The sequence below is a fragment of the Lonchura striata genome, chromosome 2, assembly GCF_046129695.1.
Source record: "Lonchura striata isolate bLonStr1 chromosome 2, bLonStr1.mat, whole genome shotgun sequence".
NCBI lineage: Eukaryota > Metazoa > Chordata > Aves > Passeriformes > Estrildidae > Lonchura > Lonchura striata.
This window is the reverse complement of record NC_134604.1, coordinates 45,149,753-45,221,841: the sequence shown is the minus strand read 5'-3', so window position 1 is coordinate 45,221,841 and position 72,089 is coordinate 45,149,753. Positions and strand designations below refer to the sequence as shown.

Sequence of the window (72,089 nt, the reverse complement as noted above, 5' to 3'; positions counted from 1 at the left end):
CCTCTCTGGCACTAATATGCATAACATATTGATTTATCTCTGTGAAGATAATTCTCAGCCATGCATTATATTAAATTTGAATGTGTTCATTCATACTGAATGATCTGCTGAGATTTTTTTCTATCTTCAGTAACACAGGAACTTTCATGTGTTTCTGTCACCAATTCTAGGTGACAATAATAATCTTGAAGAAATAATGACATATACACGACAGCAGAAATTAAGACATATTTCTTTTTAATTGTGATAATGCAACTGAAGAATAACTATCTTTTATGCAAAAACATATTAAGACTTTTTGCTTTCTTTGTTTAATCCCTACTTTTTCTTCATACTTAAAGCAACAAAAAATTAATGTTGTACAAACTCTTTTGTTATAGTGAAGTTTTGGCTGAAGTTTAGGGATTAGGTAAGGAAGTGGGGGGGAAAGTAGCAGAAAACGATTACCTGCACATTCTATTCTTTGTAGTCTTTCAGGTAGGTAAATACTGAATACTGTCATAAAGAACTAGAAGTTCTAGGCTAGTGCTAGTTAAAGTGAATATTAAAATACAGAGAGGAAGCTTGGGAGTGAGACTGGCAATGAAGTGTTTTATCAGCTGACCTTTTACTTAATTAAAATAACTCTGAGACCTAACAACAGATATATTTCTTTCTCCTTTATTATTAAATATGGAATAAATAACTTTACAAACCTACTCCCTGGTATAACAATGGCAGAAATATTAATATCTTTTCTTAATAAGCATCTAGATTTAAAAGGATTTCTACATTGTTTTCCAATAATGTGCAGCATATTTCTAACTTGACTTCCAAGCATGAACCAATGGAAAATACCAGGAAAAGCATAAAAAAATTATTGAGGTGAAATATATGACCAAAACTAAAATATATAACCAAACATTCAGACATATGAAAAATTATGGTACAAGGATTGTAAAACAGAGATTAGATACTAATTAGGAAATTTTGCAACTATTTACAATATTTGCCTTTTCTATTGTATTACTCTTACTTAGAAAGACCCAAAATGAAAGTCAACTAAACAGAAGTAACCAGAGAAAATGTCTCGAACACAGGACTGCATCCTGCAGTTCAATGTCCTTACATTTCAGAGGAATTTAAGTGAACATATTAATTGTCTTCTGAAAGACACATTAGGAACTGTGTCTCCCTACAGCATAACTTCAAGCATAATAATTTCTTTTAGTCTTTTCTCTGGTGTCCAGACAAGGAAATTGATTCCCTACAGTCATTTGAACTCAACTCAAACTAACCCAAAATTGAATTTTCTTGTAGCATGAAACTCTTCATGTTTCATGAAGAGCCTTCGCTGTGTATCGTGTGAATGTTTTCCTAGAATTCTTGAGCCAGTTCTGCACCAGAATTCATCCAATTCATGCTGCATTCAGAAGTGTCCTGAATATCTATTTCAGTGTAAGTGAAAAAAGTAATATTTTTTTTGTGTATTACATTAACTGAGACATCAGATGGAAGGCAAGGTCAGGTTTTTATTTTTATATGAATAACCTAATGTTCAATGTACTTCTTTACCTCAAAAGATTCCAGTGATATATTTTTCTGAAATATTTTTTTCACATAGCAGGTATTGGTAGCTAAGCTTATAAAGGCCTATTTAATAAGTTTAAATTGTGGCACTTGAACTTAATTTTTAAGATGAAGATTTTATGTACAACTTTAAAAATCTTGCCTTATACTGGAAATCAGCTGTCAGGTTTCAAGTCTTTTACAAAGTTTTATTTAACCTTGGCTTTGTAGCATAATGCAGCTTGAGATGGTAATCCTATACACTACCTTTCCCTTTGGATACAGCTACTTTCTAAACTGGAAATTACAGACCACGTTGGCAGCTTGGATCTTAGTTGGATCTGATATTCTTCTATATTATTGGAGAGGATAAAGAAAGTAGGTCACCCGTAATAGTTTACACTAACAAAGCACAAGAAAGAAAGCCTTGATTGTCCGAGTGTCTCGGCAGGAACTTTTCATACTGCTATCTTTCAGGAGGGCCAGGTTTGAGTGTTCCCTCTATTGGCTGACAAACAGAACTACCTTATCATCAAACTCAGCTCTCAGCAACTCTGCTCACTTTAAAGGAGAAGAGTGAGATGGTAAGAAAATAGGAAAGAAAAGTAGGATCTTCTAAATAAAAAAAATCTTCTGCATTTTAAAGAACAAAGAAGAAACAATAATTCTGAGATTTGTCATATTACAATGCCACTTTTTCTACAATAATTGAAACAATTTTTTAAAATAATTATATTTTATTATTAAAAATAATATATCTTTGTACTGTACAAAGATGTCACATTTAAAATTTATTACCTATTTAAACATTGAAGATATTTATTTTCTAGAATAGATTGCAACTCGGAAGAAAGTTGAGAGATGAAAGTGTAACACCATGATTCTTTATCAATCTGGCCTGTAATACATGAGAACTTAGTAGCAATGTAGTTGACAAACACAATTTGCTTTAAAAATAGAAGCTAGTGAAGATTTAGCATGCCATTTAAACACAGCCCAAAGGAAGAAGTGTTGTAGGACTTCACTAGTCTGGGGCAGTGTCCTACAGGTTTCTTCCTGGAGGAGAGATTTAATTTCCTGAGTCCCAAAGTGTACAACTAGTTGGTAAACCGAGAGGTCAGATCATAGTTATCTTTTTGTTTCTTATTTTTTTCTTGCATTTAAAAGTAGTAAGCACAATATAATATGGACATATATGAGTACGTGAGGCTAAAGTCAACTCTCTAAATATTAGCATCTGTAAACATTTTACAGCCTTGGGTATTCTGCATGACTCACAGTTGCTTTTCCTTATATGCAGGAGATCCCTTCAAATCGCAGTCATATAACCATTTAGATGGGAAAAACCCTCCAATATCACTGGTCCAACCTTCGACCAAGCACCACCATGACACCTTGAGACCGTAGTACTATTGTCACCTCCAGTCATTACTTGAGCACTTCCAGGGACAGTGACTCCATCACTTCCCTGGCCAGCCCATTTCAGTGCTTAAACACATTTTCAATAAAGAAATTCTTCATATTGTCCAACCTCCCCTGATGCATCTTGAGGCCATTTCCTCTTGTCCTGGTGATAGTTGCCTGGGACAAGAGACCAATAGAATTTGAACATCTTCCATCTTTCATGTCAAACTACTTTAGGACTCCCATTTCTCCCCACATTCTTTTTCTCCTGTATTTATCACTTTCTAACAGATTTATAAAATGTCATTGATTTATAGATGACTGAATACTCACAGAACTTTTTGCATGATTTCTGCCTTAGAATCTAGTCTCATGATTCTTTTAAAGGAAGCAAAATTAATGTATGTGATTTTCTACTATTTCTCAATGGCTGTATGAGGAAACAATTATTAGACTCATAGAAGCCGACAGGGTTTTCTGTTGTGCTGTGTTGAGAAGGGGCACAATAAATGTTACTGAAACATATAATATATTTTTATCATTAAGTGAAAAAGCACAAAATGCTACCAACACATCTTGTTTAATGGCCAGACCTGATTTTTGGAGAAAATTATTTGTCCTCTTGTCATCTCCATGTGTCATTCTCAGTGTTTTAAACTCAACTTTCTTAGTTGTGTCACCCCCACTGACTTCAGGTGTAAGAAAAACCTTAAACAAGGTAAATATAGTAAATATTTGTATTTTTTAATAATTTCTGCCTAGACTGATAAAAAATTTGATTGTGCAGTTTCAGATTTAGACAAAAATGATCTTTGACCTGAAATTACTTTTATATATACATACATACAAATATATATGTGTGTGTGTGTGTGTGTGTGTGTGTGTGTGTGTGTGTGTGTATATGTATAAATTTCACAGGATGCTTTTAGGCTCAGATTAGGATGATGCTGCAATATTCACACTATGTCACAACCGAATCATTCTAAGAATTGCTGATTTATACCTGAAAGCCATACAGCAAATGAATGAGGACAAGGCACAGGAGCTCATGATCCCAACATTTTAGACTACTCATGACTTTGTTCCTTTTGATTCTAGGATTATATCTGGGTGACCTATTTTAGGAGTGGCTGTCTGAGTTGTTTATGTATATATTACATATGGACCAAGTGAAGCACAGAAATGAGCTATCTAAAATAATGTTCTCTAATTTTACAGTATCCTTGAAAGTCTCAGCCAAGTTAAAGCAGTAGTGAAAATATTTTGCATTTTAAAGACAAGTATTCTATCTTTCAACCAAGACTCTCTTGGGGTTGTCTGAAAGTGTGTGAGCAAAAAACTATTTGTTATCCATTGATCTTATAGTGAATTAAAAGGTGTCAGGTATATAATAGTATATTTTGTTTCCTTTTTCATTTACTTCTTCTTCTTTATGACTAATAGACAAAGTCACTGCTTACAGAACATCAAATGAATAATATTTTGTGTAGAATTACAGTTTAGTCTTTGAGTTGAATTATTGTTGGTAGCACCACAGTGTTCAAGACATCCAAGAAAAAGTAAAACCAGAGAGCAAAGTCATAATAAACAACTCCCCAAAATAAGTTTAAATAAAACCATTCTACTGAGATACCAAGTTATTGTTGTCTGCATTGTGATTAATTAACAAATTAGATGTATTTTAGAAGTGATAAAATTTGGAAGAAATTATTTAGTAGCGAGTAATATATTCAGATTTTCATGAGAAACTATTTATTGTAGACTGGGCTATATTTTGGAAAAAAAATCTAGCATCCTCTTTATGGGCTCTGTCTAAACCTTAAAGTGATTTTTTTCTTAACTCTTCAAATGCATCTAGATTTTATAACAGCATAGAGCTAATTCCTGCATTTTTGTTAAGAGATGTGATGTCATTCAGGGTTTTTACACTGAATGTGCAAGGGGGCAGAAATATTTGGTTGATCTTGTGAGATTTATAAGGCTTTTTATGACCTGAGAAGCTGTTTTTCATCTGCACCATACTATGTTGCCTGTATTGAAGAGATTCAAAAAACTTTCAAATTCTGTTCCTAGTCAATGAAGTTCCACTTCTAAATTCAAGTCCAACATGTATCTGAAAACATTCTTCTGAAAAAAAAAAAAATCCTCTGACTGATTTAAGGTGAAGCCAATTTCAAATACTTGCATCTAACATTTACAGAATTGTTTCTGCTACCCATGTAGAAGGCATAACCTAATCATTGTATATATTATCATCATGCAAATTCTCACTAGAGAAGAATCTGTATCAACAAGTTTGAATTTCTGTAGTGTTCAGAGACTGTATTTTCTAGTACATAATTGATTTCATAGGACCACACCCCCATACACCTCTTTTCAGTTCAATACTTTAACATAATACTTATTCAAATCATATGGTGAAGCTGTCTCACTGTTAAGATTAATATTTTCTGGTTCAGAGAATTTCTATCCTTTGTACTTTTACTTTTTCATTATCTTCATATTATTATACATCAGATTTACTTAGGCATATGGTGACCATAACTCTTGGAAATGATGTGATCTTCTCCAGGTGAAGATTATCTCTCTTTGAGACTGGCCTAAATTTCTGTATATTCTGTCATTATGAGGCTTTTGAATATTCTATGTCTTAACATTTCTTTTTCCTTCTTTTAAAATTGAGAGATGGTATGAGTGACGTTGTAATAAAAGTGGTATTTTTTGTCAACCCTTTTTCTTTGGATACTTCATGATTTGTAAGGTAATACTTACCATATCTTTATAAACAATTTCTGCTTGTACTTATAACTGAGGAAATTTAGCCTGAAAGCCAAGGCACGGTGATAACTGATTTTCTAACTCAATAGACTGGATGAATGTAATAAATGTTATATAACATAAACAAGAAAACCACTTGGAGGTAAACAGAATCAACAACTCACCTCCATGCTCACCCCCAAAAACCCCAGAATTAGAAGAAAGTTCCCTCCTCTAACATGCACAAAATTGCCTATGTAGGACACATATATGCTCCTATGTAGGGCAATTTACTGTTAGACACTAAAAGCACTCGGGCTACTCCTGCAGTGCTTTTTGGAGACACGCCTCAAACTCTTCTGGATATGTTTTAAATGCACTGCTTGTTTTTGTTATTGCTGCAATCATTTATCTTTTAAACTGGATAAATCAGGTAGAGCTGTTTCTACATGTTATACCAACAGCAGATGGGATCCTACAGAGATGGTACTGATGTTTTAGTGCCTATCCCTCAAAGCAGAATCCAAACATAATGTTTACCACTTCTAGCGCTGGAGGAGGTCTTATAGTCTGAAATGGTCAAAAAGTTGTCTAAAGTTAATCAGTAGAAGCCACAGACTCCAGAAAAACCCTGAATCCCTGTCTTTACACAGCTCTTGCACCTCAATCAGATTAACAAGGCAATATCACCTAAGCTGAAGAACACAAACCATTTTTGAATATTCATAATAATTTTCTTCAAAAGGATTACAAGATATTGCTCCTTATCTTTCATGTAATAGCCCAGAAAGCAGAAACCTTGACAAAAACTTGACATCAGCATTGTAGAATATCTAAATCACATCTTAATTAAGAATTATAGCAGATATCTGTCTAGTGAGTGTGTTAATTTTCATACTAATAAAAATATAATTCTGTGCTTATAAATTTGTTTTGTTTGCTTCTCTGAGTTTTTTGTTTGTTTGTGTTTATGTTGGGATTTTTTTTGTGATGCTTTGAGAAGTTTATGTGAGCTTTACTGGCAACTGTATCACTATTAGTATACATTATATACCAATAAGTTTTAGAATTAGAGGAAGGATTGTTGAAAGATATTTTTTAAATCTTTGTCATATTCCTGTCTATGTGAGCAGTGTCATTAATTCACAGCTGATAATACTTATGACCTGGCTTCCTCAGTGAGAAATAGGACTAATAGAACAGTAACTTGCCAGAAAGCAATTTTATTTTCTGCTTCCCTGTAGTTTTAGAATCATATTTTGAACCACTTTGATAATTTCAGACACTGGAAGAGACATCCATATCACCTAACATTAATTATTGTACAGGTATTTTCTCTGATCTGTTTGGCCTTATTTTATAATTAATAGAAAAATAAGAGACTTCTTGGACTTAATTAGTCCAAATTATTTTGCAGATCTGTTTTAAGATGAGATGAATCACTCAGCTATACACACTTACATATATGCCACCCTTGTTCACTCATGTTGTGTGTTCTCCTAAGTATTTACTATTTTTTTTCATGTCAGAAGCTTGGTGGTGTTAACTCTTTGCAGCTTAAGACAAAACAGCTAAAACACAAAACATATTTGTATCCTTTTACAATAACCACACAGGGCCTTTAAAAGCATGTCCAGCAGCCATTGCATCATCTGGTCTCTTTCCACTACTGAAATGATTGGTATCTGATGGGTGTCTATGACAGCATTGGGGATGGTAGAAACAAATAATAGATAGTATGAGACTTTTTCTGATAAATTAAATTTCTTGCTTTAAAATACATTATTGCCACTAGGACTGTTTTTCTAAACTGCAAACCAGTTCAACAGCTTCCTCTATAAATTCAAGCAACCTTATAGCTGCCACTGTGATCATGAAGCTGGCTGCTACTTGGGGCTTTTACTTCCTGCAATTAGTCTTAATGTATCACCCAGCTTATAAGGGAAAGATGAGAATAGGCAGTGTATGATCAGGGCAGTAAATAGATACAATATTTCTTGGTCCTAGAGGCTTGGATGTTAGAGGTTTTGAGCAGTCAGTTGATGGGAAAATAAATTAAATTTTAGAAAATGCAGAAGTCTTCAACTGCTTTCTACTGTCACCTAGAACTACCAAGACTTAAAGATAGACAGAGCTCTCAACCACTGGTCATTCCACTGTAGATGTCTTCTCATTTTCATTTTTAATTTAAGATCTTTTGTGGTTAGAGGCATATAAAAACATTGCAAGTTATGATTAACAAATTACATTTTATTTTCATTCATGACATTTGCTTGCTGGAATTAAGCAAGACATTTGATGTAACTATGGGTTGCTGTAAATAAGCCCTTGGGGTATTCGTCAGTGTCTCCAAACATGAGGTAACATGCACCTACTGAGTTTATGTCTTCTTCCTTCTATTTGGTCCTAGTAATATGACACTACAGTCAATTGCTATTTCAGACTATGTGAGAACATCCATGGCAAAAATGGCAACTCCAATGTGAAAAAAAGTTTTCTTCTGCAAGCAAATGCATTTATTTCTGGTGACAGTGGAATACACAAATGGACTTGGAGGTCACTCAAAAGATTTGTTTAAAAATAAGAGGTAATATCAAGACATATCTTGGCAAAACACTTTGGCTATCAATATTCAAGATACTAGCAAAACATTATTTTATTTGTGAAGGCTCTATTTATCTAGCAATAAAAATTTGTTCCTTCTTTTCTGCAACAGTACTGCTAATACTTCATTATCATAACTACTATTTATTATATTTCTAGAGAGGAATTAATATCTGTTGAGTATTGATTATGACATCCTGGTGGGTTTTTATATCACCAGAAGCTTACCTAGCCCATTTCCTGGAGTATGATTACTGATTGAAGTATCCCTTTGCTTCTCCAGTCCCTTGTGCAAACAAAAGCACTTTTATGTGAAAAAAAAATTATAGTGTTACTCTGAGTTCACTCTGTTATTTTACTCTTTTCCTAAGTGTTTGCTGCTGACCTTGGAGGAATTTGATCTGTTTTTATTTGTGGACCAGATTCCTGAAATGTCAGTTCTACAGAAGGATTTTCCATCAGGGCATAAAAAGGGATAAAAAGGGGCAAACGCCAGTTCTGTCACCTTTTCATCCCCCACATTATGATCAACAAGACCCTCCAAAATGAATCAATATCTAAAACAATGAGTGATCACAGAAGAGTTCTCAATGTTTCTGACCTAGTTTTTGAGTATCCTGTTCCTTTTAAAAAAAATACAGAGCCTGCCAGATGGCAACATAAAATAAAAAATACTGACAACAATAAATCCCGCACAAACTAATTATATTTGCATCAATTTCAAAATCAGGTCATCTACCAAAACTGCAAAGGCATGCTCAGCAACTTGTATCAGCATTTACAAATTGGCATTGCTACACGGAAACTAAAGCTGATAAAACTGAACTCAGAAAGCAGCAAAGAAACCAATACAAAAGTTAATGAAAACAGTGGTATGGTGAGAAATTATAGTTAAAACTGAGGGCAGATTTAAGTCCCTGCTGGAAGTGGAAATAGGTGAGATGTAGTGTAGACTTCAAGAGAAGGCAACATGAAGGACCAGGCATAAGCAAGTCAGCGTCATTTGTCTGAAGCATTCTCAATGTTGCAACAGGAGAGTTCTGGTTGGAAGAAGGGTCCCGTGGAGGTAGGGCAGTGCTGTTCTGAGCTAAATTCCTTTTTAGTTAGTAGGATCTCAGGTTTGCCTTGCTCAGTGCAGCTGCATCAAGGGAAGGATTGAGTCCCAGGTGCCTCAATGAAAGGGGCTTCAGGACCACCACAGGCTTCCAGTTTCCCCCAAATCATTTCCTGGAGGGGTATAAAGGGCAAACTGAGCATGTGTGAACATTATGGCACAAATACTGCAAAAAATATTATTTTACATAGCAGACGTACATAAGTAAGATAAACTGTAAATTGATTGTAAACTTTCTTATCTCTCTCTGTCTCTCTCTTTCTTCCATTGCCTCCAGATCCAGATCATCCATGGCAGTAAGAAGGGCATGGGATCTAAGGACTAGTATTTTTCCTCCTTTCTCTCCTTTTCTTTTTATTATTCTCTTCTCTCTTGTTTTATCCCATCAAGTGCAGCAATCATATTCTACTCCTTACATCATATCTGAACCTTGTTCTGACAGTTGGGAACTTGGTAAAGTTTATTATAAAAGCTTAGAGCTTGCTAGCCAGCACGTTTGACACTAAATAGAAGGTTAGCTGCTGGAGCTAAGATGATTTTACAGTAAAGCACAGGAGTTCCCTGTCACATGGATTGATGTTTTTGTTCAGCCTGTCAATTATTTGTAATGAATATCACACCTGCTTCTGGGTTGTGACAGAGGGTGATTGCTAACTTGTAGTATAAAATAATCTGCATATTTCACAGTTAGATACTGACATAGAATCATAAAACTCAGAACCATGCAACAGCTTGTGTTGAATGGGACTTTAAGCATCATGTAATTCTGATGATCCTGTCGCCGGCAGGGACACCTCCCACTAGTCCAGGTTGCTCAGACCTCCTGAGCTCTTCTAACCTGGACTTCAATACTTCCAGGCATGGAAAATCCACATCTTCTCTGGACAACCGGTTGCTTTGTCTCGCCACTCTTACAACAATGAACTTCCTCTTAACACCTCATCTAAACATACCCTTTCTCAGCTTAAACCATTACCTCTTGTACTCACTATATGCACTTGAAAAAGTCCCTTTTCATCATTTTTGTAGGACTTGGAAGTCTGCAATAAGGTTTCCTCAGAGTCTTTTCCAGGCTGAATAAGCCCATCTCTCAGCCTGTCTTCACAGGAGAGGTGCTCTGGCCCTCTGATCGTCCTTGTGTCCCTCCTGTGGATTTACTCCAACAGGTACATGTTCTTCTTCTGCTGGGAATCCCAGAGCTGTGTGCAGCACTCTGGGAGGGGGCTCACAAAAGGGAAGTAGGGAGGCAGAAGCATGTCCCTTGTCTTCATGGCCACCCTTCTTTTGATGCATTCCAGGGTGCAGTTGACTTTCTGGGCTGAAAATGCACATTGCCAGATCATATTGAGCTTTTTGTCAAGTATCACCTCTTACTCCTAAGGGCTGTTCTTAATCCACACTTGGATCATCTTGTGTTTGCACTTGGGATTGCCCTGACCTGTGTGCAGTACCTTGTACACTTGTCCTCATGTCCTTCTTGAGGTTTGCACAGGCACACCTCTCACACCTGTCAAGGTCCCTCTGGATGGAAAATGAAAACTAGAAAAATCTCACATTAACAAGAAAGACTTAAAGAAATCTAAAAGCTGATTTTCAGTCAAGATGTTTAAAAACATCAAGATGACTGGAAGAGGGCAAATCATATTGAATATCCTGAAAGCATCTTCTGCTTTTTAACACTAACTGGTGTCACAGAAAAATGAGTAGAATAACAAGCCTGAATGCAGGGAACTGTGAACCTCTAACTCAGCAAAGATGACATTTTCTATGCAACAGGCCACGGTCCATGATGAGACCTCGGGACTAAGCCTGGGCATGTGTTCTGTGTCCGGTCTTACTCTGATCTTGGTTGAAACTTTGTTTCAGATCATTTGGGTGCAGCACAAATTACCTAAACCCTGTGACTCATTGAACTTTAGTACAACTTTGCTTTGTGAAGTCCCATTGCAGCAATACTCTTTGTATCATGAAATATTAGTATAACTAACATATAAAAGCCACTTGTTATGTGTAAAATAAATGTACTTCAGCCCTAACATTAAAAAAGCAATTTACAGAAATGTAAATTTGTGATGACAGCAAATGCCTTGAAACTGTAGGCATGATACCAGAGATTCCAGAACTATAAAGAAACCACTAATAGCCATTGATTTGTTATAAAAGAAATGTAACCATGGAAGCTCGGCTAAGCCCTTTTATTCAGCAGTAACAGAGAACAAGTATCCAAAGAAGAAGCATCCAAAGTAAATAAACCCCAACATGTACAGTAAATAAAGATACAATGAGGAATTGTGGCACAAAGGAGAAAGATCAAGGTATAGGCAATGTTACAAAAGGCTTGGAAATAACCTCAAGAGAACCTGTGGACAAGAAGCACTTCCCCATAATACCATATTCTCACGGGAAAGGGCTCATAAAGCTGACAATTTGGTGTAACACGTCCTCACACCCTTGAGATCATCAGGCTTCGGAGTCACGCAGGCAGTGAGTGAGCGTAACAACAGCAGAAGAGAGGAGTAGATGCATGAAATGTAAGCACAGTAATTCTAACCAAATCACTCATCAGAGAAGCTTATTGTCTGGATTTAGATTTGCAATTTGGGTTTTTTTTTTTTCCAATTTTATTTGAATTTTTGATTTGAATGCTTTATTTATTTATGTATTTATGTATTTATTTATTTATTTATTTATTTATTTTATTATTTAATTAGATCTGGATTAAAGATAATTAAACAGTTGGGATTAAAATTAGACTGACCATCAAGTCTTGGCTTTAAGTATTAGGTATATTTCTTTTGTCCTCATAAATTGCATAACTCACAGTGCAATAAATTGGTGAATAATGCATGCAGGCAAAGATGTAATTCAGATGCAATAAGTCAACACCAAAAACACAGTAGGATCAGATGGGAAATCTCAAAATTGCCTAGGCTTTCTTGATTATATTATACTACCAACATAAACCTTTAAACATGTTCCTTCAGTAGTGAAGACTGATGACAGTAATACTGATAAACCTATCAAAGCATTTACACAATGTGGAAAAGCTTTAGTGAGGGAAAAAAGCAATCTAGAACATCTCTAATAGATGATAGAATTGAAAGAGGTCAGCTTCATCATTATTAATGATAGAAGATTATGAACAAATATCTAAAAGAAAGGGGGAGAATGTTTGGAGTAATGGACTTTGCCCTCACAAGTGGCCATTACATGTGATGGAGCCCTGCTTTTCTGGAGATGATTAAACACTTGCCTGGGAAGTCAAGAATTAATTTCTTTTTATTTGCTTTTCTTGAACAGATAACTTTTGCTTTACTTATAAAACTGTCTTTCAATGCATGAGTTTTTCAGTGACAGATACGTCCCATTCACCACCACAGGGAGATGAAAATAAATATTAAACTGCAGTGAAATCCACATGGATCATGAGACAAAGATTCAGCTTCTTAGAATATAATTAAACACTTTTTAGCCATGAACAGTTCACCTTAAAGACCTCCAGTAAACAAACAAAGAAAAATTCCCCCCAATGTTAATTGCAAATGTTAATTTTCCTTAGGACTGTTTTTCATTATCCTTCTCAATACCATAATGTACTGTGAGAAAAGCTAGAATTGTGTCAAGCTTCAAGAAAATTCATGCATCAGAAGGGTACAAATCCTTCATGAAAACTAAGTACTATCTACTAGCATATTTTCTCTAAGTTAAAAGCATTGTAGCATCATGTTCAGAAGGAAGTTTGAAAGAAATGTAGATGCTATTTAAGTAGAAAGAGTCAATAGACTCCTCCTCTCTTGATAAATACAAACACCTTTTGTACAGTGCACCTGGTCTTGTGAAGTATTTGCCATTGAGGAATCCAAATAATTTTTGTTATGCAAATATTTACAAAGTGAATATGAATAGCAGTAGTCTCAACTGACCTCAAAAACCAATACATTGTACTTACTGAGATTGTGTAGATTGTGTTTGCTAACTTACCCCTTTTCAATTGTAACTAAGGCTTAGGATGAGCATTTATGTTTAAGTGTTGAAAGCAAAGAATGGAATCTAAAGTACATCTCTAGGTCCTTCTATTGGTCATGGAAACAGCAGGTGTTTCAAAAAGTATGCTTACTGAAGGACCAGTGAGATTGTGAGTAGAACACCTGACTTTAAATCAGAAAATACAGGCTAGAGCTAACTGACATACAATAGCTCAGGTCAATCTAATTCCTTTCTCTTAATTTCCTAACACAGGATGGCCTTATCTAAATCAACAGTTGAAAAGAATCCTTGGCTGGCTCATGTTTTATTCCTGACACCACAGGATTGTCAGAGAAAGCATACACAGGGCAAGAGTATACAAATAAGTATGTTAAATCGAAGGAGAGTGGAAGATTTAATTTATGCTGATGCTCAAGCCTAGATGACCAGTTCTTGCTTTTCAACTTAGACAGGTTGGGAAGCCAGAATCAATTCCATAAGTTGAATCAACTGCTTTTGCTTTTATTTAACTGCATTCCAGTCACAGCTGTCTCATACCATTTGAGATGCCTAAGGATACGGTGGCTGTCATCCCAGTGCCACACTGAGTTTCCAACAGGCTCTATGCCAAATCTCCAACAATCATATCTATCAGATGTTTCAACTACCTCCATGCTTAGGCATATGAATCAAGACTCTGATCTCTGCTGACTATGGTAGAAATTTAAATATCTAACTTATGTGCAGACTGCAGCATATAGATATTTACAACTAGTCTAAACTCCACTATGACTGTAGTTTTGATTTCTTTTCAGAAAAATCTTTAAAACATATATCTGTTATGAACCTTCTCTTCCTATCATATACTAAGCTTAATGTTGTTATAGTCTGTCAGTCATTCAGAATGTACAGTGTTGACAGAATTGCTTGTTTATGTGAACTGTGATATAGACTTTAGTGACATGTTTATACATCTCATTTGCTATCTAGTTGGTGTTTATACTATATTTTACTGATGAGCTATGGCTGTAGACTGTTATTTTACTCATTGTTCAATTTAAAATCTCACTATTATTCAGCTCACATTGTGTGAACACTGTTCACAAACAGGGAATTATGGCCTAATGCACCACAAAAACAGTTCTTACAGGCATCAACTACTTTATATTCACAACAGCATTAAAAGAAAACCAATGGTGTCCCATTTCTACAAAGAAAGAACTTAAGGACCAATATTTAAGGTCAAGCTGTCTGCCAGTTTTGAATAGCCAAATAAAATTACATGTTCTGGTGGTGTATGGAGCACACAGCAATATGTATGAACTCTGTATACTTCCTCATTCCTTCAAATCTTAAATTCCATTGTTTTTCAGTTACAGCTAGAAGTATTCAGAAACTGAGTAGCTTATGCCAATGAAGCAGCTAATGGATACAGGAAATGAGAAACAGCATGGTTAACAGGTCCTCAAATCACTTTTGAACAAATCAGTCTATATCACACAGTAAGTAAAGCTCATGCATGAAGAACCTGACCTGAGACAGAGGTGAAATTTAGCTACTAAAATTTTCATAATATCTCAGGCCACCCAGTTTACAAAGTTTTGCAATTTTCTAAGAATCTAATAATAATAGGGAACTCAAAGTAGAGATTAACTGTCTCAGAATTTCCTGAGGGTAAACACCTTGTTGACTCATGGAAAACTTAGAGTTGTAGTGTCTTGCTTAATTAGGATTTTTTTTTTGTTGTTTTGCTTTTCAAAATAGATTAGAGAATTTTTTGAGGTGTGTAAATCTCAAATCTAAGTCCTTGTTCTGGGCCCACAGCTATTATTTTTTTGAACAGTGCCCTAGTTATCCAGTCCATGATTTTAGATAGATTTTGGAGGTACCTCCTGAAATACAGTGCTGTAGACAGTTCCCCCACAACAGGGAGTTTCTGACAGTGCATGAGTTTATCTCCATTGGCATTTTACTGGCACATCATCTCATGCAGATTTCACAACTCTACCTTTCTATTAAAAATCCCCTATTTTGTATCTCAGGTGCCACTCTTTCTATGGTTCATGCATGCAAAGAGAAGATGAATATAAAGTTAAATAATTAATATGATTAGGACACATCAGATGTCATTAAAAAATGAGCATTAATTCAATAATTACATGGAAATAAAAGCACCAGTGGCATAATTTAAGTATTTTAAGGATTGATTTATATGTGCACTCATATAATATATATTTTGCCCGTTGGACATCTGATATAAAGTCAACTGTGAAAGAGGAAGTCAAGGCCCATCCTTTCATATAGCTCCTGAAGAATCAGCAAATCAAGAATAAGCATAATTTATTTGTTGTCTTTAGAGGCTGAGTTATGAAGGGTTCTCTAACTACATAAATGTTGATTAATTGCCATATCAATAAAGGGATGAAACAGAATAGGAAGATTTTTGAAAAATAAGTAAATAAATAAATAAATGTATTAGAATCAGATATTTCTATCTACATAACTTCACCAAGGCTGCTGTACAACAAACCTCCATTCTGACACTGATATCTGACAGACTTACTAATTGAAAAGAGGTTATTGAGTATGATTGAACACTGAAATTTAGTTACAGAAGTGACACATACCTTCGTCATTAATAAGACACTGGTGGCATTATTCTGGTAATTATTTTTTATTTAAATTTGTTCATAATACATATAAATATTTACTCTCAGAATTTCTTTGCACTCTTTGTTGTATATAAGAAGTTTCTTGGTGTACTGAACATGATAGGATTCAAATATGTTAATTGCATAAGTCTGTTATCTAACTGCACACATACAGACCTAAATTTAATTTAGATTGTCTAAATGAGTATAACTATTTTTTAGCTCTTCAAATATGTGTTATAAGTAATATCAGTAAAACACCTACTGGGCATGATTTAGATGCTTATTTCAGAGGTACTAGTTGAAGAGTTTGCCCACTCAGAGAAAGGTGAGAAGAAAGGAGTTGCAGCATGAAATCTTTTGTCTGGCAAGGTGAATGTCACATATACTTAGAAAGAAATGTGTTTTTACCAAAGATTACTGATAGTTTATTTCAAATGTTTGAAAATTGTTCCATTGAGTTGCACTGAGAGTTTGCATATCTCTCTATAGTTTAGTTAAAGTTTTGGGAATTATAAAATGAAACTCAGGTATATAGAGCAAAACAAAGAACAAAAACACAATTAAAAAAAAAAAAAAATTACAGGACAGGGTTTTTTCCTGCAACTCATGTGAGCATGACATTATTTGCAATAGAATGAACAGATCCTATGGCTCAGGAAAGCAGAAACTTTTTGTTACAGCTGACCTAAATTTCACTACAGATACTCTGATGGAGAGAGAAAGGATATGTTAGAGTCACATTGATATGTCAATTGGACAAAAGGCACATAAGGTGCTTCAAATGCTAAGTTGAATTTTGAACAACCTAATAATAAAGCTTTCATAAAATATTAATTTTCTCTACTTTTCAACAGAAAAAAAAGGATAAGCAAATCATAGTAAAAAATTTTTAGGAGGGCTTGACATTTAGATATATCAATTACTACAGGAATCCCATTACATTGTAAGTTTATTTGTCTTGTAATTGTGTAATTTCTAATATTTTTAAATAAAAATAGCTGGGAGCAGTGTTTCAAAAATAAAACTGAAGACTGGTATGGTAATGTGAATATGTTAATTAATTTATTTTTTTTAATTGCTACTAACTTTAGCTGAGATTGAGATTAAATACATACTTCTACTTCTAAAGAGTGATCCAAATAGAAAAAAATGGCTTATAATTTTCATTCAAAGATGCAGCAGAATATTCTGCAAACGTTTTGATGTCATACCACTGACTTACCATATTTTTTTTCCTTTCCTTTAATTTTTTTCCAAAGATTTGGGTGACTTTTCATGTGTTTGATTCATGCACTATCTTTGACAAATTTCAAGGCATTTTACATCTCAGATGGACAGTGTGGATAAGCTAGGAGAGTCTTCTCATTGCTTTTAGTATGAGGTTCTCTGAAGAAAAAATGAGATGAAGGAAGGACAAAGCTGGTAGATAAATTGTAGGTTCCTATTCTCAGCTCAAAACTTAAATGACGACTTAATTTGCCTGAAACAAAATTCCTTTTGAAAGGCGCTTCTGAAAGGTGCTGCAGGCAGGTTCTGCATCTCCCACACCTAAAGGTATACTTAAATAGAACTATTTACCCTACAGTGTTTTAGCAGTATTTTCTTGCCCTGTGGGTCTTGTATCACTTCCTTAAATTCATGTTGTTGCATATCTTCAAGATTATGCCTATTACTAAGGTATAATTCTATGGCTTAATTTTGGATTTGATTTGGGTTCTTTCTGGGGGAATTGTTGTGTTTTTTTAAAAACTGTGCAAGCTTAGAAAAGTAATAGCTTTGTGAAGGAAATACAGATATCTAAACTTTCTGTGCCTTTATATTTGGCTTACTAAATTTGTGTTTTCACTAGCAGCTTTCAATTAAAGTAATCTGAGTCCCTGTAATAATTGGCAAAGTGTTGTTTCAGCAACAAAATTAATCTAAAATATAAGCTGGCCTAGATTTTTATGTTGCTATTTCTATTATGCTGATTCAAACCTGTATTATATCAATCAAATACAACATTGATTCAACAGGTAGAATAATAAAATCCTAAGAGTATCTTGCCCTACAATATTTAATTTGTGGGATTTAGGATATATATTTCAGAAAATAGTACTGCGTGACTAATTTGCTTTGTTTTACATACATAAATCTCAAAGCATTAGATTTCATTTAAATATTAAAACTCTAGTATTTTCTTGAATTATGATTAATCACTTTTTACATCTTGCTTATAAAGAAGAAATTGAGTCATCAGGTATAACAGAGTGATTTTTTTCATAGATTCTTAGCCATTTAAAAACTCTACTATCATAATCATGATATATTATGCTGTTTTTCAAAGCAATAAAACACTAGCAAATTCAGAATTTAAAATATGCAGCTGTAGAATTAGAAAATACCATATAACTCAGCATTAGAATTAGAAAAAAATCTAAAATCTTTTAAGTCAATAGAAGCAAACCAAAAATAAAACATTTCAGAAATTACAACAAGGCAAAACTAAGAATTATGTTTTTTTTTCCAGGAAATCTGAGCTGTGTATTCTGTATCTCCAAATAAAATGCAAATTACTGTGATGACACTGAAAAGAAACATCTAGCCATTATTTCTCTTTCTTTCTCTCACTTCCTATAATCAGCAACCGTGAAAGCAGCTTCCACTCTGAAGTGATGCTGAAAAAGAAAGGAGCAGGTGCAGAGTACCCATGTCTGATCACATCTCCTTTTTTTCTCTCTCCAAGGTAGGACTGTGAGCAAGAGCAGTCAGCTTGCCATATGGCCCTTTGTCCCAGGAGAGCAGGAGAGAATTTAGGTCCTAACTCATTGGCCTCTGAAATTACTGGTAGTCATTTCACTGATCTCAATAGGTGCGGGACTGAATCTTTTAATTATGGTCCATCAGTCAGAGAGGAAATTTAAACAGGCAGGATTTTTGTCCTGGCTAATGGCTAAAACATCTTGTCAGCTATATAAAAACCTAGGCACCTGCTCTCGGACTATTTTTCAATGTTCTAAGCCCTGCCTCATATTACCTCTTCCGACACACAATTAAAAGCCTCAGTTACAGGGTTAGAGGTCTTGTGTCGGATGGCAGTATAACACTTTGGTCATAAAATTATAGTGGCATAAACTCCATAGCTGAAGATGCAGGGCTGAAATAGAGTAATAGTTAAAGCACCATAGAGCAGGAATATGCTCATTGTAACACATAAATCTTTAAAAGTGTAAACAGCTCAGGCTTCACTTTCATGTGGATCTACTTTTCTCTATATAATTTACATAAAAGACATTATTCATTTTAGTTATTTCCACTATGATATTTTATACAATAATTATTAATATATTGTATGTCATTATAACAACATTATTAATATATTGTATGTCATTATTATCTATATAAATAGATAATAATGATCTTAATAATTTTTTTAATTTACATGCCAGAATGAAGATCTCCAGGTAAATTCATGCTTTATATATGGTTAAATTTAGGTTTAGGGAAACTGATTCTTCTAAATCTATTGAATTTTTATCCTAGATCTATCTCCTATGAAGAAATGTGTACATACTCTGATGAGCAGAAAAGGAAGGCTAAAACAAGTGCATCAGTAATCTACTTTAAGAACTTCACCTCTTACAATATTTCATATATTATTTAAATAAATTATTTAAAATAAACTATTACTTATCCTCTATAAAAATACATTTCTTCCTGATTGTGTACATCATTCACCTTGCCAGACAAGAAATTTCATGCTGGAATGCCCGATGCATGCTGGAATACCCTCACTAGAAAGGGTCAAAAGTAACCCACAGCTGTGTGAAATTCAGCTGCACAGGCTTTGCCCAGACTCATAACCTTCCTTTTGTCTATTGCATACCAGTACTGGGACGGCTGGACGGGCACTGCCTCCTGCCAACACGATTCTGCACATAGGAAAAATGGTGCATATTGCACGTACTTTGTGCGCCTCCGCTTCTGGCCATCAAATCTTTTATTTTGTCAACTGTTTTAATAGATCCTGTCCCCCAGGGAATCTCTATCCCGCTGAAACGGTCAGCCCATTTTCTTTACAAGCTGAAAATGTGTCACATCTGTCTCTAACACTAAGAGGGATGGCATTTAATCTTGTTACAGTCTCTTGATGAGGATAACCTTCTCAGAAGGATGAAATGGCAAATGAAGAGGAAATAACATAGCTCTCTTCTCTTTGCAGTTATTTGTATCCTTTAGTGAATTAGTCAGTCTTTTGACAAATATTTTTGTGGGTAGATGGAATTGCAAAAGCAGAATTTATGTCAGTCTATAAATAATAGTAAAGCCAGTAGCACATTTTTTCCTGAATTTTTGCCACTGTTTTCCCTTTGTGCTGAATGTGTTACTCACTTTTGGCAGTGACATCTTTTTCACTCTATGCAGATTTCAGTGACTATTGTTTTCATGAAACCTTAGTTTCATAATACATTTTTTCAGTGATCTGATAAATTTCATTACTTGCATTTATTTGACATTTATCTAACATATTTTTACTGTTTCCTGAAGACCTTACAACATCTTCAAAAAGACTCCTCTCCTTAAGCAAAGTGAAGAAAGATCTTAAAAAGTGGCAAACTGACTAAAAATCCCATTTTTTGTCTCCCTGTGCTGTTTGTGAGAAAAAAAGAAAGGCTGGGGTGGAGGGAAAGATATTCTAAAGGTTTATTTAAGTTCTCATTATCCTATTTTAGTTCTGTTAATAATTCTTTGTTTCTTTATACCTTTTAATGTTTTGGGCCTGTTTTGCCCTTCAAATGTTTTCTCCTAAGCCTTATCTCACACCATCAGTCTTCTTTTCCCCTCCTCTGCTTAATTATAGCCAAAAAGAATGAATAATTTTCATAGGTGCACTGACGTTTGGCCAGCATCAGTCTGTCACAGTTGCTCATGCACAAATATTTAAAATTTTCAAATTAAAATAAAATTATTTACCCAAGTAAAATATTGTATAAGATATAGAATAAAACATTTCCATTTAATTAACTTGTGTATGCTTAAAAATTAATTTAGGAAATTATGTGTTTTCTGAAGTTAACAAAACTTGTCTTAAAAGGACATTTTTTCCACTAAAAGTAACTTTGAAATTTACTCTAGATATTTAAATGTTTTAAAATATTACATCCTTTTCCACTTTTTAATTAGCAGAACTTATACAAACTAATAATGGATGTATATTCTATCTTTTCTTAAAGTTAATATTCAGTTGTAGTGGGTTGACCCTGGCTGGATTTGAGGCAGTCACCGAAACTGCTCTTTTACTCCCCTCTGTAAGTGAACAAGAGAGAGAATATGCAATGAAGGATTCATGGGTTGAGATAAGGATAAGGAGAGATCTCTCACTGATTACCCTTATGGTCAAAATCGACTCAGCTTGGGGATATTAACCTAATTTATTACCAACAAAATCAAAGCAAGACAATGAGAAGTAAAATAAGTCTTAAAAAACACCTTCCTCCCAACCCTCCCTCCTTCCCAAGTTCTACCTCCTCCCCGGAGTGGTGCAGGGAGACAGGGAGTGGGCTTTATGGTCTGTTCATCACAAATTGCTGCTTCTGCTCAGGGAGAGGAGTCCTTCCCTTGCTCCACTGTGGATTCCCTCTCATGAGAGACAGATCTCCATGTACTTCTCCAATGTGAGTCCATCCCACGGGCAACACTTCTCCATGAACTGCTCCAATGTGGATCACTCTTCTCTGGAGCATGGTCCTTCAAGCACAAGCCTGCTCCAGTGTGGGTTCCCCACAGGGTCACAAGTCCTGCCAGTAAACCTGTGCCAGGGCTTCCCTCTCTGTAGATCCTTGCCAGGAACCTGCTCCAGCACAGGTTTCCTGTGGTTCACAGCCTCCCCTCAGGCATCTGCCTGCTCCACAAGCCTCCTCCACAGAATGAAGGAGGTTCTCTGCATCCTCATGGAACTTCATGGGCTGCAGGGGCACAATTGCTTTAACATTATCTTGACCATGGGCTGCAGGGGTATCTCAGCTCTTGGACCTGGATCGCCTCCTGCCCCTCCTTGTCCACAGACCTTGGTGTCTATAGTGTGGTTCCTCTCACATATTCTCACTCTGCTCTTCTCTGGCCATAATTATGTATGTCAAATAGCATTTCTATTCCTTAAATATATTATACAGAGATGTTTCTATAGTTCCTGATTGGCTTAGCCTTGGTCAGCAGCAGGTCTGTCCTGGACCTGGCAAGCATTGGCTTGCCCAGACACAGGGGAACAAGCTTCTAGCAGCTTCCCACAGAAGCCACCCTGTAGACCAGCCCTGCCACTACCAAAACCACACAAACCTCACATATCAGTATAGCTTGGATATTAATAGCATAGCTGATTTTAAAATTTCAAATTTGTGTAGGCTGAGTAACAGTTGCTTAGGGTGCAAAAATGCATAGTTTGAAATATCCTCATGTAAATGTCTCAAAGCTTTGCAAGTCACAGACAAAATGTTAAGAAGATAAGAAGGTAATTTTAACATTTTTCTTTATTCCTTCATAGATATATTTTAATCACTGCAAAGATCTCTGTGCTTTGGAAATAAGAAAGTAGAACACAATTCATGAGATAGCTCTTAAAATTTTAGGAATCATTCTATGGAAGTTTCTGTTTCTCTACTAGCAAAGGAAGACCAGAGAACAACATTTCCTAGACCTTCATCAGAGACAATCCTGAAGGAAAAGGTAAGATTACACTAGATTATATATTCTAATTGACTACTAGTAAACAAAAAGCCCAAACCTAGTATATTGGATACCCTGCATGTCAAAAAGAGTGGGGTGTATATGTATATGTATATGTATATGTATATGTATATGTATATGTATATGTATATGTATGTGTATGTGTATGTGTATGTGTATGTGTATATGTACACACGTATATATTGCTATTGTTGTTGCCATCATCATTTATACAGGGAAGTTTGTGATTTTATTTGGTGTGTCTGAGTACATGGAACCAACAAATATGTTAACATGTTCTGATTTGCAATAGAAGTGAATCTTTACAGAGAAATGGCCGCTCCCTATGGCTAACTCTGTGTAACTTTAGAGGATTCCGTTATGATGAGTTCTAATCTGATCACATGAACTGGACCATATTTAATCTGAACTAAAACTCTAATGCAGACACTTGCAGTAGACACCAGATGACAGCTTCATGTCTGCTATTAACCTCCTGGGTGACCTTATCCGAATCATTTTGTATCCTGATATTTCCTTTTTTCTCTCTAAAAGAGGGTTAAGAGCACCAGTAGGTAGAGTATTACCAGCATTACAAGATCTCTGATAAAGTGGAATTTAGAGTGAAATGTTAGTAATATCTATGTGTAGGAGAAAAAAAGGCCAGCTGGCAACAGGTTTTTCCTCATCTCCAGTTTACTTTTTCAGTGGTCATACAGGTGGAAGTTTATTAGCAATAAATCTGGCAAGTCTAACAGTTGTGGAAAACTGTTTCATGTGGGAAAAGAGTGTCTTAGTCATTGTCTCTATCCTTATTATTCATCCTTATGAGAATAAGTCAAAGGTTTTTGTTAATGAAAATTTAAGACAGAAATTGAATAAATTGACAGATGAAGGAGTACAGAATTTATCAGGAGACAATTATGCTTAGATCTGTCAACCAGGCAATTGAATCATCTTTCCTCTATTTGAAAAAGAAGGGTCTTATTCCCTATTATAACCTTATTCAAAATAGAGGGGAAACTCATGGCTCTGCTCCATGGTAATAAGGGTTGTAGATTCATGGGCTTTGTAAAATCAGTCTTTGTTTTATTTCAAACTTGTTGGCTCCTATGCAGTGCTGCCATAGAGCTCAGGCATCATAACAGAGGGAAGAAGGAAGAGCTGAATGCCAGTGAGTAACTCTTCCTGCTGATACCACTTTTTGGTGGCATACAGCCAGGCATGAGTGATCCATTGCAACAGCAAGAAGCATGTAAAGGCCATGTACCTTCTATGACTCACAGTTTAAATTAGGTAATAGCCAAGTTAACCACAGCAGCCTCCTGTTTAGAAAAGACATCAGCTCTGATTCTGAAACAGTTTTTGCCTTTTTTGGAGCCGTGCCTGTGCATTCATATGTGATGCCTGCTGCTCTCTTCCTCCTGAACATTGCTGCAGAGTAGTATGAATAATTTGTATTCAGTTGTTCTGTTTGACTTCAAAATCATGGTAACAAACCATGGTTTGGTATCACAGAATCAAAACTGCCAATTTTCAGTTCTTTTGGCATTCCATACATTTATGGGAAATATGTAAACCTGACAATTTCCTTTTCTTTATGATTGCAAAAGAAAACCAGGCAAAATAATCACTTGAGACAAGTTTCAGGAATTTTTTTACGGAGGAAATGGGCTGTATTCTTTGCAAGCATAAGCTTTCACCAGAAACCCCTTCCTGAATCTGCAAACAATTTTTTTGAGATTTTTTGCATCTAGAGAAACTGAAGAAAATTTATTGAATTGATAGCTTTTTACATTGAGTGACAAGAGAACTCTTGCAGAATAATTTGCTGTACAGTCAAAGAATGTCAAGTGGTTGATCTTTTTTTAGTCTACACCAGTTTACAAAATGTACACAAAACCCCTGAGAGTTTTTGCCAGGGGTTGCAGAGAATTTGCCTGGTAAGCCTGCCTTGCACATATTAATTTTGGATATTTGGGAAATCCTATTAAAAGCCTTAAAAACACTGAGTTCAAAGCTTTTTAACTGTTCACTTGCCTCCAGGGGAAAGTATCTACAGCAATTCACAGGAAAACAAAAATAAAAAAGATACTATAATTAAAGAACAAGAACACAGAAACTTTTCATAATTTTTGTACAGGTTAATTAGCTATTTTCCTAGATCTGAAGCTTATCAGTGTATGTTTTTTACAATGTAAACATTCTGCAAGATGTATCATGATTAACTTGAAATACAGGCTAATTATAGTTAAAAAGAAAATTATTCTGTAATTATCTTTGTAATCATATTACAAAATGCCTGCACATAGCCTAATCAACCAAAATAATATCAGTCATTTTTAAATATTGTTTCTGAACATCTGTGTCTATATTTCTAAGCAGGTAATGTAGTATATATATAAAAATATATACATGTTTGCTAGTAAATAAAGAAACAGTATAGAAAAAGCATAAAACATGAATTGAAACTCTGTCAGCTGCTTAGATAATAACCCTGTTAGGAGAGCAAAAACTTTAAACAAAAAGAAAATTCAGATCACTGTGCTCTTCTTTCTATATCTGGTAGATGATTATATACTCTTTAGTGAAATTATTCTCTGTACATTCTCAACCCAACAAATGCAAATCTTTGCTTCAACAGGATCAGAAATTCTTACACAGGATTTTTAAATGTTTTGTTGTATTTTAATTTCAAGTTTGATAGCAAAAATTTGTCCTGCTTTTGATCCCATGACTAAGTTATAAGGTATCAAAATGTTTAAATTTTTATATTATAATTAAACACAAAAATTCCTTTATAAATTACTCATGTATAACTCAATACTGCCTGGCCAGCCCAAGAGGTATTACTATACCTAATTGCTTTCTTTAGTTGCTAATAACAGAGAAAACAAGGTTAAAATTATCAAACAATTTTGGTAGGCCAACTTGAAACTATTTTGATATGCTAATAGAACTGTATATAATTACTTCCAAACATTTCAATTTTCCACTATTTTTCAGTCCCACCCTCCAAATTGACCACGCAGCACACGATAAGAGCCTGATATTCATTTGAGCATTTGAATTCTCTTAAGGCACCAAAGCAAATCTTCCTCTTTGCTAGTCTTTCTGTTCATTTGGCCATTTTGCAGTAGTCTCAGGAATCATCAACTGGATCCCTCTTAAATACCCTGACTCAGAAGACATTCCTTAAGAGGGACACTGTTGTGCTTCAGCTGCAGAGGTTTCCAGTTCCTGGGCTAAGATCCCACCAAGTGTGGAGTAATACTCCTGAACCAGGCAAAGAATATGTGTTGTGTCAATAACACTAAATATCTGCCAAGCCTCACATAATATGCACTGCCTGCACTGGTAGCAGCAATGAGCCTTCCAGTAAGACAAGCAGTGCAATCTAGAGAGATGATCAAATAGTGCTTATATTGAGGTGGTAGGAACAAGTTTTCTGTGTTGAACACATTTTGGTTCTTGGAATTTGCTTCTTTCCAAGCAAACTGCTAATTCGCTTGTCAAACCTGAAATTGTAAGTACTTTTTATTTTCTCCTGGTAGTCCCCTACCATATTTGCTACTGCAAATACAACTTCTTCAGTAAGTGAGACAGAAATCATACTTAGAAATAATTTCTTCCCTATGACACTAAAATTCCTTTTTGAACACTATTTTGCTCTGTGAAGAAATTAACTTCTGGGGAGTGGGAAGGGCTGGAGTTAATAATATATTTTTTTAAAAAGATAAAATTGTATCTTACTTAGATTTAGTCATGTAAAATTGAACATCTGTCTAAAGATGTATATGTCTCATAAAGACAAATTATTCCCTCAGATTTCTTATTGAAATAATTATAGAGACAACCTACACATCTGGCATAGACTAGAAACATTATATGGATCAATTTTTAAGAAGAATTTCCAGTCCATGTAATCCTATTAGCTTTTAAAAATAGTTAGAAATGCACCAAGAACTAATTATGCATCATAAGCCTTGATGTGTCTCCAATTATGCAATATTTGGTTTTGTTATACTTATATATTCTTAATTATGAAAAAACAATACTGCAAAATATTACTATATAGTATACTAATGTGAACATTCAGATGCTCAAATACATATGTGAGTTGCTTTTTAACTCCAATTTTAAAAAAATGTGCCAAAGACATTTTTTTGCTTTGGGAAGGATCTTGCTTTTTTCCCCTCTAGCCCATTAGCATGTAATATTTATTTCATCAGTAAACATTTCATTAAAGATGACAGGATTTTTACATCCTCACAAACAATTGTCTGGCTTATAAAGTTATTAGATAATTTTTATTTGTAGAACTGAAAATGCTACTGTAAATACATAAGAGCTGCTTTATAAGAAATATCAAAAAATAGGCAATCAGCTTAATCAAAGTCTTTTTCACCTCTACAGACTCCTTCCCAGCTCCTGAAACATGCTTTTAAAAATGTTGAAGGGTTCTGATCTATTTTTTCAGATAGGTTGTCCCACATTTCAAAAACCAGAGAAATTGTGCTAACATGGACTACATCTCCAGCTGTGCTAAAAAGCACTTTGAAGACACATCACTAAATGGACAAGCCAGCATGAAAGAGGTACTCCACCAAAGGTGCTTTAGTCACTTGGAAAAAAAAAGTGATCCATCTTCAGTATTCTCACATAGCAGGCAGGACTGATGCACAATAAGAACAGCCATCAGCATGCACAAGGTCAGAAGCTGACATTAATGTATATTGCCAAGTTGATTGTAGATTCAGACTAGTCAAAAATAAATGTAGTCCTGCAGATCTCTTCCTTCTGACTTCAAATGGAGACTACATTTTACTAATACATACTAATGTGAATTTTCATACACTGTAATATCCGTATGAAATGCCCAGCCCTTCACCTTAGACTGAATGCATACGTAGGAACTGGCTGTGGGAAAATTCTTGTGGAAAAATACACATTAAATACATAAACTTAAGAGTAATATAGCCAGATGAATGTTCTCTCTAATCACCTACATACGGGATGCCTGAGATTATTCTTGTGAAAGGCATTTCCAATAAATCACAGTTGGTTGTTTACATCTTGTCTAAATATTGCATGTTTTTGACATGAGATCTGTTTTCTGTTTTCATAAGCAGAAACAATAGTACAATACACAGCCATGTTGAATTGGCAATGAGATACTTGCCAAGTAATTTAGCCACATCAATCCATAGGGACTGAAATTTAAAAATAAAAAAGAACAATTATTCATTGCTTGTTTATGTGGAAACAAACAAACAAAAACCCTCACAATTCTATAAGATATAAATCATAGCAAATATAGGAAGAAATTCGTATGCTCAGTTAGGAATTCCCTTCTGGCATTTAGCTAGCATGACTGACTATAAACAAACTCGAGCTTTTCCAGCTTACCAGTACCCTTCATCCAAAATGAGTGTATTAATTGGTTATCTGAAAATGGTTTTTTATGTTTGCTTCTTAGATATTCTGCCTACTGACCACCTTCCATAGAAGAATGTTTCTTATAACTCACTGTGATTTTTTTTTCCATTTAAAGAAATGGGTTTTACCTAAAAGAAATTTCTTTTATTTGGTACCACAGGGTACAGCAAATCACTTAATTCAATATAATAGTAATCTTATCTACAATAAATATTTTTGTCTTTCCATTCAGAAACTTGTGATGGCATCTAAAATAAATTATGCTCATATTTTTAGAGAAAACTCTTTCTGTTGACTAAACCTTGAAAGTTATGTTAGGACCTGCTCACTCTTTGAAGAAACATACAACTAAATGGAAGATGGTAATGATAAAATGTTTTGAATGCTCACTTGAATTTTGTTTCTACAGCCACATCTACATGAGTTCACTAAATGCCTGGCACTGGAACCAGGTGACATGGTGCAGCTTGTGCCTAGGCTGGCAATTTACCCTGCCACACTTACATTCTGTCTGCATGCCATGTGGCACAAGCCCCAACACGGTACGGACCCTACTCATTTTACTCATGCACCAGTATGACTCCTCAGCACGTTGTGCAATGAACCTCTCCTTCTCTGTCTCACATGGCACGTAGAGCACACCTAGGGGATTTAAAGTAACCACAGTAACCACATTGTCAGGTGGGGAATTACTCTTGGAATTGTCCCTCCACCCTGCTTGTGTTATGCAGGGATAGCAGATACCAGATTATGGGTGCTCTCTTTCTTCTTCATCTCCCTCCCATAGGCTCACAATATATATTTCCTGACAACAAAGGCTGAAAACAAGATTTATGCCCACCAGAGCTCTTCCAGGGGCTAACTTCTTTATCCAATCTGATGGCAATGGAATCATGGAAAAATGGTCTTGTGGCAAAAAGCCTTCTGGCCTGCATTAGGAGAAGCACTTTCAGCAGGTTGAGGCAGCAATTCATCACATCCTGTGAGGGAGGAGGTGCTCCTTCCCCATGCTGAAGTTGCATTTAGTGTGCTGAGTCCAGGTCCAGGCTGTCCAACCCAAGAGAGACATGAACATCCTAGAGCTGGTTGACGGAGGATTTAGCCATAGTCAAGAAAAGAGAGCTGGAAGTGTTCAGCCTGGAGAGAAGTCTGCAAAAGAGACTCAGTCTGCAAAAACATTTGATGAGGGGCAACAAAGAAGTTAAAGCCAGACTCTTCTGACAGGTGACAGGACGAGTCAAGAGACACAAACTGAAATAAATGAAATTGCATTTCAACATAAGAACACTTTTACCACAAGGGTGGTCAAAGACTGAATAAGGTGCCTCAAGATGTTGTGGAGTCTCTGCCCCTTGAAACCCAACAGGGAAGGGCCTTTGGCCACCTGCAGTATTTACCCTGCTCTGGGAAGAGGGGATCAGACTGCATGATTTGCAATGGCCTATCCCACCAACAATAATTCTATGATTCTGTGATTCTGAAGTTTCAAGCACTCCATGGTGTCTCCCTCTGCAGTCAGATATTCAAAAAGATTTTTCTGAGGGTTGGCAAGTCTGAGGTGGTTCCAAAGGGGAAATCTGAAATCTCCAAACCAGATGTTAAGCAATGAGGGATTAGATAGCAGAGCTAAACATAAAACAAATATGCTGATCTGTGCCAGCATGTTAAAAGCGAACACTAACATGTAATTTTTACTTAAAAAAATAGAAATATCTTTGTCTGCAGTAGTTTCTGAGTGCTTTTTTCTCTGCCTGATGTTTTGCTATTCATAAACTGATAAACCTAGCCAAAGCAAAATCTGCATCCCTAGCACACTTGGCCAATACCCCTGCAGGCTAAAGTGAGGGTGACCAACAAATAGGAGCACAGCAAATACAAATGCAGTAGTTTGTACAGAAGTTTGTGCAGAGGGGCATATGGAAGGGATCCAGCAGCAAATGAGGACAGCACAGGACTGCTCAACATGTTGTAATGTGCAACAGGGCACAAAGCACAAGCTTCAACAGCACCTACCATCCCTGCACTTTGGAGACTTCCACTCAAAGCCCGAGCTCCAGGGCACCCAGGGGTCTCCCACTGAATCAAGTGAAAATGGTCCACATGCCTGCATCTGTGTTCTGGCTGAAAAGCTGGACCGCCTAGCAAAAAAAAAAAAAAAAAAAAAAAAAAAAAAAAAAAAAAAAAAAAAAACCCAAAAAACAAACCAACTAAAAAACCAAGCAAACAAAAAAAAACACCCAAAAAAACCCCAAAAACAAAATCAAAAACAAACAAACAAAACCAAAACAAAAAAAAACCAACAAAACCAAACAAACAAAAAAGAAAAAACAAATAAACAAAAAACCCACAAGCAAAAAAACTTCTTGAGGAGATGGACAGACTGGAGCACCAGGAGAAATGAAAATTAAGTGGACGGGATCCTTACAGAGCCCCTGAAGAGGCATGAACTCAAGTTCCAAGCTGCATAGGAGGAGGAACAGCCATTAGATGTTCTAGAACACCAAATCATCTGCATAGAACTGCAGACTGGACAGAAGACTTGGAGACATGCATTCATCTGGAGTGGAGAAGCTGGAGACCAGGAAGGGTATTCACCAAATCTGAAATTATTCTAGAGAGCTGAAGCCTATCTCTGTGTTTGCTGGGAGTCTATTGGTTCAGGAACCCTAGACACGCTGGTTTGCTCTCTGCCAGACACAAAAAGAGTTTGGCTTATTCATTTTTTTCATAGTTCATCCTAGATATTGAAAATATAGGTGCAAATTAAGTTTTGAAAGAAACAGAATGCAGACTGCCTGTCTTGGTTTGACAAGACAGGAGTCTGTGAAGGAGGGCAAAAGCCTCCTGTGCAATGGAGAAGGTAAACCCCCTCCCTCCGAATTACCAGGATCTTTAAATTAAAAGGCTCTCAGGCAAAGATATGGGAATGGGAGTAACAATTCTTTACTAGGAGAAACTAAATAACAATTTTAAAAGGCAAATGCAATTGGTACAAACAAAACTAGTGATAAAGTCCACAACCTGACACCCTGAGGAGTCGGGGTGTTGGTAGCAGTCCAGTTGAAATGACAGCTGCTCCTCTTGCAGTGGCTGATGAATTGCAGCTGAAGTAGTGATCTTTAGAAGGGTATAGTTTTTCTCTGAAGATCTGGTGGTAGTTGAGGCCGGTCTTCCTCTGGGAATCCAGCAGAGAAAAAAAAAAAGAGCTGTCTCTCTGGGAATCCAGCGAAGGGGCCACTTCTCTGGGAATACCACAAAGAGAGAGCTGCTCTGTCTCCCAAAAGGTACCACTTTATCCAATAAAAGAGTGCTTGGCTTCCCCCTCTGGGTGGAGCATCTCACAATGGGATGGTGTTACGTTACCAGCCCTGCAGTGAGTCAGTCAATGGCCCATTAACAAACCATTACCTCTTTGGAGCAAACCATTGTTCTTGGAAGAGATAACAAACCTGCCCAACCTCCAACAGATGGCAAATAGAATACAAGCTTATCTTACAAACCAGGACACTGCCATAGCTCCTAAACTGGATCATGTAATCTGTAGATTACAAACGTATTCTGTCAAAGACAGAAATTAATCTATGTTCTTGACTGGAAGTAGGACTTAGTCAAGCAAGAAAGGAGAAAAGGAATGAAAACTAATGGTTCGGTCTTTGAAGTATCTCCTACTCTTTGTTTCAAAGTCTATATTACTAATTTTTCTACTTCTGGATCTTATGATTGCTATCCTAACATTTCATCTCTTCATTGTAATAAAGATGTTGTATCACTGTTTTCAGATTCCTTAGAAATAGTAAGAATTTGTTAACATTTTTAAAATTCTGCTTCTGGTTGAGGCATCTATAACAGTAAGATAAAGCACATTAACTGGATTTGTTGGTGGTATAGATTATGGATAATATATTTATTTACAATTGTCAATAACAATAACCCAAAGTATCCTAAATTCAGATGTTGCTAGTGACTGATATTTACTGCTTGCTGCTGAACAGTTACACAAAATTGCTATAAAATTTGGATTAATATCTAAATTCTTCAGACAACTACTGTTGAAGGTCTTAAAAGTTAAAAAGGCACTATTTTATCTTGTAGAGGGCTTAGTATAAGACTTTTTAGCAAGCACACGGTCATTTTGCAAACTGCAGAATATGAAACAGTTTTTTGGGTGCAAAAAGCATGCACCCCTGCAGAAAAGGAACTGAATTTATAGTTTTTGAAAAAAATTTATGGCAAATATGAATATGCCTTTGGAATTATTATGCAAGAAAAAAGCAAAAATAAAAGCAAAGATTAATTACAACAAAATTGTTTTCTAAGGAACAAAAATATACATCCATGAGAATCTTAGCACAGTCCAGCCTGTGACTTTTAATAAAGTATGGCTTAAATTATTGTTATTCCATATTTCTACTATCACTAAAGAACAATTTTTTAATGTGTTTTTCATACACTAAAATAGATATGTTAAGCACCTCTCTTCAAATAAGAATAATAAAATTCTGGAAGTTATTGTCTCTATTAATACTAGATAAAGTATAGGCAGCTAGCATAAAGACTTTAATTCACAAGAATCTTATTGTAAAGGTAAATATTGAAAAAATATTATATTTTTATAAATAGTACTATGAAAAAGGAAAATATTTTCTATTTTTTATGTCAGAATTGAACCTGATTTCAAAGTTTCCCTTTGAACCACTGCTCAAATGAAATTTGATATGTTATTTTTACTTCTGTTTACTTCTTTTTTAGAAAATAAGGAATTTTCCATTGGTTTTGCAAGCCTCAGGAGTTTGGCAGTGTGTGAAACAGGAAGATAAGTGACAGGACTTGAGATGCAAGAACCTAATGTACCATAGAACTGAAAGCAGGTGATATTGGTAAAGACAAGGGAAAACAAATGGATGGAGTGAAGAAAAAGTGCTAGAAGAAAATGTAATTTCTGCTGTAATTACTGTTATACTTCTACTTAATTAAAAATAACTGGCTATTTTACTTTTAGAACTAAATGAAAGTTTAGGGATGAAATTTAAAGGGTTTGTCTGTTTTAAAGGATAGGCACATATAAAAGTTGAGTTAAAAATAAAAGGTTTTTCAGAGCCTGAAACTTCTAAATGATCTTGCTCAGAAATTTGGGTGAGCTTGCATTTATGATTAATCCTAATCAGAGATATGTGGTACCCCTCAAAGCAGTATACATCTTTTTAATTTGTTTTAAATGCGGAGGTTTAAACTGTGATAATCTGAATAGCAAAAAGCATACTTTTGAAAATTCATGAAGTGAAAAGATAAAAAGAGGGAAACAGCTCCAGTAACATATTAAGTGATACTGTTTTGATATTCCCTGACACCTTATAACTGTGACATGCTAAAAGTGGTCCTTTGCAAGTAAGCTGACCCATGCTTCTCTTCCATATCTCCTGCACTGGCTGTGTCATACAGACACAAAACTGGTGTATGGATCTCTTTCTAAATTATTGTGCTCCTAGTGCTGGACGTATCTACAAACACTTTCAACCTTATTGTTGTCTAAGGGACCAAGAAGAGTTAGAATTTCTTTCACTCAGGCTATTTTGTATCTCAGTGCCAGGCCCATTAATATTATCAGGTATATCACTAAAAGCCCTATAGAATTTTCCAGTCTTTCAAACGCTGCAGGATTTCCATCTGTCCAATGGACTTCTCTATTTACATTCTTTGATAAATAAAGGAGTCCAGTCTATTTGCTTTAACAAAGGCCAGGAATCATTTGCTGTGCAATTGTTAGACTCTACTGAAGTGTAACTAAAACTTCTCCTCAATGATCTCTCACCACATGTTCTCTACATATCATTCTCTGTATTATTTACTATTTTATAGCTTTAATGTGGGCATTTCTTACATCCAGATGGTTTCTTATCCTGGTATTAAGTACCTTTGTAAGAGACTAAACTTAGACTTTCACTTCTAAGATGTATTAAATAGTTTTCTTTTTGCTGTATGCTTTGGCATACACATACTTCAGGCTGGTATCTCAAAATGTCTGTCATCATATCTTGAATTTTCTCAGACAGGTGGGATTTTATATATGTGAGTGACAACATAAAACTAGCATTTTCTGAAACAAAATATATGGAAATCTTCAATATAAATATTAAAAAATGTATCTGTATTTGAAAAAAAATCCTATTTTTTAAGCAGTGAGAATAGGAAATGCGTAACTGGATGTAATTTGCTATGTATTAGTTTGGTTATTTCCTTATCTTTCTAGCAAAACACAGCAAAATGTTATTAGAGTTTGCTTTTTTTTTAATGCAGAAGTGTTTGCTGACAAAATAATTACTGTTTGAAACCTATTGCACATTCAGAATAAATAAAATAATTCACAGAAGAGCAGGTCCATTAACTAAATATCTATGTGAAAAAATCTCACTTTCACATACATAAAATGATCCCAAAATAATTATAGATCACATTTATCAATAGTCTGGTTTGAAGATAATTTCCCCCTAATAATTTCACTTCAGCCATGAACTTAATGAACAGTAAGAGAATTTTAGATAAAGTAATTTTTAAAATGTGCTGTAAAACACCCTTTACAAAAAGTTTATAAGAAAGGTGACCATAAAACATATACTTAATTTGTAGACCTTTTGGTAGAATTAGAAAAGGGACAGAATATTTAGGATAGTGATTAGATGTAGTTTTACAATGATCATTTTAGCCTCTATTGAACAGTGCCTACATAGGGTTAAGGTCTCCCTGTGCCCCCAAAAACTGAACTGTGGGTTGGCAAGAAGATGGGCAGGAACTGAGCTGAGCCACCTGACCCCAAATGACCAAAAAGATCTCTCACAGCACATAACATCATGCCCAGCAATAAACTGGGGGGAGTAATCAGGCAGCTGTGTGGGGACTTACCTGTCACCTCGAGTCATCTGTGACAATAAGATTTAGGCAAAATATAAATGTCACCAATACTCATGTATATACACCTTTAATAGAAAGGTGTGAGACTCAGTTATGCTGACACAAGGTTCTGCCTACATCCATGGTGTGCAGTACTCATAATTGACGTGAACTGAGTTTCTCTATTCCCTGAAGACTTCACAATTTTATTGGTAGTGATGTCTCCTCTATTATTTTGTAGAATTTCCATTTTCTTAGAAGTGTCATATTGAAATATGCTCCCTTTCCTGAATTGCCTTTTATACAGCTGTGTTGCCTAGGGGCCCTTGTCACAGTCTAAGTCTCCCTTGAGCTGTACAAACACTGAATAAAAAGGTGAACTTTTCCCACAGACATTTCACAAGGTAAATATAAAAGAAACTGCAGACTGATATAAGAAGTCTCATTCAGAAAAACAAGAAGTGAGAAGGTATTAGTCACGATGTTAGGTATTTGCTTTGGTGCATAAACTCAGTTTTTAACACTTATCAGTATAAATGTTAAGAACTCATCCACAAGATCATGATAGTGCTTTTCAGGCATTTGTGGAAATGGGAAGAACAAGGATAAAAGAGGCAAAAGAGATCCAGTTATCTGGTACAAGTCATAAGGGCCCTACTGTAGCATACTTATTTATAAGTGCAGAAAATTTGAATCAATGACTAGGACTGGCTCATTCATTTGGACCTTTTTGAAACAAGAAGTTGTCTTAGAGAGAGGGACTAGGATGAAGAGGCCAATGGCCACACACTGCCTGTGCCCCACTCTCATCAAAAACTTTAAAATTCCTTTTGGAATACTGAAGTTCAAAAGAAATGTAATTAATTTTCTATCTCAAAAAATGGCTAAAATACTTACCGAAAATATTCAATTTATTAAATGATGCCTTAAAATATTAGGCAGGTAAAGTACTGAGCAAACAATATAATCCCAGTTGTATGCATGTGCGACACATAGGAATGATGCAATTTGTTTGATTTTACTTTAACTCCATAATAGTTTTATTCTTTTATATGCATGGGCTTTAAAAATAGTCTGCTTCTCTGATATAATTTTTTTCATGCTCATGAGCTAAACATGAGGAATCTGCAATTGCAAATGTCAAGAGGCAAATGTAAATTAAATACCTAAACTGGGAAATATGGAATATGTTATTAATTGAACAAGTATCAATGTCATACTCTTCACAATTGCCAGACAATTTCACAATGGAAAAATACATAAAGTCAGGTTTATAAATGAAAGGGGACCTTTATTATCTAACACTTCTGCCAGGATATGTCACATCAAAATCATCTCCATCACACTTGCTAAATGTGTTGTGAAGGGATGAAAAGTGAGAGGCAACAAATTTGAGTTTCAGTCTTATCTGTGGATTTGCACCTTAAGTTAATATTTTTCACACAGTATGACTTAGTAAAAGAGCAATTAAAAAGTCAAATGTCACTTGAAATTACATATTTTTTACTTTTGAAGCTGGTAAGGCTTTAATTTCTACAAATAATTTGCAAAGCATTATGAAGTTACATGTAAAAATTATATAGGTGATCTTTAAATCAGAATCGCACCAGCAGACTAAAAATTTTTTTTATATTTGAAAAAAATAAAAATAATGAAATGAGGTGGAGTTCATACTATTAACAGAAAATTCAAAGGACGAGAATGAAATCCAATTTACTGCCTATCTGCTATTTATATTTAAAAACAAAAAAACTTCAATATGTGAATTGACTATTTTCTCTTACATCAAAATTGTACTCTTATTACATGATCTAAACTTTTTGCCCCAGCAGGTGAAAGTTAAGCACAGAAGCAGATGTACATCAACTATTCAGTGTGCTTGTGTGTTGTGTAGTGCTTGCTACTTGCTAAAGTATTTTTCATGAGTTTCCAGTTAATTAGAATTACATACAGTTCATTTTTAAATCTATTAATTAAATTAATTATGATTTAACACTTTATATTTTTTTTACTTGAATATAACAATACTGTTAAGTTCAAATTATAAAAATAAGTCCGATGCTATCTACTAGGTAAATTACCACCTGAGAAAAAATACTTTTCAGATACTATTGCTATTGACATGCTTTCATGTGCACACACACACACAAATTCACACACAGATATCTGTGCTGTGTGTATTGTAATTGCACTTGAATACAATATAAGGAGATTTATTACAATGAATGCAAGCTCTTATCCTAAAAGATACCTTAAAAAGTTTTATAAAACCTCACTGGCATAAAACTTTTCCCAGGACACATAATTTAGAAGACCTTTTCCACAGTGCATAAATTTAACCATAGAAGTCCATCTTCACATTGCGTTGTGCAAATAATGGATATTAGGTTAGGTAATTCAGAAAAGCATGAATTTTCAACTTTTTTATTTCAAATATAGGAATACACAAAGCAATTAGAAATCATGAAAAATTAGAAGAGCAATTAAACTTTTACACTCTTTTTTTTCCAAGTTGATTTTAACTCTGAAAGTGAAATCATCCAAAACAGATGATGCTGCATTTTTAAGGTGGTGAATGCATCTAGAAGAGGCTATGCACTCCACTTTATTTTTTCCTCATTACCACAGTGACTGAGAAATTGTTGGAAGCTAATATAATGTGTCACATCCCTCTCATCTAGCACTGACAGCATGAGCTTGTGACAGATGGATTACAGCACATGCCTGTTGTGAATGTTCCTAATGTTCTCAGTTCTCCCAGGCAGCTGAGACCTGAGGTAGAAGGGATCTGTTTCCTATTATTATTAATAAATGAGGCAGATTAGTAGAGGTTATACAAGTCTGGGAATATTATAGAAAGTGGATATACCCAATGAATTTGCATATTTTAGAGTATAAAATATAATATTGGAAAACTATTAATTAATGCTAGCAATGGGAAAATAATATAATGGGGAAATGATATTATAGCTACTGACCAACTGATTTGTAACATTGAAACTTTAAAGATAAAATGGGTTTTTTGACTGGTAGGAATAAAATTCTTTTGCAGCAATAGAGAACAAATGATTGGGATAGTAAAACCCATTACAGTGTGAAGTCACAATTTCTTTTTTTGGTTTTTTTTTTTTTTTGCCACTTTCTGTTTACTCAGAAGGAAATTAATCTCTTACACTGGTGTGTTTTTGATTAATTGTTTCTGCAGTATGAATAATTGGAAAATTCAATCCATAATAGACTCACAAGTAGGGCCACAGGCTACAATTTTCAGCATCTAAGTATTTCTAATGTGACAGGATATGGAAGATTTAAAAATAATAAAAATAGAAAAAACTTGCAAACCTCAGCCCTTTTCCTGTTGAATTGCTGATGAAGTGTGGTTGTTATACTTGTGAAATTCTTCAAAAATCACACTAGGAGAAAGAAGACTATGAAAGTGCTTCTGAAGTACCAGTGAAATATGACTTAGGTAATGTAGTAGCTAGTGTACAGAGACAGGATATACATGTGTCTTGAATTAAGTGAGTTTGAGTATAAAAATTAAGTTTTTCATTCTATGGATAGAAAAGAAAGACTTGCATTTCAAGTTACTTTTTAAGATTTGCATTGTTTCTGCTTTCTTCCATCTAAGTTTCCATTACCTTCAAATACAGCATTAATTTACCACAAAATGTTATCATTTTGTTGAAATGAAACTTACTTATCAGTAGTTTTGATACACTATAATTTAACTTACTTTGTGTTTTAATCATTTGGTACAGCTTTACACATATCCAAATTTAGGTAACTATAAACTGGGACTCAGGTTTCTATTCTATTTGCACAATGAAAATGTAATTTTTGTTGCTTAAAAGTATGTTGAAAATCCATTTTTCCAAAGTAAAGGTGTTAAGGAATCTTGGATTTGTAGCTAGAACATTCAATCTGTTTCAAACACAAGCTCCCGAAGGACACGGGATATCTCTGTGCCGTCCATGTCCAGGTTTTACACAACTTTTAAACCTTGATCATCGCTTAAGGTTTCTTCGCTATGTTTTTCAGATCATGAAAATCAATTATATTGAAGTTCTATTTAAAAATATCAAAATTACTTCATAAATGAGAGCAAATCTCTATCACAGAATTCAATCTCTTTATTTTTACTGTGCTTCACAATCATGTGTTTACACATCATGAGTTTTCTTATTTACCTCATGAATACTGATACTGACACAGGGCAGGAAGAACTCATTTCAGCTATCTGCAACCATCGAAAAAATATTTTTTAAAATTTGAAGTACCTATCTTCAAAATCAAGATAGATGCTTTAAAAGTGTAGTCTGTGGAAAAGAAAGATGCTTGAGGCAACTATATTTTAAATTTAGACAACTCAGTTAAACCACAACACGCTTCTCTTCATAGAAAAGTTATATTGGTGTATTTTAAAATTCATCTTTCTAAATAAATAAGTAAAATAAATTTTTTCTTCAGTGTTTCTAATGCTTTTTCTAGAAAAATGTAGGACTAAAAAGATGACTAATAATAATTGAAAAGTTCATCTCTAGTTGCTTTACTGAAACCTCCCTTCTACATATGTTCACATATTTGTGCCTTTTAATTAAAAGTTGTATAATGTGGATATTGCTATAGTGTTAGATAAAGACAATAAGCATATATTGAATTGAATATGTTGATTTATGGATTAGCCCTTATGTAAAAATATCAGCATACATGAATGATTGTAATTAAAAAAGTTTATTTCAGGTTTCTGGCAATCAAGCGCACATATTCAAACTTTAATTCTGTGCTCTGAGATTTCTGTGTTGGAGTTGTAGCTCAGTATTTCATTACTGATTTTCTTTCAAAAATCAATATAATACTTGTGAACGCTTTGAATCATAATGCTGGAAAATTATTCTTTCCAACAGAACAGATAGAGCAAGGTGCAGTGATGAACGCAGTCTTCAACATGTGGTCTGTCATTTTATGACCTACTTACAAGTTCAAGGGCAGCTGTTATAAACTGCTGATAAATTTAAATAAATGATACTATGGAGAGGAGTGAAACTGCAAAAGTTATACCATTTCCTTTCATTAATAAGGTCTGATTTCGTGAACTTCTCAAGCATTCCTCCTAAAAGTATTAAACATAAACACATCAATCAATAGTCTTATGTTGGTTTATGCAATGTAAAAAAAAGTAAACAAGCAAGCAAACACACAAAAATTCCTATAATCTTTGGTTACAAAAACATGCTGCTTTCTTATATCAAGGAAGTACCTTTGTGCCAAATATGCTAAATATTAATAAAATGGTGTGAAAGTTAAAAAAAAAAAAGAAGAATGTAAAAAAGTTTAGAAACCTGTTGTTTCTTTTTAGTTTTTGTTATTTTTGGTTACATTCTTCTGGATCTGATGAACTAAAAAAAGAATAAGAAATATGGGAAGGTAAATCATGGCCCCTTTAAGATCCTGTCATTGTAAAAAGTGCAATTAAGAAATTTGGAATGTCCAGCATTTTCCTGGTCTTCTCTGGAATATTAAAATGAAAGAGAATATTTTGTTTGAGGAGCAGTCCATATTCAGAGCAAAAGGTTACAAACAGAAAAGTTCTAAGTGCATTAAAATTCTTTTTAAATTTAAAAACTTGAAAAATCATTTTAATGACCAGTGGTTCACATTCTTTAAAAGCTGAGCAGTCTTTTAGTTGACATTATAATTTCACCATCATTAATAGAAAGGGAAAAAAAAGCTGAAGCAAACATGCTGCCAATGAAAAAGGAAAAACAAACAAATAAAAAGAAACCCTCAAAAAAAAACCAAACAATACCCAAAAAACCCCTAAAAACAAAACTAAACTAAACTAAATAAAAAAACTAAACAAACAAACAAAAACAGCAACAACTACAAAAAGAAAAAAAAAACAAACCAAAAAAACACCAACTAACCAAAATTTGAAAGACAAGATAAAGGAATAAAATTTCCCAAACTGCACCTGGGGACAGTTTAGCTCAAATCAAAGAGACCTTTAAAAATTAGGAAAAAATCAAGGAATAAATCAATAAATTAGAGGCTGCACATTCAATTGAGCTCAAAAGGACCTGGAAGTCTTTGATATCATTTCTGAAATAAATGATTGGATTTACTAACACTGGCAGTCAAGTCACAGGGGAATCACTCCATAAACACAAACATCCATCAAAGAATCTGCAGCATTATCCCTGAAATGGGTTTGATCATTTGGTGGCTTGTTCTGTAAATATTTTGGCAAATATTTGACCAGTTAAGATACTGAAATTAGTGTCAGTTACATACTTTTGCATATAAGGATGCCTGCACTTCTTTCCTCATTTAAATGTCTGCTAATTGGCCAGATTTCTTTCTTAAATTGAATTAAAATGTTAAATTACACTTTCAGGTGCATGAACTCTACTGGCTATTTCTTCACACCTGCAAGACAAAGGCCAGAATCTTCTGGAGGAAACAGGCCACATCTATGTTACAGTGGTGTGCTACAAGTCTCAGATGTAATGATAATGTCTTATGGATTTCTCTCACTGCAGAATGTCTGAAATAATAGTACTGAGTAAACACAAGTGTTGTTTTCGTAGCAGAAAATTAAACACATATACGGTAAAGTGTGTTTAAGGGTGCCAGGATGACTAGAAGGGCACTGGAGGATTGTGTAGATTTAAGGAATATGTAGAGTTCCAGTCATAAGAATAATACAGAATTGCTTTGGATTTGTTTTGGTTGGTTGGTTTTTGGTTTTGGTTGGGTTTTTTTGTTTATGTTTTTGGTTTGGTTTTTGGGTTTTTTTTCCAAATAGAAACCTGTTCTTTAGCTTAAATATGTAGTCTGGGATTAAATTAGCATTCACAGAATATGAAAAATAAGGTGATCTGGGGAGGGGGACCTAAGGTCTTTGATGGCACAAATAGATCTTTGGATTTGAGTTCTTTGCCATAAGAATATATTTCTTGCATTAGTTAGGAAATAAACTTTTCAATATATGCATCCTAAATGTTAAAAAGCATCAGGCAATGTATGATCTCACTCTACCAGTCTCAGACACTATTATGTAAAATGTATGTTTACTTATTTTGAATATTGGCCAAAGAAGAACCCCACTTATTTGTTCTTCATTTTATAATGAATTAAGGCTTCCTATAAACTGGTAAAATGTCCTTTTAAATTTTCAGTGCAAAAAACTAGGACTGTGACCTTGGCTCTGCTCCAGTTATTTAATTAAATTTTCATATCACTAGAAATAGTCTAGGAAAAGCACCAATTCTGTAGCTTTTTGTTAAAGGTCTCAGTCATGTGCTCAGAAACAAGTTCATGTCTTATCCAGCTAGTGCTCAGCTGGCCATAAACTGTAGAACAAGTTCAATAAGAATACATAGAGAGAGAGAAACCTGCCTAAGAAAACAGATGAGCCTGTTCCTGAACTATATTCTTGAACAGCATGTGCAAAGCTTGCTCAGTTTCATATTCTAAACCAAGACAAAAGTAGGGCTAATGCACGGATAAACCTGACAGTGCAGCTGCTTGCTACTCACTTATATAAAAGAGGTTTCTTGAATGTTTGGGGGTCTTTTTCCATTAAAAATTACATTAGAACTACAGTTGTTGAAAATAGATGAGATTCTCATTAGCAAAGAGAAAGATTTAACAGTGAAAAGACTCCTTTCCTGGGTCAGTTGTTTGGTATCTTAAGGAAGACAAGTTGGGGAAGTTTGTGTAGAGATTATGTCTTCCTAAAATAATACCAGGCTGTTTTCTTCATTACAGTCTGTGCCAAAAAGTCTAGCAGAGAGTTTCTTGTAAAGGAGTATGATATTATTGACTTGTACAGGGGAAAACAGTCTACGTGCTCTGTCAAAATTAATTCTCTAAACAACAAAATTATTTATAATCCTTTGCATTGCTGAAATGTTGCTGTCTTTCAACTTCCCCTAGGGTTCTTTTTCTTTCAAAATAATTAGATTTCTCTCCAATTTTTTTCATCTAAACTTGACTTTACTATTAATAAATAAAGACATGAGATGCAAATTCTGCTGAAAGAAAGCTGAATATATCAGCAAAAATGGGCATCTGAACATTAAAATTGGATAGGTGATTGCCCAGACACATGAGGAAGTAAACAAGCTTGCAAGGACTGGTATAAAAATAGGTCCACATAGATCTTGTTATATACAGGCAAATAAGTCCACCATTAACAATCAAAAAAACATGAGTTTTGTATTGACCTGATACTGCAGGCACTCGGGGCTTTCCCAAACTTACCTTGGCCGAATCTGGCACTTGATATTAGTGTTTATAATAATATTAGAGTATTATTTTTATACCTTTTCTATATTGATTAGGACTGTGAATAGGATAGTGTTATTGTTACAGGGTTTATAATAATTGCAGCATTTTTATCATCCTGTTAAAATATATATTGGCCTGTCAATAAATTCTTGGGTCCATAGAAATGATGTGTTCTTTTCCCCCACAAATAGATTTTGAGTTTACTGCAATAAATACTTAAAGACTCTTTTAAAAATTATTTATTTTAATGGACTTTAATTGAAGTGGACATTCAAAGAGCACTTAGGTTTGACCATGATATCATGCTTGCAGGTTTCTTTGTACTGTATTGCACCTTCTTATCTAGAATTGACATTACACCTAATTCAATATCATTCATCAATGTCAGAAGTTTTACTGCACCCACTCTTAAAAAAAAAGAAATGATAAATGCCACCAGCCCTTCAACAATCATAAATCATGACAGCTTCTTAGATTTCAAATATATTATATATTCCATCTAAATTCCTAATATTGCTGTACTCTATATCAGAAAAGCATAATATAAATCATTTTAATATTAATGTACTTGATGACCTAGAAGCTAAAGATATTTTATTATTTCTCTTTCGCAGATGGGTAATTAATGTGCAGAAACAGGAGAGTAGGCTGACAGGGTCAAGTGTGTGAAATGAGGTGCGCTTCTTATCAAGACTGCATTTATCAGCTTTTCAGTGAGTTCATCAAATGTATACAGAAGTCAAAAATACATACTTATTAAAACTACATCTTACTGCTATCACTCATGGTAATACTTGTTCAATTAAATATTTCGTTAAAAACTGTTCATAAAATATTTGTTTTAGTTTAATGTTTTCCAGATCCTTTGCATTCAGGGAGCTTCCTTGAGTACATGTATTTCACTTTAAATGAGAGCAAACATTGAAACAAAAACCTTGCCAGAATACACACTTTATTATTTGTCTGTTAGGATAGTATGAAGCAATTTAGCAGAAATCAAATGCCATAAACCTGAACTTTGTTCATGATGCTGAAAGGTCACAAACCAAGATCAATCTTCTAAAACATTTTGAGTGGTTTAAAAAATTATGTTTCTTTTGAACAAATATCTGTTGGGTTTTTTGGGTTTTTTTCAGTTGTACATTCTCTAGACATAGAAAAAGTCTAATAGAAAAAGACATCTGATACAGAGATATACTGTACATTTGTGATTTAAATTAAAGTAACTAAATAATGTTATTAAATTCTACTAAAATTTTGACTTTATTTTGAATACCAGTGTGTTACTAACCTTTGCACTACTGTATGAAGAAATACATTAAAACCTGTATAAATATACCAAAGAAATCTTACAGGCTCGTTCTTGTGTTGACATGAAGAGCCACAGAACACTGCCAAGCTATCATACACTGCTAGATAAAGTTTAATTTTGGTTTCAGACATTAGTACTACTGAAATGTTAATTTTTATATTCTATGTGTATAAATCTTTTGCAAGAAAATAATTCACCACTAGAATTTATTTCTATAAAAATATTACAGAATCACAGAATGGTTTGAAAGAGACCTTAAAGATCATCTATTTTAAATTCTCCTGCCATGGACAGGGATGCCAGTCACTAGAACAATTTCCTCAGTCCCGTCCTGGCTTTGAACTTCCAAGGATGGGGCATCTGCAACTTCTGTAGGCAATTTGTTCCAGTGCTTTACCCCACTCTGAGTGAAGAATTTCTTCTTAATATCTAATCTAAACCTGCTGTCCTTCAGTTTCAAACCATTGCCCTTAGTCCTGTCACTAAGCGCACCACATTAACTATAAAGCAGTAAAACATTCTAATTGGGAATATGGCAAACCACAGATTGGGCCATATTTCAGTGGTTATCATCAGCAGATCATGCACACTGTCAGGGGACTTGAATACCTGACATATTTTTCAGGCACTGGAGGTTCAAAATAATTTAATAGTTTCCTACCACAATTTGAAAGAGCTGCCAAGATAATGCAAGCAAACTCTTCTTGGTAGCACATGATATAATGTTAGATAACACCTACAGATTCCAGCTTGGGACATTTGGACAGTAGAAAGGGACTTTTGTACTAAGACTTTGGATGAAATCTGAGCATGTTGCCCAAAGAAGTTGCAGAACATTGATCCTTGGAAGTTTTCAGGAGTCAATTAGACAAAGCTAAAGCTGAACTGGTCCTGTAATGGCAGTAGTTCCTATATGAGTGGGAAGTTGCTCTACATTGCCTTTCTTTCTATGATTCTTTATGAACAAAACATAGCAAACAAAAAATCAAAACCAATCCACCCAAAAAGACCCAAACAAACTCCACCGCCAAAACCCCAAACCACAACAACAACAAAAAAGAGACTCAGACATCTACCAGTTCCCGTTTTTTCATTGACAGAATCACAAATAGTAAGCAGATGCCTGAAAATGGTCAGAAGTTAACAAAGTCTTAACATTTCTTAGAACAGAAGTTGGTTTGTCTGGATTTCATTATGTGGACAGATTTATTATTTCATTGTTCATAGAAGAACAAGAATAGCAATTGAATCATTAAGCAGAGAGACATGAGCAGAACTGGGCATCAATACTGTTTCATTTTTTTAGTAAAACTTTTTCCACTTTCAGGCACACTGGCATTTCATGGGACTTACAAATGAAGGACAGTTCTGCTTTTCTGACTGATCAGGCTCACTGATTTTGCTAACCAAAAATTCATATTAGGACAACCATTCATCCCCAAATTGAGCATTAAAAGAACTACAAGTCTTCAAAACCAGTGGAGTTAAACAGTGGAGTTGACACTTTGAATATAAGCCTACAAGTCCTTATCTTTATAAAACCATCAATGAGACTGTATTAAAAGTCTTGAGGAAGTTACTATATTTGAGGAATTAGTGACCTTGAGCAACCCATATCTGGTCTATTGGGGCTTGTACTTAGAGCTTGAAAAGCCTGCACAACCATGTGTGACCAGAGTGCAACTCCTCCTATATAAAACAGTAAGGGAATGTGCTGGGACATCCTGAACTGTTGTTCCTGTGTGAATTTCTTATATATGTGTAGCTAGACATGTTCTAATAGGCATAGAAAACACCAGATTTCTTCCTGTCAAGACAAGATGCATAAATTTTACTTACATCAGATGTAAGGAGACATGGCAGGGGTGAAGGTAAACATCTTCATGGATAGGCTATGCACAGTATGCTTCAAGAGGATTGGTCCGGTGTCCATCTGATGCTGCACAAAGTCAAGTTCTCAGAATCTGAAGGGAGGTAAAACTTGGTAAAATTTATTTGCTCTCCATATTTTTCTTCCTCTTCCTGTCTTATTGTTAAAGCCTTTGTTTGTTTGTTTGTTTGTGTTTTTGTTGGTTTGTGGTTTTTTGGGGTTTTTTTTTTGTTTGTTTGTTTTTTTGTTTTTCTTTTTTACTGTTTGCACTGTTTGGTCCTGTATCTTCCTTCCTGAGATCCAGCAAGGACACTGCTTCTTCTCCATAAGACGTAAGAGTGAATGACAGGCATGGACTAATATACAACTCCTGAAAAGCATTAGAGACCCATATCTCAGAAAAAAAACATCCATTATACCTCAGCAAATATGGTCTTTCCATAACTTAGTCAAACCACCCTAGTTTTTATATAAATACAAAGTTAGAAAATCAATTACTCTCTTTGCTTTCACAGACTTTTTTACTCTGTCATACAAATTTCAGAATAAAAAGAGGCATATACAAGATAAAGGTCTGGATATTTTACTTGCATGAGACATGATTCCTGGTCACTTATTCCTAGATGCAGTAGCAGCAATAGGAAGAGTATAGCTGGATATTAATATTATTCAAATATAGTTTAAACCTCAAAAATAACATATCATTTAACTTAGTAGTATGTTTTACTTAAAATTATTACAGGTAAATTTTGTGGTTTTTTTTTTTTTTTTTAATGTCTTGGACTTTTCTTTAAAGTTTGTCAATTGCAATGTGTTAAATTTCCTATTGAGAAAGATTGAATTTTATAGTAATTTTCTCTGAACTGAAAAAGCAAAATTGCAATACATTATTCCAAATTCCACAGTTTATTACATCCCTCTGCAAAGGTGTTAATCAAGGTGAAAATATTCAAACATATTTACCTGGGGCCTGAGATACATGTATTTTATTTTTAATTACCACAGGCCAGAAAATTTCTGCTTTGTTCCAATTCTGTATGTTTCTCTAAAAACTATTGGAAATAGATAAATCAATTTAAAAAATGCTTGCGATATGCAGAGGAGAATGTGGCATGATGTGTTATAATTTTACCAATGTTAGCAGAGGTCATGACCAGCACAGTGAAAAGGAGTTCTCAAACTAATAAAAACAAGGCCTAGAATTTTATATTAATCATTGGCTGACAAATGATCTTGAGATAGACAGAGTACATTTTTTCCTCAAGGACATTTTCCCCCTGCCATTGCAAGACATAATCCTGTATGTATGAGGCAAAGTTGTATACTTCACACCATCTTACTTCCAGAAATCATAATTTTTGGAATTATCATATCAGCACTAGTATATATTAATGGTGGTTGTTGTAATGAACTTTGGACTCAGCTTCACTTACTTCAGATAAAAGGCAAATTAATTTTTCAGTGGACAAAGATTCTGTTTTCTATATTTTATCATGAGAAGGGGAAATCATTTTCTGTTTCTCTTCCAAAATTGAAACCTTTCTAAAGCTGCATGGTGCTACTTTCAAACTCAAAAAAAGCTTTTTCAGTTTTCAGACATCAGCTTTCAGAAACTTTTTCTTTTTGATAGATCTTATGGCATAAGAATGACTTGTACAGTTTTAGTTTTCCCCCTCTCAAGCTGCCATTCTCCCTTTCTTAATAAAATTACTTTTTCTTGTGACAAACATTTTAAAGTACATCAGTAAGATAGTCTTACCACATAACTTTATTCCCAGAAGTATAAAACAAAGCTATTTAACAGTGAAATAATTTAATCTTATGATTTTGCTGCAGTTACATCATATCAAATCAAATACAAAAGATGTTTTATAATGAAAGATTTATTTGGTACATCTGGTAATTGATATTTACTGTACAATCAAATTCTGTACCCAAAATTACATTGACAGAAAAAATAGTTCTTTCTAGCTACCATCACATCTACTATCATATCTCTACAACATCCTAGCTAAACTCATAAATTAATGTAGGAAACCATAGACACGCTATTGGAGTGTATCTAGACACAAAAAAGGATTCTATTCCATTCCTTAGTATCTTTAGAACATGCATTTTGTTTAGGCTGTTTTCACCTTCATCAGTTTGAAGAACAATTTCATATGGCATGAATATTATCTTGGAAATTGTCACATATCAGGAAACTATCCAGTTTGTGTGCTTGCACCTTCTCCAGCAGCTACCATTCCCTGCAGTCACCAACAGCATTTATAATGCATTTTGTGACAGCCACATCACATAACATTTGCAATATCTTCAAGCTTGCAATCTGTCACCCAAAACTCTGGTCATTAAAACAAAAAAGAAAGAAAAAGGAAAATCAAAAGCAATGCAGCTTTCTGCTGTTTAATGTACTTCAGCATTTCAGGATATTCAAGTGAGGTAGCATCCATCTATTCCTTACCATTAAATCACTGCTCTTGTTAAATTCTCTATAATGTTCGTTCCAATGTATCATCTTGGCTATCTTCTTCCTTACTTCCCTTTTTCTTTTTCTAGATTAAACTTGCCTTATCACTAGAATTCAATGATTATTTAAAAATAAAAATTAGTAGAAATTGGAAATCATGTAAACATCTTTTTAGGACTTATTAAATCAATATTTTCTTCTTTATTGACTGATTTCTAGAAAATTTGAGTCAGAAGTATATGGCCCAAATTTAAATCCCTGCAAACACTTTGCCATAGTATTAGAATCTAGACATTTATAAATTTTACTTTGCATTAATGCCTAGATCCTGAGGGAAGCATTCAGGAGGCTTTAGCAATCAATCAATTTACTGAATATGTCTACATTTTTAGACCTTAATTCCAAGTTTAAACCTGGGATCTGGAAGGAATGCACAAATGGTGGAATTTGGAGAATGAAAACATAAATCATTCTTCATAACAGAACATCTCTATCTGGAAAGATGATATAATTGTCATTATCTATGGCCACAGCTCACAGGAGTCCTTTCTAAAGCTAATTCCATGTAATCAACATCTTATTCAACACAATATCTTCCTTAACACATAATCTTTGAAATAATTGCCATTCATTTTTCCTGAAAAGATAAAATGCTCTTGGAATTAAGAGAAGCCAGCAATAGAGTTGTGTTTATTAATTTGATGGAGAAAATTCTATCCTTTGTGTCTTTTTAGAGAATGATGACCCTGTACCATCTTTTTGGTACTTGGAATAATATCTGATGAAATCTGACCCTGGGATGTTCTTTATCTAAGGAAAATTTGCCAGTAGTCTTTATAGAAGCTATCATTTTAAAACATTGTTTAGGATTTCAACATCTTTGGGAAGTTGCATCTCTTTAGGATGAGTCTAGGTTCTTTTGTCCTTTGTGAGCAATTAAGTGCTAATTGTTTTATTCCATCTCAATCTGATGGAAAACAAAGTCACAAAGGTCTAACTGTGTCCAAATACATTAATCAATGGATCTCAGCATGAGCTGTCACAATCAACTATTTTTTATCTGGAATGACTTGAAGGAATGTCAGCTACTTCTATGGAAAATAGCCAGGTTGGAATTATAGAAGCACTACAACTCATCTTGTTTTCAGACTTGAAGGGAGTCACTGTCACATTCAGATTTCTTTCCTCATTTATTCAAAAAAGTGTTTTTTTTAAAAAAGTGTATTTACAAATATTTTGAAATATTATTGAATTGAGAGAGATATCTAAAAATAATATCTTGGAAAAGTCTCAAAACAGCAGAGAGGATTTTCTGGGTGGGGATTGCTTGTTTGCCTTGCATAGGTTACTCATTTAGCATTCCTCTAATTTAATCTATTTTTTTATTTGACTTTTATTTTTTTTTTTTGCAGGATTGATGAATGAAAAAAAATCACTCTCTTATTCACTCTGCTTTAGCACTGCCACAAGAACATGAAGAAACCCTGAGATTTGCCCAGTTGGCCAGAGTATGCTACTAATAATGCCATGTTTGTGAGTTTGATGCCTGTACGGACCATTCACTTTAAAGCAGGACTTCATGATCCTTGTGGGCCCCTTCCAACTCAGACTAGTCTGTGACTGTGAAATGCAAATCTCTTAGCTACATATATATTTCTACAAGATCCTCCAGTTAAACATCTTCAAAAAGTCAGTTTCAGGAAGACATGCAACTTAATATTCAGATTGTAGTTCGACCTCTGTTGTTTCTTTCATTATAGTATTTATAGGCTTTAATAGAGGTCACCCACTTAGAGAACAAAAATCCTCTTAATATGTGCTAGTTAATGAATTGGATCTTCTAAGTTTAAAGAGTCACTTGATTGTGAAGCTTTAAAACGAACCCTTAAGTACTTCAGTTCTGGTGTGAAAATAAAGAATATCTAAGTTGGCAGTTCATGAACTTCCTTGAGGCTTTTGTTCCCCTAAAAATACTTTTATTACAAACTTCAGTGGTCATGTTTTCCTGACAGTGAATAGATGGTGAATGTGCATACTCCAAGTGGGACACTCAGAAATGCAAACAGGAATGCTACCTATCTTGCTCAGAATCTTCTCATTCATTCTCAGAAACAAACTAAAAAAAAATCAAACAAACAAAAAAATTAGATTCATATAATGCATTTAATTAGGAGTCATCTGATTTAAATGCCTGAGCGTCTACCTTACATATGCATAAATCCTGTTTAAATGCCTGGCTTACATGCAGGCACTGCTGTGATGCACCCATGTCTAAGTTTTTTTTACCACTGGCTGCAAAATCATCAATTCTAGCTGAGACCACACCACTCAAGTCCAGAGAAAGGTTCCATGGTGTCCCTGACACAATGCAATTGTGAAAGTCTAGTGTAAACCTGAAAGTGCGGCAACATGGTACAAAATCTCTGCTACTGAACAAACAAGATGATAAAGAACTTTTGTATTTCCTTATCATTTTAGTATTGGCCAAAAGACAGGGCACTCATTTCCCTGAATTAAAATGTTATTTTATGCTGTAATGGTAACTTGCTAAGGGGTATACAGCTTGAAAAAATTGACACCGCAGATCCATGTTTGTCTTACAGAACAAGGGATTTTACACATGGTCAGGAACAGTTCAGAAGAGTAGTTCTATTAGAATTTCTGTCTTTTTCTTATGAAAGTAAAAATATTAATCTTTACACTTAGAAAATAATTTTAAGATACCTGCATTGCAGTCTAAAAGCTGTCATTCATGGTAACCATGGATGCTGGCCTAAATGGTCTTCTTTAGAAATAAGGTTGCGATCAGCAGATTTCATTCTGATTTTGTATTTTTGCGTGCTTTAAATTTCTCTTCTGAAAGTTTTAGCAGTTTAATTCCTTAAAAGGAAACTCCCTGAAATCCCCCTTCTCACCATAATTGCTCAGTCTTAAATCATTAGACTGAATTTAAACATTGTAGAAAATCCCTACTACAAGCTTTGATCTTGCTCATTAAAGTGACTGTACTTTCCACAAAAGAAAGAACCAAGAGGCAAGAAAATGTAAAAAATACACCACTGCTGTGTTTTCTATTTATTTTTATTTATGTAGTATTTATTTTCTCATCTGTTTTCTGCCCTCCATCTGTAGAATAAAAAGTACAGCTCACTTACTGCTGCTTGCTACATACACAAGCAACACTTATCCACAACTGAAACATAAATAGAAACTTTATAGATATATATATTAGTCTTCACCACCAAAAATAAAAAAATAGTGACATGCTATGAAAACTATTTGCTTCAATTCTTCAGCTTCTTGAATGACTAAATATTTTATTACGAGCAAAAGTTAGTAGCACCCATAGTCATCATAAAATATAAATGTTGAAAATAGTGTACAACAGAGGAATTGTACATTAAGGATGTGAGTCAGGCAAAAAGGTTTCTAATGGAATTCACTTAGCTGCAATCCTAACCAGGTTCTGTACATGTCCTTTTGTTATTTCAATAGTTCCCTGGAACTATACAAAGTGCATTGCACAATGTGGGTGTGGTAAATAAAGGACTTTACCTTTGAGACTTTAAGTACATAGAAAAACAAGTTTGCCCAGCTATGTATTTACTGTATTGGCTATAGCAGTAAAGAGGAGTATCACAATTCAGTCATACATCACAGGGTCAGAGAGATTTATGAAAACAGGAATCAGTTCTGTAGGCATACATACTTCTTATATCTAGAGCAGGAAATAAGGAGTTCTGAAATATAAGACAACAGGTGTAAGCAACTCCTGAAATTTACTGGGACAAAACAGAGCAGAGAGAGTTTAGATCATACATTATTTACTCTGTTTCTAATTTTTTACAATTTCTGGCACCATTTTTCATATTCATTAAAAAATTTGCACTCTGCTGTTTACTTCTGACAAAAACCTAGCCAGCCACAAGGGTTTACAGATATAAATATTTTAATTCCAGATCCAAATACTATCAATGTCAATCATAAACTCTCTTTCTTTTTCCTTCCTTCATGATTACAGTTTCTGTCATCTTTATTATATTCAGTTAACACAAAACTCTAAAGATGTGTCCTTCAGTCAACAAACTCAGTTTTCTAAAGCAAACAAGTTTAATCACCTGAAAATTACATTGCTAAATGAAGTCATTTGAATTTTAATGCAAAAAAGTACAGCTCAAGAGAGCTGTCATCTGAACTGTTGAGATTTTAAGTTATTTGAATTCAATTAGATTTTATATTCATGTGTTTTTTAAATTTTATTGTCCGCAATTATTTAATCCCAATTTTAGCTCTTGTATACATTTCTCTAGTACACTTTTTACATTGCTGCTTATCTCTGCCATTATCTGTAGAGAAATAGAAATAATTGACTTTTAAAAATTCTAGACACAGGGTTATATTTCATTCAAGTTATCTTTTGATTTTAATTTCATATACTTTGAGGTTGCTATGCTGCAAAGAAGATGTGTATATATAATTGTTGTTATAGTTGTTGTACAGATTAAGATTTCACCCAAAAGGTAGGATAAACTTCTGGAATTTTGGAAGCTAGTTTAGGCATTTATATCCTCTCTAGAATTTATTGTTATAATATGCTGAACCAGATGTTAAACTTTAGAGCCTCAGCCTCGACCTACTTCTTATTTCAGGAATTGAACTATTTCTCAGCTAAATCTTTCATTTGCAAAATTTCTGGGGGGTTGCCCCCTCCCCTGATACATTTTTTTGGGGGTTTTGTGTGGTTTTTGGTTTGGGGGTTTTTTTTGTGTTTGTTTGTTTGTTTTTTTTCCCTTCCTCAACATTTTAAACTGATATTAGATTTTCCTTTAAGTAAGGAAAGGCCAAACTTGGCATGTTTATTTCTAGGGAAACCACCATGTTGCTCATGATCACATAAGAACCTAATAAACATTGTGTTCTCAGTCTGGTTTATGTTTAAAGTGAAACATAAAAAAGGATTAATTATCCTGAGTAATTAATGTAAAAGAAGTCATTCTTTTTCTCCATTTTTTTTCCAGAAAACAGAATAGTCATGGAGACATTGTGGGAGTCTCTTGGCCATGTGGGAGTCTTAGCAGCATAGTTCAAGATACATGACCTACATTAGGAAACTGAGACAGACTGACTGCTGAATAGTCAGCTTACCCCTGTTTGTTCTTATAACTGTACTACAGGGCTTCAAGGAGAGTGACACTGTCATCTGTAAGGCTTTGGGACACTGAGTTGAATGAAGCTAGGGGAAAAAATATTGGTTCAACTTTTCTGAAGAGTTGTAAGTGTAGGAAAACTTTCCAGACAGAGAATGACATAACTGAAGTGTTGACTCCAGTTGTAGACATTGAGATGAATGAAGAAGATATTTTCAAGGCCCATATAAGGAAGTGAAGCAGATACATGGAATTTTCATATTCATGGTAACTTCAGGTGAAGAGATCATTAAAAAATAAGTAGCTCCATGTGCTATAAGAGAACATTCTTTGATAATATAATCCTGAATTATTTTGCAGACAACAGATAATTTTGAAGGAGATCAAAATATTTTATGGTTTTTTTTGGGTGTGGGGTTTTTTTTTTTGTTTTTGTTTTTTTTTTTTTTTTTTTTTTGTTGAGTGCAATTTCTTTGGTCATTTAAGAACACTGTATTTAGTAAATTGTCAAAAGATCGGTTGCAAATGCTGGCATTACCTTATGCTCCTGGAAAAAAAAAGAGGTATCTGAGACGTGGGATCCTAAACATTGTTTCAATTCTGAAAAGCAGTGGTTGAAAAAGCATTTTCTAAGGTCCAACATTTTAGTTAGTGAAGTGCTAGCTATCATACGCAAGAGGTAGCCATAATATCATTTTCATTTACATTTTATAGATTCCACCACCTTAAAGAAACCTCTGCTATAGCACTAAATTGCATCAACTAAAAGAAGAGGGACAGATTTATTGTATTGTCAAAAATTATATGAGGGAAGGCAGTTCCGGGGAACATCTGTGAGGGGTAGACTTGTGTTCTGTATGACTGCATGTCTGATTACATCTTTGCCTTGAAAAGCAGGAAAGAGTTCTTTCCAAAAAATACAGGATGACAGACATAGAGGAATTTGATGCCAGGTTTGTCTTCAACCACAAAATTCTCTCTCATGGTGTTCGTAGGTCTGCAGATGTGCACTTCTGGCTGGACAGATGTGCCTGATGTTTGTTTCTCTCACATTTCTCTGGGGATATGCATCACCTCTTTCTCAGTAGCTCTACCCTAACATGAACTCCTCTGTCATAAGGATTTAGTTGACTGTGGATGTGTATCTTAAAGTTCCTCAAAATTAAAAATAGCTGTTTGAGTTTTTCATATTATTTTAAAGCTACACTGTCACAATAATTATAAGTACAACTAATGGGATAATGCAGTGAGCCAAATCTGCATAGAACAATACTGCTGTCAGAATGGTTTCACATTATGTTACCTAACGTGTTTAATCACTAGCCTCCTTTATCTAGACTCACTTTGGTACATAGCAAACATAAGGCACATGATGATTAGATGATTTTATTTCCACAAATGGAGAGTGTCAGCATTTTGATCTTCATACATATTTCAGGCATGTTTCATCTAACAGCCTTTTATGGCATCTCAGTAGAGAAAATCCAGATATTAGTAAATCAGAAGTGTAAGTCTGCTGAAATTCATATCTGGAGAGCTTTGTGAAAATTCAGAATTATTTTATGCTTCTTAAAAATATCTTACTGCAAATCAGACAATATTCAATAGAATCACTTGAAAAAAATAAACTAATTTTGAGAGATGCAAAGTCTAGTACTATCTCTATAATTTTACTTAGAGTTTGCAAACATTTCTTCAAATCAATAGAAGGATGGTGTGATTTGTCATACTATAAATAAGATTACTATAATATATCAGAGAAAGTAGATCATAACATGGTCATTTTTTTCTATGGATTTTGAAGGAGACTTAATATTGCCTGCTCAGACGTAGATTTCTAAATTGTAGATATCTGGAACTAGCCAGTGAAGATAGATCACATATCAAGGCTCTGTCTTTTAATGCCATTACTATTTGACTCAAGTAATTATACAGTTGACAAAAAACAGTTTTGGAAACATAAAGGTCAAAATCCCACCTAGCTACTTGCTCACTCACTCTCATTAGTGGGGCAGGAGGAGAGAATAGGATGAGAAATGGATTGAGGTAAAGGTAGTGAGATATCTTAGCAGTCTCAGCTTGACAGTCTCTGTTTAATTTATTGCCAGGTAATACAGGTTTGAGTAGTGTGAAAGAAAGATGAAAGAAAGATGAACATCAAACCCCCATCTTTCTTCCCCCCTCTCCCAGGCACTTCATTCTGCTACTGCCAAATCCTCTCCCCACCACAAGCAGCACAGGAATGGACAGGGAGCAGTATGATTGGAACACAACAGTCTCACTCTTCTGCCATCCTGCTCTGGTGCAGGTTCTTCCCATTGGGTGAGCTTCTTCAGGAGAAAAATCTGCTCCCATGTCAGGTCTCCACAGGTAATCTCTTTTGGGAGATATCTAACTGCTTCTGCATGCAGTTGTTTTGTGCAATCACTCCACAGGCTGCAGTATTATCTCCTCCATGTGCCCTTCCAAGGAAATATCAGCTCTAACTCTCTCCTTCACAGGGTAAATGGGAGTAAGTGTCCCCTCCCCCAGAGATTTCACCACAGACTGCAGCTCCCACTCTTTATTTTCTGAGATTGGTGTTCACAGAACAGTTTCTTGCTTTTGTGTTCCCTCCCCTTCTGTCTGTGTGGCATTTTCTGATCTTTTTTAAAAGTGCTTTCCCTGAGATGCCACGGTCTTGGCTGAGGGGCTCAGCTGTGCCCTGCGGCGGCTCAGCTGGAACTGGCTCTCTCTGTCACAGACCAGAGACCTTCCTCCTACCCCTGACAGCCTCGACACACATGCAAACCCAGCACAGTAGTGTCTCTAATTCAGCTCATAATAACCTTCACATCAAATGAACATAGAACAATAGCTCTGGTATCTTACAGAATGTCAAATCTGTAGGTAACATAGCAATATTTGAGTAATACTAAACTTATATCCAAATGTGTCTCAAATTTTACAAAAGGCAATAAAAATCAAGGACTGTACAGTAATAACTAGCTACTTTTGTTTCTCAAGAAAGGCTCACCTCTTAGGGTTTGTGGCTGTTTTGTAAAACACGGACACTTCCAGAAAAGTAGATGTGTTTGAAGAGGCTTATAGAAAGTTAATTATATCAGCAGTCTAGGACTTCACATTCAGAGAAGCAATCAGGCATCAAATTGTTGAATGGTTTTCAAATAAGTGACAAGTAAAAATGACATTGGTATGATGGAAAGTCTTAAGGAAATTTCATTAGCTACCTCCAGTGATGGTCCAAGGTGAGACGAGATGCGCAGAGCAGTGGGGCTGAAGATAATGCAGGACACCCTATAGTGAATTAATATTAAAATCTCAGAGTATGGAACACTGCCAGTTTTTCTGAGAGATTTAGTTAATCTAATTAGAAGATAGAAGAGGACAAATTCTGTGTCTGACTGTCAGCACTGAAATAAGAAGGAATACTGAGTAGTAAAGTGTCTGTAAACAGATACACTCAACACAAAAATTATAACCAAATGGCATGTACTATTTACTACTCTACCAGTACTAAAACTGGCTTTATATTTTATAGTAATTCACCATAACTCAGTCAATCATCTTAAAGTTTTTGCAATGGACATAATGAAAATATATTTTGCATAAATTATACAAAGCAAAAATGAGACAAAACAGGCAGATGAGACAAAGAAAAGCTGATCATAAATGCTTGCAAATAAACTCAGTGATGGTTTTTAATACATTTGTTTCAAATATTTGGGTTTTTAATTCTCTGATATGAAACAAGAAGATCAGGATTAATTCAAAATTCATCATCTCTTTAGAAACAGAAATATTTGTGTTGAAAATCTTCAGATGATTGTCTGAATAAGGTAGTGGAAAGCACTATCCTATGAAGTCAGAATAGAGCCTGTAATGAAAATATAATTTTATTGACTCATGCTTTAGAGGACCATGCTTTGATGGTTTTATGACCAGTAGTGTATAAGAAGTTCTCAATATATACCCAGTTGCAAAAATATTACTGATATTATTTTGGTTTTATTAATACTATTGCTTATTTGGAGTTTATGCCAAAAAAATTCTGTTGCATTTAAAAAAAATTTTACCATCACAGGCTGTGAGTAAGACATATGTGAGGGTTTTTTACATCCCAGCATTTCAGAAACAATCAGCTTCTATAATAGTCTCATTCTATCTACTTCTGATACATACAAGGTGGAAAACTGTTTTGGTGGCAGAATTAGAAAGGTAAAACATCTGTATTAGATGGAAAACAACTAATTTATTTCTTTGCAGTTGGTGCACATCTGTGCTCATTAAAATCAAAGCCAAGACTTGCATTTTCTTCCGTGATGTAAGATGAAATAAAAGCATTTAAAGACTGAGCTATTCCCATCCTCAGAATTAAATATCTCTGTAATTGCTGGGTGTTATGGAAGGGGAAGTTGAATGTCTGTTTTCTGTCATTTACCTGCAAAGTTAACTTTTGTCAGAACTAATAATAACAATTCCATGTGGATTTTTTAGTGTTAACTACACATTTAGCATTTTCTTAACATGCATTCTATCAGTAAAGTGAGTTCCTTTGGTTACTGCTGTATTACACATATCTAAAGATGCAGTGCTTTATTTGTTCAGACCCATCTTAAGAGGAAAAATAAAAAAATATGGAATTCACTGGCTGTCAGTTGGCACAGAATATCTTTCTACTAATAAGAATAAAGCCTGCAAGAAATCTTAGATTTTCACCAAAGTGTCAAGTTAAAAAAGAAATAAGACAACACTAAAGTATTCTAAACAGGAGCAGTACCAAAGATTTGATACCGACTGGAGAAGCCTTGATACTCTCTTGGACAGTTGCTGTGAACGAATGTTTTAATTCAAAGAATGTCCAGCAAAGATATTGGCAGAAGCAGGTACAATATAAAAGTGAGAGTATGGCAAACTTCATTGACAAGATCCACTCTACTACTTACTAGATGGTAAAAGCAAAGAAAAAAACAAATCAGATTAAAATCTAAAATAAATCAATATACAATTTAAATAAACATAAAATTATCTGTGTGCATGCTGGGGATAGAAAAAGGGCACAGATGGGAAAGGGTTAAGTGTAGAAAGGAAGAAGTGAGGTCCCCTGTTGAGTCACCAGGTTCAGAGTGGACCTCCTTGACAAACCTGTCCTCAGACTTCATCAATGGTTTAAGCCTAAAAGTTATAAGAGTACTTAAATTTAACAGTACTTAATCTATAGCCTAAATTAAACTATTTAACAAAAGATTCTATAGAATTTACTATATATATATAGAGAGAGAGAGAGCAAAACCATAACTCACCTACAGTCCTAACTTACTTACAAAGCTAATGTACTTAAGAGTCTATGACAGCAACATTCATAGTACATTCACGTTTGGACCCCACAGACCCAATGGAGCCTGTGCAAAGTAGAGACTGTGGAAATTTCCCCTTGAGTTCACTGAAGTACTCACTTCAGATGTCTTTGCATTTGCTTAATGGTTGAAGGACTGGGGATATCAACCTGGGCTCTGTTGTCAGTCGTCCTCTGAGTATAACAAACTTGAGAATTTTCTCACTCTGAGAAGCAGCCCAGTCAAAGGCAGATCCTAGAATCATAGCCTGTCCAGGGACAGAAGGGACCTTAAAGACCATCTTGAGCACCTCCAGGAATGGGATATCCACAACATTTTTGGGCAATCTCTTCCAGTGTCTCACCTCTCTGACAGAAAAGAGCTAAATCTTAACATCTGTGCTTAAACCTGCTCTCTTTCAGTATGAATCCATTCCCCTTGTCTGCTGTTGTTATACCACCACAGTGGGATGTAAAATTGATACTCTGCTTAAATGCATAAACTGGAGGGAAAAAAATTGCTGATTAGTACTAAACATTATTACAAAGTGTTGACTGGGGCAAACAGTAAAATTTTGCAAAATTCCATGAAGTTTTAGGAAATGTGCACTATATTTAATGTCTTTGAGATCTTTACTCATTTCACAGAGGTGGTCAATATTCCTTTTGCTGGTGAGGGGAATGATCATAAGGACATACAAACAGGGGTATGTCATAAATTTTGTTTCTATACAAAATCAGATTAGTAAAGAAAGACTCCAAGCTCCTGATTTAACTGTGATTGCAGCAACCTATCATTTCCAAAGAATGAATTTACCGCATCTGCTAGGAAGTAAACAATAAACAAAAAGATCAGGAACATCTCAGAGGAAAAAAGAGACTCTTGAAGTCGTTTTACAGGAGTGACTAATCTCAGTTCCAGACAGTTTACATTTTTTAATGGAGATGTTTTAAACCTTTGTGGAAGATATGTTCATGGAACTATTTACTTGTAATTCCTTCTCACAGTGAAAGTCAATGTCCCTTGTATACTTATAATTTTATATAGGCAAGCATTTAACACACTTTGTACATGGACATGCAATTTATTGCTAGCTAAACAGTTATCTTGAGTCCAGTTAAAAAAAATATAGCCAAATAATATAACTTTATACAGAAAATTAATATTCTAAACCAAAGTGACACTCTGCAATAGGTAAAACTAAAACTAACCTTCTCTTTGCTGCTGTACTCACAATGTTTCCAGGGGTCCTAACAAAATGACAGCCATTTTCCTCATTAGAAAGGTGGTCTGTTCTGCAAAACATTGATAATGTTTCAAGTTTTTCCCTGCAGGACTTGCAGTATTCGTGAAGATGGTTCCTTTTTCATTGTCTTTGGGTTTGTTTGTATATTTCAACTTATTACTACAGTCTAATTCCATTTTGTTTCCTATTACCCGTTAAAAGTTGCACATCTGCTTCTTCCAATCTCAGTGGACACAAAGTCCATTCTGATTTAGACAATAGCATATAAAAAAACTACAGCATTTGTAAGCATTTGATATTTCAATTTTATTTCATGTTTTAGAAGATAGAATGAAATATTTCAGAAGAGACATCTGTTTTATGTATTTCTTCCCCTGCCATTTTTCCCATCCTGCTGGTCTAATATCCTTCTGGACATGATTTTAATTTCATGGTCCAAAAAAAATACAAATAGACATTACCATCATGTTATATTAAATTTAACACAAAAGACACTCTAAAGTTGCAACTCAAACATGCAGTCTGTCCTCTTGAAGTAAAATTCAGAGGTAATGCATATGATGAAAAAACATATATAATGTAGTTCAGAATTAATTTTTTAGAATCTTACAGTTCTAACGCACAAAGAAAAATGTCACTTCACATTCTGTTGACAAAGGTATAAACCATTATGGTTTGATAAAATTCCTCTCCGTGATCATACCTCCCACGTACATGGATAAGCAAGGACCAATACAGGATCATAATCTTTTGAAAAAGTTAAGAGAAAGTTTTAACCTTATAGTCTATTAATGTCATCTAATCAGACACTAAAATTTTCTTCTCTGTTGGCAGTTATAATTTCGAAATCATGCCTAGTCATGCAGTAAAATAATGCAGCAAATATTTCTAGTGAAAGAGACATAATCAGCTTTTTTAGGAAAAAACTCACATTTTCTTATAAGGTGAAGATAAACTAATTCAATATCAAATTTTCTGTCTGGAGAAAATCTTTAAATAACCAGACAAATCTTTATAATATATCTAGAATTTGATAGAAGACTTTATGATAGAAGGACTTCTAGAATTAGATGTTCATACTTTCACTAAAATAGAAACTAAAGGACATATAATAAGTAGAACAATCATATAAAGTTAAAAAATGCAAAAGTATACAGGAAACATTTTGCATTTAACAAATTATTTGATAACAACTGTCAGAAATTATGTTATTAAAGTTTTAAGAGAAATGCAGAAAAATTAATTCAGTAAGAAATAAGTCAAGAGAAAAAAAAGCTCTCTGATTATTTGTTTGTTTGCTGGATTCAAAGGTTTTTCTTGCATCATGATCTGCATCATTGATCTTTATATCAATAAACTAATGGAATACATATATATATTTATATATATATATATATGTAAGGCCTTGGTTTTATTTCTTGTTTTCACTGCTTTAGTACTTCACTTGCATTCTAAAATCTTGAGTATGTGACTTTTTTGTACAAACCTGTGGAGAAAAATCAATCATGTCACAGTTGTCTTGTTAGGAGACTCTGTACAGAGATATATATTTATTATTATTACAATATTATATTGTTGAATATATTCTCTAAGTACTCAATATTACACGGTAGCATGTAATTTGGATTTCTCAAAACCACTGGAAATAAAATGCAATTAAAAACTTCAACAGATTTGGTTATTTGAAACAGGATCAAGACTCCTTTTAAGATAAGAGAATAAACTTCTTCTTTGTTGCTCACTTTTTTTTTTTTTGTTTTCTAACAAGCATCATATATGGAAGATACTAAAATTACACTAATTATATTCCGACTGCATGCCTGTAATGACCAATGTTTTATATCCCATTGAAGTCTGTATGGAAATGTTATGGCTAGGTAGAGAAAACAAATAGCAGTCACATGTCCATGCTTTGCTTTTTTTGACAGATTTAGACCTCACTAAATGTTTTTACAGAACCTAAAGATGTTCTACAGAATGGACAATCATTTTATATTTTTGGGGATCATTACTGCTAAAAGGTTAATTAATGTAATTGTAAATTTAAGTTGTTATTATAACTCAGAGACATGATTTCATAGTTCACTGTTGTCATTGACATAAGTGACAGCAATACATGGATTGGCAAAATTTCTCATTTTCTTCTCTTATTCTTTAGGACCAGTGTTTGGGCTGAAATCTGTCTGATACTCTAAACCAATGCTGATGGGCTACAGTAGGGTGCAACCTGCTTGGAAACTTTTAAGATTACTCTTTTGTTTCAAAGACAACAATAAAAGTCTCTGTTTCAAAAAGGCTTTAAGTTCAATTTAAAACCCTTATGTTGATTTGGGCTGGAATAGATTTAATTTTCTTCTTAGTGGACTTTTTCTGCTTCCCATCCTGCTGGTGAGTAGGCTGAGGGTGCAGAATTTGAGAGGGGACACAGATGGGACAGCTGACCCCAAAAGACCTAGCAATAAAAGCTGGGAGAAATAAAGAGAAAGGGAGAATATTCAGAATCATGGTGTTTGTTTCTCCAAGTCCCTGTTAGGCATGACGCAGCTCTGCTTTCCTGCAGATGGCTGAACACCTACCTGCCCACAGAACAATGAGTTAATTCTGTGCTTGGTTTTTCTAGCATGTATCAGTAGTTGCTTTACCTGTTAAATTGTCTTTACGTCAGCCCATGAGTTTTCACATATTTGTCCATCCTTCTACTGATGAATCTTATATTTTTTTAATATAGAAATATATATAGCTTTGCTAGCTGAAGTATTTTCTTTATTGTGGTTGTCATAGGTAACACAGGCAATATGCTTCTGCAATCTGTATATTAACTACAAAGGGCTGGCCTGAAATTAATATATGCTATGTACTGCAAGTCCTTTAAACACTACATTATACACTTAAAGAATGCAGTTATTGCTATTGGAAATAAAAATAGTGGAAGAAAATTGAAAACAGAAATAGATTGGACATGACAGTTAAGGAGAGTAAAATAGATGATGGTGAGTACATTTTCATGCATAAGATTTCTTATGTTGGCTAGTAGCTAATAACTGTAAAATACAAAATGGAATGGTATATCTTGTAAGCGATGATTTTCCACTGAATTCCTATTTACTTCAGATGAGTCTGTTCTAATTTACTCTTCTTAACTAATTCAGACTTAAATCATCTTATTTCTCTCTGCCTTTGTAACTCAAATAGGATTTTTCCACATACTTAGTCATAAATCTAGTTGTAGTCTAATAATGTTGCCAGCAGCTGCTAAAAGCTTTTTTCAGGGTGTTCAAGTTAAATTCACTTATTAGTAGCACTTGAAAATGCAGGTCAGCCTTTTTTTTTCTTTTTTTCTTTATTTATGTCTGTGTATAGGCAGATTGTGAGTGTTGATGTAGTGAAGAAAGATATAAAACAGATACAATAGCCATGTCTTTTTTCTGTGTAAACAGTTCCAGGCAATCTCACATCACCAGTTTATATGTTTTCATTAGCACTTCCACTTGTGGCAAGAGAGAACTGCTTTATGTTTTACAAATTTAGACTAAGACTTTTCATAATTGTCATCTAGTTGAAGTGAAATGTGAAAAAGTGCTTAGAGATGCTATACTGGATTTACTGGACAGCTATGAAAGCCCAGTGTTGTCTTTGTGTATAAACTGTAGCTTCTGGAAGGGATACACTCACACTGAATATTTCTTTCCTTTCTGTGCTGGTGAAGAGAACATCCTCTGTATCTCAGTGATGGGAGAATTCATAACTAGTGGGATTTCAATTCTCACTGGTACAGAGGAGAAGTATTTTTTTCATTCCCACAAAATCTTCAATTGAATTGTCATTAATTAGTGTTTCAGTGCTCACACACAGAAAACTCCATCTTCTTGTCTGTGACATCCATTTCCGGGAGTTTTAGAGAATTAATAGTTGTAGTGGTAAGATTCCACTTTGTCTGAGATAAAGTTAGGAAGTGATGGAATATTAAAATCTACCTATAACTTATTTGCCTTGCAGAATATCTAAAGGGATCAAAGTTTATTTACATAATTTTGCATATAATATGTCATAAAACAGCAATTGAAAATAGGCTAAGGCAGAAGTAAAGATATAAAATTGTCAGATAAAGGGTGAGAAAAAACAAAATAAGACAAGAGACAGGAAATTTTAAACATTTTATACAGGAAGAATGATATATAGTCTGGTGACTAAGATGGGAGTCTAGAATTCAGTGCTTCAGTGTTGATACCCAAATACCTCACTACATCTGGCCTAGAAACAAGTCTTCCATGCAATGCCTTCCTTCCCTGTATCCCTGAAGGCAAATCCCTTGGGTCTACATCTGCAGTAGAAACTAATGCATAGCCAGAAAATAAACTGAGACACTGGTCATCTCATCATTTTCACTGTTTCTCTGGCTGCACATTTACTGCCTGTGTTACAGCCCCTCTGACTAACTTGTTTTTACAAGTCAAGTATGTCTACAGAACATATTTTTTATATTTTCTCTAAGGAATATGAGAGAAAAAAATGTGAGATTATTATGCCATTTGAACCACAGATAAGTCCCTCCTTTTTATTTTATTTTTTTAATTTTTTTCCATGCTAGACTATACATATGCTTAGTTTTGTAGATATTTGAGTATGAATTTTAAAAAAAGTCAGGGCTCAGATAAAAGCCAGAAAATTAATGCTATTTATCATACATTTTTTGCAATGTGCAGGTGTAAATAAGAATTTTAATGTTTCATTTAATTCTATATGTCATATCATTAAAAAAATATAGTGAGAAGGATTAATTGTAAGTCTCATATGATACCTCAGGATCATATATCACAGGATTTGGGCATACATGTAATTTGTAGGGAAAAGGAAAAAAACACATGACTATATGCTTTCCTGAAAACATGATCAAAGAGTTTAATTTAGTCATTCACTTATGAACTTGATTAGTCACCTTTGGAAGAAGTGCAATAAGAACATAAGAGCAGAAGAAATGACCACTGTTGCCCTAAATCAGTGGTCTATGGAGCTCAGTATTGTGCTTCCTGTTACTGCAGTGCATGTAGGTACAGGAAATAGCATCACTTCTGCAGTCCTTTTCTCTTCCACCCATGTAGTCTTGGACTGAGGAAATTAAAGCATACACTTTTCCTGGTTACTGTCAAGATTTATTTATGGCCAGTGTTATCTACTCCATAACGAAGATTTAAATACCATGCAAAAAGCAGCAAATTGGAAATTAGGAGGAACTTTTCTTTGCATCATTTGATACAGTTTACAACTATAAGGACTGCCTTCTGTCACATTTTGCCACATATTCTTTCATCTTCTAAAAGTCACACATACACATATATAATATTTCTTATACTATAGAACGTATACATATGTAGTATAGTATATAGTAAATATACCATGCATATAGTGCACATAAAGCATAGCATAGAATAGAATATTCAATTTGAAGGATCAGACTATGAAGATCATGCCATTCAATTGCCTGAACATTTCAGAGCTGACAAAAAGTTAAAGCATGTTATTAAAGGCATTGTGAAAATGTCTCTTAAAATGTCTCAGGCTTGGGCGCCAGCCATTTTTCTAGGAAGCCAATCCAGGGGCTGGCCTTGAGGTAAAAAAATGTTTCATAATGTCTGGTATGAACAACTTTATGACATATCACTAAACCATTTTCATGTCCTGACGTCAGAAGTCAGGGAGAATCACCTCCCTCTCCTCTCCTTTTACAGGGAGCTATAGAGAGCAAGGTAGTCATACCTCAGCCTGCTTTTCTCCAAATTAGACAATTCTAAAACCCTCAGATGCTACTCTCTGAGCATTCATTCCAGCCTATTTCCCAGCTTTGTTGCCATCCTTTGAGTGTCTTAAGAAGTTTCCCAGGCTGTGTGTCCCAGAACAGCACACAGTGCTCTCGATGAGGTTGCAGCCATTGTAAACAGCAAGATAATCACCTTTTGACTGGCTGGCAAAGTTGTGTTTGATGCACCCTGGTATAAATATATACTACACATATAGATAGACATCATAGGATGTTTATCTATACCTGTCTATCTACTATTAGCTACAGCGTGCATACTGTCTCTATACTAGCAACACATTATCTACTATTCTACAAGCTGCATTGGGTGAAGGACTGACTTGTGGTCAGGGTTCAAAATGTAGGGAATTGATCAATACCTGACTGCCAACTGGTCAGAACCAGAATTCCTCAGGGTTCAGTTCAGGATTTTTATCAATGATCTGGGTGCAGAAGTTGGATGCACTGTTAAAATTTTGCTGCTGATATTGGGTATTCTCCCTACACATGGTGGGGAGCATAGACAGGATGGTATTTGGAGTCCCTTCCAACCCAAAACTTTCTATGATCCTACAAGAGGTGGGACAAAGTGCCTTGCAGAGGAATTTAGATGTATTGGAGCATTGGACAATTAACAGCAATTTAACAAATTGGAATGCCATCCAACTTCACCAGGGATGGACTCATGCCAGACACAAGTACAAATCCGGAGGGGAAGATCTGGAGGGCAGCACTGCAGAAAGGAATGAGATAGGTTGAGTGTAGGCCAGATAGGTGGCCTGGCAGCCATCCTGAGATGCAGCAAACACCATGCAACCAGCCAGTAGATTTTAGAGAAAGCAGAAACCAGAGAAAGGCCACCACAGTGATCAAAGGTCTTTAATACCTCTCATGAAGAAAAGCTGAGAGGCTTGGGCTGTTAAGCACAGAGAAAATGTTTGAAATATCTGAGGTCAAAGGGACCTCACAAAAAAAGAAAAAGACAGAGAGAGACTTTCTAGACAGGCCTGTAGTATCAGTGGAAGGGCCAATTCTTTAAAACTTTAGGAGGGTATATTTTTATTGCATGTAAGGAAAAAATTCTTTACAAGGAAGGTGGTAAGATGCTGGAACAAGCGGTCCAAAGAAATTGTGGGTCCTTCAACACTGGAAATGTTCACAATCATATTGGATTGAGCAACCTGACCCAGTGAAAACCACCAAGGCAATGCAGTTGAACTAGATAATCTTTAATTGTCCCTTCCTACCCAAACCATTTAAGGCTCTCAGATATCCTTAACAGCAATGTGCAAAAGTAGCTTGACACTTGTCTGGAGCTTTCACCTTTGTTTCATTTATACTTCACAGAAAAAAAAAAACAACCCACATATATATTTAGAAACCATGATAGATATGAGGGTAATTTTACCATATGAACTGATAATTACGTTCTGCCCTTATATAATTCACATCAATAATTAACTTGAATTGAGAACATTCAAGAGAATGGAAGAAACCACGAGCATGTGCATATATAATTCTCATTAGAAATTGGTCTCAGATAGGGATCATAGTTCATATAAATCCATCATAGTGCTGTTATGAGGAAAATGACTGGGAAAATTCCAATGCTTTCAGTATTCTAAGATTTCAAATGAGTTAAAGATAAAACCTGAATTTTTCAAGCTATGAAAAGACAGGTGTTAACCTCTCCTGAGTCCTTTCCCAGCCACCTGCCTGTCTCAGTACAAAAACTAACACAAAAATGTAACACACTTTCATATCCATAGAAAGCCTTTACAAAGATTAAAGCTTTGCAGTATCTTTCCTTCATGAAAAAAAAAAAACTTTTTCCCCTTAGTGAGCTCTTTTATAACTGATTTCTATTGTGTGCTAGATATTTTTTAAATGCCTGTGATTCAGCTTCTGGTTTCTTCCAATACTCCCCTCCCCCAAATAAGAAGCACAACTTGTTAAAATTGAATAGAGGTGGCTACAAGCTGACATCTGTGTCAATGTGAAGAACAAAGACAAAGTTTCCATGGCTCTCTTTTAAGAACAGAAGGACAGTTTTTTTCCTGGAATTGTGAAAGTAGTCTAAAGGCTTCACAAGTAGCCTTCCTTTCTAATGGAAAGATGAAAGTACTGCAGAAAAAAGAATAAATGTCCTGTAAATTAATAAATAAGTTCTTATTTGGGAAAACATTCAAGACAAAAGCTAGAAGTCTATACACACCCTCTAAAATTTAATGTTTGATAGTACACTCCATATCATGCAGGTATTTTTGTACATATATTGCTTACTTTTAAGTAGACATTTTTGTCAGAGATTAAATACCTTTGTGCTAAGTGCTTGTACCTAAGTGCTGCAAGCATAAATTCTGCCTATAAATAGAAGCTGTTCTTAACTTTGTCATCTGAATATAAAACTTTACACTTGTACATTAAAGGCATGCTGACAAGTGCAGTACTCCATAGAAGTAACCATCAGAGGGTCGTATCTTATTTTTCAGAATGGAGCCACACAAGACACTATGTGAATCACAATAGATGAAGTTGCATTTAAAAAAAAAAAAAAAAAAAAAAAAACTTTTTTCAGTAAAAAAAATTACAGATATTTAAAAGACAATGGCTTTTTTGACTGTAAGATATTAGAAAATAGCATTTTAGATGAGCCCTATTTTGATGAAGTTTGAAGCTTAAGTTTACAATAAGGATTATTTAATCACATGTTAACTAAATACAGGGAGCCACATCTAATGTAAGATGGAATATAGAATATATCAAGTTTCAAATCTGCGATAATCATAATTGTATTGGTATTTTCTTTAGTAAAAAGTATATTTCTGCAATGATTTTTCCTATATATTCTTTCATCCAGAAGGTAATTTTTAAGGGTATGAAAATGAATCCTGAGAAATTTTTCACCCAGAGTGTAATTGAGCAGTGGGACAGACTCCCGAGGAAAGATGTCACAGCAGAAAGCCTGACAAAGCTCAAGAAACATTTGCACAATATTGTCAGGCACAAAGTGTCATTTTTGGGGTGTCCTGTGCAGGGTCAGAAATTGCACACAATGATCCTCATGGGCCTTTTCCAACTTGGCATGTTCTCTGATTCTATGATCAGTCCATATACATTAAAATAAAAGACAACTTTCTTTGACAGGATATTATAACAACGCATCTGCATCATTTCTAGTGGATATGATGGAGGAACATTGAAAAAGTTATTAGTCAACTGTGGAAATAATTCTTGTTTCCTTTAAATGAAAAAAAAACCTCTTGAGAAAAAAACCCTTTATATAGGAAATTTTTCCTTTTTTATTATAATATGAGAAATAGTTATTAGCTTCTCTCATATTGTCTTGTGTTCCTTAAGTTTTCTTAGGATAAATTCTCTAGACAGGTACTTCTCTCAATAACTGTACCATTTTGATGTGACAACCATGAATCTCCTTAAGAATCACTGAAATGTTTTGTAGACCTAGGCCATAATTATACATGACAAGAAAAGAGAGTTGAGATGACAAATTCATTGCTGCTTCATAGTTAAATTTGAAAATTTAATAGTAGGAAACCTTCCTCTTAGTTAAAATCCTTTTTTTTTCCTCACTTAAATTTATTTATAATTAATTTTCATTATTTTTACAAGAAAAGTAGCATTTGAGGAAATATCAAATTTTTGAGCACTTACATAGTGATTTTGCCATGCAAATAAAATCTTGGTTTTGTATGCATTTACTAACATTTATTTTACAGGAACACCTTCCCCCCATACTACATTATTGAATTTCTTTGGCCATATGTGGCACCTTAAAATCTGGCATCAAATTTAGTCATCTCTGGCTTTCATTACATTAACATCAGAAGACAAAATTCAGACATTCTGACAATATTAGACACCTTTTTTACTGACTAGAAAGTCCACCATCCAAATATGTATTTCTTTTCTCATTGTCTGCAAAGAAGCTTCCAGAAATCATCTTAGAAGAAGACATTCAGCTTTCAGTTTTCTAAAATTCAGGTAGGTGAAACCTTCTCAAGCACCGTTCTGAGGTCACCCTACCTGATGTTGAGTAGACTTAGTCCTGCCTGGCTGAGAAGTCAAATGGCATCAGACCTTTGGTTTATATTCTGACACAGTACATCAAACATTATTTCTGGATCTTATTACATGCCTTCATTTGTTTTTCATGCACTCTTATTTCTCACTCAAGTTTTCTCTTTGTGTGCCTAACTAGAAAAAAATAGCCAGGAAGTAATATTTTTTTGTTAAAAAATATAATAAAGTAAAAAAAAATCAACAAGTAAATAACAACTAAAGAAAACAAACAAAAATCACTTAATCAAATGGAATTGTTTTGATAATATGATATTGTTCTAGGCTATGTCTAATTAGACATAGTCTAGGTATTTTGTTTAAATACAAGTCTTTAATTAAGAATCTTTTGGTGCATGAGACATTTCTTTTAACAATATTTCTATGCAAGTATCTCATAAAACAGATTTTTTTTTTAAATAAGAATTTTCATTTTTTAATTGCATGGTATACAAGCAAAGTGTAAGCAGTATGCATTACAAGGTATCTTGGTGAACTGGCATCTAACTGTGGCAATTATTAGCACTTTTACCCTTATCACTCCATTGCATGGGCATCATGCCAGTTGTCTTTATGTACTGCAAGGCCCTCATTCTGCAAATTGAAAAGCATTCTAAAAATCATTTTTGCATTTATTTCCTAATCTCATTATCCTCAGTTAGTCTTTTCCAGATCCATTGACATAAATCACATCAAACTTAAAAATATTTAACATTTCAAAATATAATGCTCAAGAATATGTGCCATTATCAGTTTAAAATTACTTACTGTTTAACTCAGACCTATTAAGAAGCCACCCTTCCTTCTATGCATTCCTGGAGGAAATAAACTGGATAATTTCTTTACCAAGAAATTTCTTTACCAAGAAATTTCCACATCAGATATTTTTAGACCTACCTCCAAACCAAAGGCTTTATTGTCTAATGGCCAAGAGTTTCTTATCAGTTCTGTGAAAAATGCTTGTTACCAAATTAGAGAAAATACCACTCTGCCTGCCTGTTCTGCTTTCTGGTATTTTAAATGTACATCTAGATAATTAATGAAAGCTGGATTTTTTTTCTTCTCTGAGAAAATAGGAACTCCAAAATCTAATATTGTTTCAAAGTTGTAACAGTTAAAAAACACTAGTGATCTAACGGGGGATTTTTTGGTATTGTTATAGTTGCTTGTTTGTTTGTTGGTTGATTTGTGGTATTTTTGTTGTTGTGTTTGGTTTTATTTTTTTTTCTGTAGTAATATAATCTGGAGTGGTGAGTCATTATGGAATGGAATAAAATTGAATTTAGCTTCTGAATCTGCTAAAGCCAGTAGTTCTTGTATTTTAAACATGCTCATTCAGAGAAGACACTTCAGAAAGGCAGATTTTAATCTGATATGTATCCCTATAGTACTACTCTGTGATTTTATTTTTGCCTAGTTTGAAATTGAAAGTGCTGTACAGATACCCATGGAAAACAAGATTCTTC

At 34.5% G+C, this 72,089-nt stretch overlaps 1 long non-coding RNA gene across 3 annotated transcripts; it reads left to right on the top strand.

The window, feature by feature from the left end:
• The first annotated feature begins 22,318 nt into the window (after positions 1 to 22,318).
• LOC144248885 (uncharacterized) lies at positions 22,319 to 50,487 on the top strand. 3 transcript variants are annotated; one of them, XR_013342060.1, is made up of 3 exons: positions 22,319 to 22,534; positions 22,653 to 22,749; positions 50,433 to 50,487. It is a non-coding gene; the product is annotated as an uncharacterized LOC144248885 (long non-coding RNA). The 3 variants fall into 3 exon arrangements; XR_013342058.1 differs by lacking the exon at positions 50,433 to 50,487 and adding an exon at positions 28,598 to 28,708 and having other exon boundaries at positions 22,688 to 22,749; XR_013342059.1 differs by lacking the exon at positions 50,433 to 50,487 and adding an exon at positions 28,598 to 28,708.
• The last annotated feature ends 21,602 nt before the right edge of the window (positions 50,488 to 72,089 follow it).